General features: G+C 42.8%; 2 protein-coding genes across 2 annotated transcripts in view; both read left to right on the top strand.

Annotated features, from left to right (window-relative positions):
- Positions 1-3,884, top strand: part of CLDN12 (claudin 12) — an 8,633-nt gene extending 4,749 nt beyond the window's left edge. The window contains exon 3 of the mRNA XM_024202067.1: positions 2,371-3,884. Coding sequence (XP_024057835.1) covers positions 2,393-3,130 — 738 coding nt within the window. The 5' untranslated portion in view covers positions 2,371-2,392 and the 3' untranslated portion in view covers positions 3,131-3,884. The remainder of the gene's footprint in view (positions 1-2,370) is intronic.
- A 21,060-nt stretch (positions 3,885-24,944) lies between these two features.
- Positions 24,945-71,541, top strand: LOC112108081 (pituitary tumor-transforming gene 1 protein-interacting protein-like). Its single transcript, XM_024202065.2, has 7 exons — positions 24,945-25,120; positions 29,748-29,800; positions 38,439-38,547; positions 42,478-42,586; positions 47,195-47,263; positions 61,532-61,578; positions 70,389-71,541. The coding sequence occupies exons 1-7, from the start codon at positions 25,027-25,029 to the stop codon at positions 70,436-70,438; spliced, it is 531 nt and encodes a 176-aa protein (XP_024057833.1). The 5' UTR covers positions 24,945-25,026; the 3' UTR covers positions 70,439-71,541.
- The last annotated feature ends 548 nt before the right edge of the window (positions 71,542-72,089 follow it).

Raw genomic sequence — 72,089 nt, 5'->3', positions numbered from 1 at the left:
CCAGCTATCCAAATCAACCCTACAATGTCTCTGTTTCTCCTTCATGAGCTCACAATAGGACCAGATATACCCTCTCTCCCTTTGTTCCTCGTCTCTGAGTTCCTTTGGATTTGGATATGCACTTATCAAATACAAATATTTAAAATGCACACAGAAAACATGTAAACACCGTGTAAAAACTATGATCTAAAATGAATCTAAAAGAAATCCAGCCCAAATACACAACCATATAATATTAAAGCAAGTCTGGAGCAAGACAAATCCAATAACCACCAGGAAAACCATACCACAAAATATGTCAATTCTCTCTGAACTGAACTCCCACCTCGCAGGGTCCTAGAGCCCAGGCTCCAGACTGAGCCCAGAAGTCTACACAGCAGTGAAACAGCCCCGCAGCCCGAGTGTGAGTCAGCTGGCACAGGCCAGCCACGGGTGTCTTAAGCTGATCTAAGGCCCCACTGGTGTAGGAAGTATCATAGAATCATAGAATATCAGGGTTGGAAGGGAACTCAGGAGGTCATCTAGTCCAACCCCCTGCTCAAAGCAGGACCAATCAGATACGGTTGGGTAGAAAGGGATAGCTGGTGTGCAAAAAAAAAAAAAAAAAGAGAAGGCACTCACAAAACAGTAATAGGCCAGCCAATATAAATAGATCTTGTAGTATGGTCTAAAGGCAGCCAAAAACAGACTGGAGACTGATGTCCTCTGTCCATGTATCTGGTACAGCAGACAGAGTTACCCATGCGGTCCTAACCCTCACTAGAACTGGGCACAGAGTCACTGGCATAATTACATCTACCAGTATTCTATGGAAAAACTAGATACCTGTATGTTTCCCTTGGATCCTCAGGTATCTGAGGATGCTGAGAGGTGACCTGACCTCTCTGTCCTCATATGTTTTCTTTCCCTGCTTCCCAAGACCCTTAACTGCTTTTATAGTTTCTGTTATTGCAAAGAGATCTGTGGACAAAGTGGGTTAGCAGTTGACCTCTGATAAATCTTGAGCTTGTTCTGATCTCTTCTGGCACGGAGTTCCATAGCCAGTGGCCCCACCGCTGAGAATGCCGTCCCACCAGGGGACTTGTGTCTTATCAGAGCTGCCTGACAGATATGCCCTTCTCGAGCTTGTCTGTTTTTCCATTAGTGTCTAAGCCGCAAGACACAACATTTGATCTCGTAGTAAAGCTAAAATTACCTCCCAAATTTAGAGGCGTAAATTTATCTGTTATTTCTTGGCCTCTTATGTGCACTGATGCAGCTCGAAACATTTAGATTGAGGCGTATGTTAAGTAAACTGTGGTACAGAGAAAGGGGCACCTTTGGGCTGTTTTACTCATGGGATAGTCCCATTAACTCCCATCAGAGTGCTCCTCTGAGTAAGATGAGGAGGGTGTGGCCTACCCTCAGCTAGGTGTGCAGTGTATAAATGGTGCCTTTGTGGTAAGTGAGGGTATGTCTACACAACAACTAGACACCCGCGGCTGGCCTGTGCCAGCTGATTCGGGCGTGCGGGGCTCGGGCTGCAGGGCTGTTGGGCTGTTTCAGTGCTGTGTAGACTTCTGGGAGTTCAGTACAGAGAGAACTGACATATATAACTTTTTAACAAGCAAGTCTAATTGCTTTTTTTTTTACTTTAAAACAAAAATACCACAGACAAAAGACTCACTTTTTTTGCATCTGGTTAATCTGTTTGTATCTGTCTCAAGTATGTGGTAGGAAGGTAACAAGTAATTGTATCTTGTGTGTGTTCAAAACCTCACTTTTTTAAAAAAAGGTAAGTTTGGATCAGGGGTGGCCAACTTGTGGCTCCAGAGCCATATGTGGCTCTTCAGAAGTTAATATGCGGCTCCTTGCATAGGCGCCAACTCCGGGGCTGGAGCTACAGGTGCCAACTTTCCAGGATGCTGGGGGGGTGCTCACTGCTCAACCCCTGGTTCTGCCACAGGCCCTGCCCCCACTCCACCCCTTCCCACCCCCTTCCCTGAGCCTGCCGTGCCCTCGCTCCTCCCCCTCCACCCCAGAGCCTCCTGCACGCCATGAAACAACTGATGGGGAGGGAAGGCTGATCGGTGGGGCTGTTAATTGTTTGTTCTTAATGCTTGACAGTTACTGACAGTAATTTATCAAAGGCTGAATCTCCATTGCCTTGCGCTTTGTGTCAATGCTTAGGCCTGTGCAAAATGTGTGTAAAAAGCTACCGAATCCAAATGGCAGTGTTTTACACCCACTTCGCACTCATTTTACACTAGTGTAAACGATTCCACATGGTGCATGGCTGTGGAGAAGCAGGTCCTGAAGTTTGCTCTTCTGCTATGTTAAAATGTTCCTTTTAAGACTCTTCCCTTCTGAACCCATCTCTTTTCATCACAGGGAGTGTTTTCTGTGGGCCAACATGGGCTGCCGGGATGTTCATGCAGCGACAGTACTGGCCTTCCTCAGTGGAACAGCCTCGGTAGCAGGACTTTTTGCTGCAGTTTTACTTCCTAACTGGAGACTGATGAGGCTGCACACATTCAACAAAAATGAAAAGAATCTGACAGTTTACACTGGACTCTGGATTAAGTGTGCGCGCTTTGATGGAAGCAGAGACTGTGTGATATATGACACAGAGTGGTACACAGCAGTCGATCAGCTGGATTTACGGGTTCTCCAATTTGCGCTCCCCTGTAGTATGCTAACTGCTGTCTCCGCTCTGCTGCTGTGTTTGATCGGCATGTGTAACACGGCCTTTGTGTCAAATGTACCAAACATCAAACTTGCTAAATGTCTTGTAAATAGTCCAGGCTGCCACCTTGTGGCTGGTCTGCTGTTTCTACTTGCATGTGCCATTTGTCTCACACCATCAATCTGGGTAATTTTTTATAACAACTACCTGAACAAAAAATATGAGCCAGTTTTTACCTTTGATATTTCAGTGTATATTACCATTGCCAGTGCAGGAGGCCTGTTTTTCACTTCAGTTCTGTTATTTCTGTGGTACTGTGCATGCAAAACCTTACCGTCCCCATTCTGGCAGCCTCTCTATTCCCATGCCTCGAGCATGCATAGCTATGCCTCCCAGCCCTATTCTGCACGATCTCGGCTCTCTGCCATTGAAATTGACATTCCTGTTGTAACACATGCTTCTTAAAGAAAACAAAACGTGTTTCAAAAGCCAAATGTTTATTCTGGCTCAAACCTTGGAAATTGAAGGCCTGATTCTCTGCTGCTTTGCCTCATGTTTAATCATTTACACCTGTGCAAAGTGGATGTAATATATTCCCAAATCAGACTGTACAAGGTTGAAGACCATAGAGAATTGGGTCCATAATATTTTTAAGTCTGTTACTTTTTAATGTATTTCTGACCGATCTCTTCTTTGAATTTACTCCTAGAAAATATTGACTGCTGCTAATGCTGTACTGACATGCCATTGATCAAAAATAATTTTTACAGAGACCTTCTGGCACATCCACTCCTCCTCCTGCTTATTCAGACCAAAGGTGTTTTGAACTTCTTTACTGATTTGATGAGCTATTCCTAGGTCCCGATCCTGCAATAAGAATCATATAGGTAGACCCATTCCACTGTGCATTGCCCTATTAAAGACAATGGGGCTTTTTGTGGGGTGCAGTTCCCATTGCAGGATGGCACACTCTGAAGAATATGATCTGCCAGTTGGAGCAGGAGGATGAGTAGGAAATGGGCTACAAAGCCTTGCATGTATTTTGGGATGTGATCTCTGAAAACAGTATTTGACAAACTAATTAAGTCTTGTTACAATGTTCTTTGTTTTCCACTGTGCATAAACCAAAACCCATCTGCTTATGAACTTCAAATGCAGCATTAGTGTCAAATTACCCTTTAATCTCAAAGTAAAAATCAGAGATTTAAAAAAAAAAAAACAGTTCAACTAATAGTTCTCAGTCCTATTGCAATGGCCTAGGCTAAATCTCAGAGGTTGGGATTTTTTCCCTGCTCTTCTTCAGTGCATTTTCATTCCATTCAGTGGATTTTGATAAATTATGAATCTCATCAGATTTTTCCATTTTATGATTTATTTAAAAATACCACTTGTGATTCAAACATTTTGGTTTAAAACTTGAATATTGTATTTTAAGGGGCGTCGTCATCGAGTAGTACAAGCCTAAAATGAAAACTGCTTTAGCATTATTCTGTTCTGGAGCAGAATGTCCTCCAGATTTCAAATGTATTGCATAAACCTTGAACAATTTTACAGAATATTGAACACTATTTGCTGTATTATAAACAGGCTATCAACATGCCCCTCTGGGAAGCAGATTGTAACCACAGGGGGAAAGATTCATCATTCTGGATGTCTTATGTATATATTAATGAAAACAAGCTTATGTATTTTCAAAGGTGATATTAATGGGATTGTTTTTTTTTTTTTTTTTTTTTTTAAACGGTGGTTGTCAGGCTTTTCAGGCTATATCTTATTTATTTATAGATAAGGATTTCACCTTTCCAACCCTTGGCTTCAATATCTCTCCCCTATTCAATTGTTGTTGTTTTTTTGACCCAAGTTGATTTCTAGGCTCCCTTTGAAGAGAAGTTTCCATCCCCTAGTCATCTGTAAGCTTCGTAAGTAGACATATAAGCTAAGATTTTTCAAAGTTTAAGTGATTATAAACCCCTAATTTGAGACACATTAAAGGACCCTGATTTTTCATAAAGTGCTGGCACACACCCGCTGAAAAATCAAGGTTTCTCAGGTTGAGTACTGAAAATTACTAGTCACATCTGAAAATCCTGGCCTTACACTGAAGTGTAATATTCTCAGTACAGACATTTCTGACTCACTGTGTTTCTGATATGTTCAAATCTTTTCATGTTTGAAATGTGGTTCCAGTCTGAAAAGTGACTTTGTGTTAGTGGCACTGTGGAGTTTGTGTATTTGTGTCTCATTAACTCCATAGCAAATTTGCTCCGTTCGCAATTTAAAAATGAAAAAAAAATTGTTTCTAATTCCTTGCCCTGTAAACATAAGCTGGGATCTGAGAGTCAAGCTGGGATCTTTCCTTCTCCATGTATTAGCACTAGTAATAAATATTCCACAGGGCAACTGATGCCCTCCCAGGATCTTTATTTCTGTTGTTAGTGTGTTGAAAAGGAATGCCTCGACCTTATTTAGACCCCAGACTAAGTTTGCAGAGCAGGGAGTTAGAAAAGATATGGTCTTACTTTCAACCAGAGAACATTGTATATGGCGTCATAATACACATGAACTCTATGGGGCCATTCCTATACAGTTATTTTTCAGAGTGGAACTATGCTTTAAGGTCATTTTCATTGTCCTGCTACAGATAATTGTAATATTTGTTTCTGCTATGCATGCTGCTACCTGCTTAGTCTGGGTCACTATAGCAAAGGAAACACTGACTGGAGGCGCATCCCCATACCTTATTCTGAATGATTTGAGTTTGCCATTAAACATTCCTGAGCCATGGCCAGTGTCCCTTCTGCCTCTAGAGACTGAACCTGCAAGGTGCCGAGCACTCTAGAGCGATGCTCAGTGCCTGCAACTCCCATTGACTTGACAAGGAATTGAGGGTGCTCAGCTTCTCTACATGATCAGCACCTTATAAGACTCTGGGCTCTTATTCTGTAAAGAGGATTTTCAATTGAAAGCAAATGCATCTGATGATGTGTTCCATATAGATATCTTTTTAAATTGGTGGATTTTCTGTTTTTTTGGCAGCTGTTTTGCATTTTGACTGATTTTCTGCACTAAAGGCCTTATTAGCATAAATTGCTGTTAAGCTGATGAAACCTTGCTCTGAAAATTGTACCTTTCTAAAACTCTGAGATGGGCCTGAGCTGTGATGCTTGTGGATCCCAAAGTTTCTGGGTTTCAATTCAGGCCATCTCTGTTAAAGATATTATGTTGCATCGTGTATAGTTCATAAATGCACTGCACGGTTATCTACAAAAGAGTGTTAATGTGAGTTGCAAAATATGTCCCAAGTGAAAATGATTTTGAGTGCTGTGCTGTATCTCTCTTTGTTTATGAAAATCTTGTATTTTTCCAAGTAGAATTCCAGTTTGACTTTCAGTAATGTTTAATTATGGTGGGGGTTCTTTTCATGTAAAACAGAAAATATGTATTTTTAATAAAATGTGTTTACATACAGATGTGGTTTATTTTTAGATTTTTTTTATATAGAAAAAATTAAAATTGCACTATACACGTTAAAATACAAAACCTATTTACATGATCTTCCATTGGTCATTGACTTTGTCAGAAAATCTTTGAACTTCTTTCATCGACTCCAAATGTATTACATCTAATGCATTCCTCAGATCCACTAATTTTGTAATTCTGTCCAAAAAAAATTCTGCCACTTTTAACCTTTTATTAATTCCTTCTGCCTATTGTTGGCTTTGTCACCATCTAAAAGTTTGATATTTATTAATATTTCCCCATGATTTTAAACAGAAAATTAGACTAAAAGAAATAATATGTGGGAGACAACTGACTTGGGATACTAGGAAGATTTCCTCATTGGAATGGTCTCAGTAGCACGACTTTTTGCCACAGCTTTACTGGAGATAAATGTGACCGTACACAATCATGGTGCTTTCTGGGGTTGCTTGTTCTGATTGATTCAGATGTGTAATACACAGGGATCAGTTTAAGAAAAAAGGCCCAGTCATCAGATTAATTCCTCACCTTTCCGTCCTGCCTGGAGCTTGTGGGGGGCAGTCACCAGCTCTACCTGATCTTCTCTTTCTGGTGGTAGCTCCCCATCTTCTAGCAGCTATCTCTGATTTTTCACAGCTTCCAGTGCGAGCAGGGCCAATTGTTGAGCCTGTGGCATCTCGCTTGTGGCCGGGGGCCCATTGTGGTGACTGGGAAACTGGAATTAATGGCTGGTGCTGCAAATTGAGCAGGAGATAGCAAGCGTTGGTGTGACGGGTTGGATCACAGAAACCCCCTTGGGAGCTGCCACCTGATGTGCCAAGACTACCCCTGCTTCTGTTTTCCCTGCCAGCTCAGGACTCCAGCACCCTGTGGTGCTGAGCGAGACACTCCAGTCTGGCTCCAACACAGACCCAGGGTCTGAATCACTTGTCCCAAAGCTGCAAGTTTACCTGAAAACAGCTCACAGGAGTGTGCTTGTCTTTAGCACTCAGATGCCCAACTCCCAATGGGGTTTAAACCCAGATAAATCCGTTTTACCCTGCATAAAGCTTATGCAGGGCAAACTCATAAATTGTTCGCCCTCTATAACACAGATAGAGAGATATGCACAGTTGTTTGCTCCCCCAGGTATTAATACATACTCTGAGTAAATTACTAAATAAAAAGTGATTTTATTAAATACAGACAGTAGGATTTAAGTGGTTCCAAGTAGTAACAGACAGAACAAAGTAAGTCACCAAGTAAAGTAAAATAAAATGCGCAAATCTATGTCTAATCAAACTAAATACAGATAAGTTCCTCACCAGTTCCAGAATGCTCCCTTTTACAGGCTAATCTCCCTTTAGCCTGGGTCCAGCAATCTCTCACAACCCCTGTAGTTACTGTCTTTTGTTTCAGTTTCCTTCAAGTATCCTGGGGGGGTGGAGAGGCTCCTTCTTTAGCCAGCTGAAGACCTCATAGAGGGGCCTCCCCCAGGTTTAAATAGACTCTCTCTTGTGGGTGGAGACCCCCCTCCTCCCTCCTATGCAAAGTCAAGCTCCAAGATGGAGTTCTGGAGTCACCTGGGCAAGTCACATTCCCCTGCATGACTCAGTCTTTACAGGCTGAAGCCATTGTCCACATGGTATCTTGCATGTCTCCAGGAAGACTTCTTATGTGGATTGGAGCATTCCAAGATGCATTGTTCCCCAAGTGTTTCCTGATCAGGTACTTAACCTGGCGAATTCCTTCCTAAAGAAGCTGACCAAATGCCTCCCAAAGCTTACTTAGAAACCAAGCAAGCATACAGCCCATATTCTTAACCTCAAGTAGAAAATGATATATATATGTACAAATAGGATGAATAGATATAGTAGACCATAACCTTTACGGAGATATGTTACCTGGCACAGGCAGCACAAAACATATTCCAGTTATGTCATACATACATTTATAAGCACCCCCTCCCCATAAAGCCTTATGGCACCCAGAGTGTCTGGGATTGCTGTTATTCCTAGCCTGCCAGTTAGGCTGGTAGCTGCACTTGAGCAGCTAGCTGGGCTTGTAGCTACTCTTGCATCAGTTACTGTTAGGCCATCAATTTTGTAATTCCTTCCAGCACATTAGTCCCAATTACTGACAGCCAAGATGGCCCCTGCAGTATAACAAAACACCATAGTAACCTACTGGGCTAAGGAAATGTGGAACACAGGAGAACCAATAATCCTATATCTGAAGCATAATCTGCCTATCATGTCCTACAAGACAAATCTGCTAAGGACTATGATTGTATTGAGGGCTCGGTGCTGCATCGTCTAGTGGTTCCCCTAAGAGCTGCTTGTCTGAGCATTGGTCAAAGTAATATCTACCAGGGACTAGACCTCCGCATGGTTTTCACACAAATGAGGTCAAAATCCCATTTCTTGTGCTAGGTGTAGCTGGGCCTCAGTTCCTACCACTAACCGCCAGGGGCTTTTTGCCTTAATTCAAAAGGAAAACAACTCAGAGAGGTCTCATTTATTAGGCTGTAGATAACATCAGAACAAAGATAGTCTGATGCAAAATGCCTCTGAGCTGGCTGGACAAACATACCAAACCATCTATAACCTACTAAGTAAAACCTGCAGCCCCAGGATTAGTTCACCCATGTAGATTCCCTGAGCTTCCTTTTGACAGCTTGTTTCCCTAGAGACTGCCTTCTCATTCTAAGGGCCTGTGTTAGCAATACTGCGGCATAGCTGCCTTTGTTATATAGTGACTCACATTCCCAACAGAATTCTAATTTTCTCTCACAACTTTTCTGTGCTCTGCAAGGAAGTCTCCTGGGTCTTACCTTCCGCACATCTCTCCAGTGCCTGGATTTGTTACCAGATATTAACAATATCTCAACAATATCTTCACTTTATTAGGGAAACTGGGATTTGGGGTGCATCAGAAGCATGAGGATCCCCAAAAGTTTGCGTGCTGCCTGTCACAGATACCACCAAGTATTACTGGGTCTGCTTTGATATTATTGTAACCCTTCTGCCCATCTAAGTTGGCAGCAACAAGGGCCGGGTTCTGTATCTAGGGGTCCCGTTTCAATAACACAATGCAAAACCGGCTCGAGCCCCCACCCAGTGACCTGGGACAATTACATACCACCCCCCTGGGTACCTCTAAGAGGCAATACTTCCCCTCTCGCAAGCACGGAGTCTGAGTGTAGCAGAAAATGTTTAATAACATGAGGTAAACGACATCAGCATAAAATTGGAAAAAACACCACAAACAGGATTCATAACACAAACCATGAGCAAAACCCACCCCAGCAAATTGGGCTGTGTCCTTTCCCTTTGGTTCTTGAATCCAGCAACCCAAAAATCACCCAGAGTCCCCAAAGTCCAACACCCCCAAAGTCTCTTGGGTCCAGCAACCCCCAAAGTCCCAAAAGTCCAACAACCCCCAAAGTCTCTGTCCCTGGTCAGTGCAGCCCCAGAGTAAAAAAGGGGGGGGCACGCAGGGTGTTAAGGGGCACCTTACGTGATCCAAGGCTGGCCGGCCGTCTGTTTCTCCGTGGGGGTTCCGCCGCAGCCTTTACCACGAGCCAGTCCACTTTCTGCCAACCCACGAACTGCTCCGCTCTACAAGCTGCTCCGCTCCGCTCCGCTCACCGACCTGTGAGCCGTTCCAGCCGTCCCCGCAAACAGCTCTGCTCGTCGTTCCTTGGGCCACTCCAACCGGCCCCGCAAGGCTCCAAGCCGCTCACTGCTCCTCCAGTCGTCCCCACAAATCGCTCCGCCAGCTGCTGAGCAATATAGCTTCAGGCTCCCCCACTAGTTAACACAGCACTCAGTGATCTCAGCTCTTAATAACATCAGCTCTTTTGTGATTTCAGCTCTTAGTGATTTCAGCTCATACCATTGGCCCAAAGTGAATTCAGCTCAGCAGCCTGTAACTAGACTCCTAAGGGAATCAAAGTTAGCTCTGACATTCAACAGTGGAGAGAGGAGGCGGTGCAATTGGTGCTTCAAACCCTCAGAGGGGGCCCATACCATCAGGTACAAATACCTGTCCCCATCCTCTCTCCATTCACTGGGTTTTGTAACCCATGCCCCTTGACAAGCAAATGCTCCTTAGGTAATGGTGAAGGATTCACTCAGTCCTTCTGTCATACAACAGTTCCACTGGCCTTGATTTACAGAATCAGGGTAACAAAACTTTATTCTTCCTGCCCCAATAACAGAGAAACTGGGGATCCCACACCAGCCAAAGTAACCACTTTCGGTTGCTGTGGGCTCATGCTATGCGTGTGGGTGGGCCTATGCAAACAAGATCCGCCCCTGGAGTTCTTTTCCACACTCGCCATAATTCACCACCAGATGTCAGGGTAGAGCTCATCCTGACTCTGCTTACATCATCATAAGCCGGTGTGAGATGTTTCATGTTTGCAGGGGCTGCCAAAGAGACTTTTCACTCCTTCTGTGCTGGTGGTGCAAACACTACTTCCAGAGTTACGTGTTCTAGTTCCTTGTATTTGGTTTTACTCTTTGTAACCCTCTGCTGTAGCGACAGAGAGCATTTGTTTATTACTGAGTTTATATTTTTCTGTTCACAAAATAAAAGTAAACAGTATGGAAGGACTCTGCGTTTCTTCTTGAGCAATTAAACTTCCATGTAAGGTTTCAGGTAGTTTTTTGCTGCTAGTGTTATGTGTGTCCAAACCACTATAGCTCTTTTCTCTCTCTTATTCAAGGAGTTGGTATTTGACCTGAGGCCCCCCCCCCCCCACATTGGCTAATTTTGAGTTATCACTTGGAGTTTGTGGTAAGACAAGATTGCTGCTGCTGTTTCTTTGTCCACTAATCTTTGCTTGGGCCCATTGAACCTTTTGTTGTTGTTGCTATTTTCAGTTCACCCTCCATATTTTCCTCCCTGGCCTCCATCGTCTATCCTACCATGTGACCCTTGAAGCTATTTAACAGGAGATTTAGTTTCAATATCACTTTATCCTACAGAAGGGAGACATGAATGTATTCTCACCTACTTTCCCATTTTCTTTCATACAGATATTCTTCCCTCACACTCATTCCCATCCCAATCTCATAAGTGACTTCTTATCAGAGGAGTAATGCCTCATTCTCTTCATCTAGGGATAAACTGCAAGTTTCAACTCAGGGTGTTCCCTTTGAATACTTTCACCGGGGTCAAGGTTTGTCCTCCCCATTCTCTTCCACTTTTACATCTCTGGAAGGAGCCAGGGTCAGCTTTCTTAACTTGCACAAGATGGCAATGGCTCTTGTGGGCCCCTGTAATCACAGCTCCTGCAAATGTGTGTTCCACAGTGTGCCCAATGTTGTATTCATTAGTACTATGTGCTCCCAAGGGTGGTCCAAGAAAAAGGGGAGTCTACAGAATCAGTTGGCTTCCTTGCCCCACTTTTGCAGTGGGGGCAAAATAACTTAAGTGGTTTCAAGATTGAGCTTGATAAGTTTATGGAGGGGATGGTATGATGAGATTGCCTACAATGGCATGTAGCTGATCTGCAACTGCTAGTAGCAAATATCTCCAATGGCTTGTGATGGGACACTAAATGGGGAGGGTTCTGAGTTATTACAGCGAATTCTTTCCCGGGTGTCTGGCTAGTGGGTCTTTCCCACTGCTCATGGTCTAACTCAGGGGTAGGCAACCTATGGCACGCATGCCAAAGCCGGCACATGAGCTGATTTTCAGTGGCACTCACACTGCCCAGGTCCTGGCCACCGCTCCGGGGCTTCTGCATTTTAATTTAATTTTAAATGAAGCTTCTTAAACATTTAAAAAACCTTATTTACTTTACTTACAACAATAGTTTAGTTATATATTATAGACTTATAGAAAGAGATCTTCTAAAGAAACCTTAAATTAGAGTGAATAAATGAAGACTTGGCACACCACTTCTGAAAGGTTGCCGACCCTTGGTCTAACTGATCACCATATTTGGGGTCAAGAAAGAATTTTCCCTGGGGTCAGATTGGCAGAGACGCTGGGGGGTTTCACCTTCCTCTGCAGCATAGGGCACTGGTCACTTGCAGGTTTAAACTAGTGTAAATGGTGGATTCTCTGTAACTTGAAGTCTTTAAATCATAATTTGAGGAGTTCAATAACTCAGCCAGAGGTTATGTGTCTATTGCAGGAGTGGGTGGGTGAGGTTCTGTGTCCTGCAATGTGCAGGAGGTCAGACTTAGATGATCATGATGGCCCCTTCTGACCTTAAAGTCTATGAGTCTTACAAATATAAGTTACATAGCTAAATTTTACTGATATTGTCTGCCTGGCACAGGTATTCAAATGGCATGTCTAAATTCCAAAAGTCCTATCATTGCAGAATCATGCCCCAAATACTGAATGGCAGTGTGGAATGCCACAGGAGCAGTTGTAATGCTGTTCCTTCTCAGGACAGTAGCTTTCCGTTTCAGGCAAGTCTGGTAGGATTATACTGCTAAAGCTGAGAGCTAGTATCACGATCATAGACAAAAACATTTCTTTCTTTTTTTTAACTTCTGCAGAAATGTGTGATATAGGCTACTACCATGGTCAGGACTCTAGATTAAATAGTCAAGTGATGGTCTCTGTGATGATTAATCCCATGTTCCTATATAAAATCATGAAATTTGTTTTGCACTCAAGAGAAAACAATGCTAATGATTTTTCTGCCATGATCTGTGTATGTGTATGGAACTATGCTGTATAAAATGGCAGATAACTAAACACAAATACTGTTTCTTGGCTGGATAAAAGTAATGCAGCCAGGTTTCCTGTTACAAAACTGTTCAGCAAAAGAACAAACCCAACCTTTCATCCAGGGATCTGGAAGCCTTAAAATCAGCATTTAATAATTAGACACACTGTCTGGGCAAGTTAAAAAATTTTCAACAAGAATCACTGAGCCCTGTCTAGCATTTATCCACTCAGCATATACCATATCAGAAAATCCATTATCGTCCTGTATTTGAAATATTAGAGAGGACTAAATAGTAGCAGCTATTTATATGCTGCCAATTTTAACTGAAACTTGAGTTTTAAAGCACTTGGCTTGTCATTTTAAGTTACGTTATCATAACCATAAATCTCACCACAATATACTGTAATGTAATTGAGAGGTGAAATTCAATACAATGAACCATTCTGTTGAACAATGCACTTGGCAGTTGAAACTGACCTGCACCTTTTATTTTACTACTAAGCACTTTCTTTAGATCCTGTAGAAAATTCTTACTGTGCCTTGTACGTGTGACAGGAGTTGTAACAGCTAGCGGTCAAAAGTGTTCCCCAACAGGTGGAGCACACTCTCTTGCTGATGAGGCAAAAAAATGCATTATTTTTATCTGCCTATATGGCTCCAGGATCACTGTATAAATATTTAATTTTAAAAATCATATTTACTCAACAGATTCTAACTAACCTGTTGTAAATATAATGGGGCAAATTCATCTCTTGTTTAACTTCAGTGATTATAGCAGGGATGAATTTATCCCAGTAAGTTTATAGGAAAATTGTATAATAAGATTACTTATATTAACTCCTCATTACACTCCAATATCCTGATCCTGCAAACACATGCTCAATTGCACTGCTCCCAGATGTAAACCTTTGCAAGATTGGGGATTAGTGTATCGTTCAGAATATCCAGATGACCACTATGACGGTATGGACCTCTGTATTCACACCCTACACACTATTGTAATAATCTTGGTACAAAACATGCCTTGTGAGGGATCATTTGGAAATTAATAACTCACTGGTCAATAATATCATAATGAAATGTATGTAGCAACTTTATATGTAAAGTTATGAATATACTGAAATCACGACAGAAGTGTGCTTACCAGACAAGTCTGGGGAATTGGGTAAACCTGTTTCTCAAAGTTGATGGGCAATCACCTATCAAGTGATTTGGTAAAGAAGGGGGGCAGGAACAAACAGATCTGCATCTAGGAAACAACAGCATGGAACCTTTTTCACCACCAGAGTCTTTGTCTCTGTCCTCACAGACGGAATTAACTTTATCTAGGGGTTACCCTCAGGAAAATGCATTTCCAAAGGGTGACCTAACTATAAAAGTGAGGGGCAAAAACACCCAAGATATCTCTCCCCATCCATCTCTCACCTTTTCACCTAAGAAGACAAAAGAAACAGTTGTTGGACTTTGGGAGCAGATCCTGGCCTGAGAGCTTGGTCAACAATGTTACTTGAAACATGCAATAAGGGATTTCGCCTTGAACCAAGTCTAGTTTGTTAAGTTTTAGTGCTAGGACATGTTTTGTCTTTATTTCTCTTGTAAACAGTTCTGACTTGAATGCCCTATACTTGTGTTCACTTAAAACCTATCTCCTTGTAGTTAAATAAACTGGTTTTATTCTTTAATTAAAACTAATCCAGTGCTGTGAATTGTCTGGGTAACTCTATTTAAGGTATCAGAATGTCGTATGTTGATCCCTTTAGATGGGCAATGGACCTAATATATCTTGACTGCCCAGAAGAGGGCTGGACAGAGCAGAACACACTTTTGGGGGGGAAATCCAGGACTAGGAGTGTGTTGGAGTCAACCTGCAAGTAGTAACCAAGGCTGCTGGAAGCCAGAGTGTGGCCAGTGTGTTGCTGACAGGCTGCTGGGGTCAGAGTTGCTGGACCAGAGCTGTAGCTATACACAAACACTCAGGGTGTGATCTGCATGTTGTTTGTGAAGAGCCCAGGTTGGAAGCTACGCAGCAAAGCATTGTGAGGCACCCCAGCTTGCAGAGCAGGGGTGACATGCCCCTCACTGGATTGCACCCTGGAATGTCATGCCCACCTCAAATTATTTGGATCCCCAATAAATATGTTAAAACCTTGTGGAAAGGTGGTTGTTATGGTAAGGCAGCAGAATGGGAATCAGGAGCTTTGGGTTCTAATCTCTGTTCTACCAGAGACTTTCTGAGTGACCATGGGGAATCACATTAACTCCATGCTGTAGTTTCCCTGTTTGTAAAATGAGGTTATTAGTACTTCTCAGCCACACAAGGATGTTGTAAGGTCCACTGTTAAAAATTACCACGTTAAAACTGCACCTTCTTACTCAGCAGATCTGTTCCTTGTGTGTATGCAGTCATATCTGCTGACCAAAGGCCCCAATTCAGCAAGCTACTTAAGCATGTGAGTAGACTTATTGATTTCAGTGAGACTAATCATAGGCTTAAATTAGGCACAAACTCAAGTACCTTGCTGAATTGACACAGTAACAAAAAAAAAAGAAAACACCACACAGTCCTGTGAGCCCTGCAGAACCAGTATAGTAACAACAACAAAGAGACAAAGAAGAGTAACCTGGATTCTAATCAAGTTAGGGTGTTATTAACTGAATTGTTTACTAAAGTTCCAATCAGTTACACCAGAGGAAACCCACTGAAAGTGATGAGGTTACACACTATCACTAACGGCATCAATTTGAAAATAACAAGGCTGCATAACTGAGGGCATAACTTGGCCTTTAGAACTTTATTACTGGTAGTAAAGCAGAAAAATGGAAAAACTTCCCCTTAACTCTCAGAGCACAGGCTGAGTTTACAGGACTGACTATTATAAAAATCATATTACTTGTAATTACTTGTATTTGACAAGGAAATTATGAGAGATACTGAACTAGATCAGTTTAAAAACCTGAACATTTTCTGATGAAATTTTTTTTTGGCAGGAGAGGGTTGTTTGGTATTCAGCTTATCCTCTTCTTCAACCTTTTGCTGGTTCCAAATCATGTTTTGTGGGAAGGGATCATATCGCTTCATTCCATTTTACCCAGGATTTATAATGGTAGAGGGAGTGGTTACCCAATCAGAAAATAAAAGATGATTCATTATTATAGCTATGGCTATTGTAACAGAATTACAGTAGCTGTTCATAAATTATATTTACGTTTTGTCTCCCAGTGGAATAAATAATAGATTAGAAGAGCCAAATTATTACAATATTTCCATATAACTTTCAAGCAGTTCTTTTATTTCAAGTTTTCTGCCTCTGTCATAACTTGTTGCCCCATTTGAAAGCCATTTTCTTGAGGACTGATGTGCTAGAAGCAATTCAGGAGAAAGAATTGTAATCAAGTTGTAATCAGAAACGCAACATGTAAGAATTAGCTAGATGACTCCTGTTCTGCTTCAGACATAATTCAATACATGTAATGGAAACTCTAGCTACTGGATGCAAGCTTTGAGAAATTTCCAAGAACATGTTCCAAGTGATTCAAGAGTTCAGATCCATTTGTACAGAATTTGTAAAACCTTGTGCTTTACTTCTAACCAAAGCAATATGTGACACATAGTGGACTTTACGTTTTTTAAAGTCTAGCAAAGTTATTCCTGCTCATTTCCAATCTCAGTCTCTGTGGCCTAAACACCTTTGAGGACCTGGGCCTACGTCTTTCCTCTCCTTTCTCACAACCTATTTCTTCCATTTCATTCCTCACGATAAAGAAGGTGAACTTGTACATCTTCTCTTTCTCCTCACCCACCCTTCCATGTAGCTGTGGCAGTGGTGACAGCAAATCTCTCTTTGTTCTGTGTTTGTAAAGTGCCTACCACAATGGGGTCTACAATAATAATATTGTGCCAACTTGAGCATTCAAAATGCATGAGTTAGGCCGGAAAAAACACAAGATTTTTGTTTTAAAAAGGCTTGGGTCCTTTTTATTTGTCTTCTGGTTTCTGAGCTTTGGGGTGCACTTGCTTCATGTATTCAAGCTTTTCTCCACAACCATGACAACTAGAATTTTTTTTATTTAAATGAAAGCTGGGGTTCTCATGTAATCACTTGATTCCAGCAGTTGGGGCTTTAAGAAAAGTACCAAATATTACAAGACTCCATATAAAATTACAAAAATTGGCAACACTCCTTCCCTTGCCTTCTCTTCCCTACTGCCCCCGCCCCTGTCCAAGTGTTAGTCTGAAAAGCCAGAAGGCCTAGCTGCTGGGTGTTTTACCAGAGTTGACTAGTAGAGAGCTCTCCTGCCGACAAAAAACTCCTCTCCTCCCCCCCCCCCCCCCCGCAGCAGCAGCTTTGTCGGCAGGAGAGCTCTTTCTGTTCACACCGGCACTTTTCGTCGGTAAAACTTTTGTCATTCGGAAGTGTGGGTTTTTTTAACACCCATGAACGACAAAAGTTTTGCTGATGAAATGCCAACGTAGACAAAGCCTAATCTTCACTCTTTAATTCTGCCTAAGAATAGTCAGAGTGCCAGCTAATGCACTCAGGCAACTGTCTCATGTTATTTTTAGGGTTGTCTTCTAAAACGTGGGAGCCAATTAGCTACAAGTTCCATACATCCCCAAAACTGGCTCTGATGACAAAACTTTGTAACATTCTGTATGTTCTGATGAACCTGTCCTTAGTTGCACCCAAGCTGAGTCATATTTGCCAAAAAAAAAACCCAGCACAATCATTGGTTTCTGGTCATGTGTCCCAGGGTAGCTGGGATTTCGGATTGGTAAAAGCTGGGAAGCTTTAGAGGCAGCTGCTGCCAATCTCTGTTGCCTTCAATACTCTGATGGCCTGCAAACTGGGAGTGCTTCCCTGCAGAGAAATGGATGAGAGGGACAGCCTCACAAACCAGCCTTTTGCAATGGGAGCACCCTCAGACCCTTTCTCCAGTCCAACAAAGGATGTGTCTTTCCAGCCCAATTAGGGTATGTCTTCACTACCAATGGTAAAGTGCTGCCATGGCAGTGCTTTAACGTGGCTGTGTGATCGCGGCACCGGCGCTGGGAGAGAGCTAAAAAACCCCACCCTCACGAGGGGAGTAGCTCCCAGCGCTGGTGCACTGTCTACACTGCCACTTTAAACTTGCATGGCTCAGGGGGGTGTTTTTTCACACCCCTGAGCGGGAAAGTTTCAGCGCTGTAAAGTGGCAGTGTAGACAAGGCCTTAGTGTTACTCCTAACTCGACTTCTGTCCACACACAAAAATCTCTAGCTCAAGTAAAAGTGTTGCTTTACACTCAAGCTAGTTGGTCCTTCACAGGGCATTGGGTTGAAGTTCGAGTGATGCAGACTGGCAGAAATTGAAGAGGTCACTTGAGAAAATGAGGACTCCCTGTCCCTTCCCTCCCACCCACCCACACCAGAAGAAAGGAGCACCCTGAGGGTGACTCTAATGGAATGCACAAGTTGCACATCCCTTCTGACTTCTGCTAGTTTAACCCAGAGACTACTGTTTCCTTGCTGTGTGATATAAGCACTTCACATGGGCCTCTTTCACTGCTGTATTGTATGTTGCTATCCAATATCTTTGATCAGTCTCTCTCACTATTATCAGGTTTCTCATTCCTAAAGAAAGTGCATATAATGTTTTCCCCCAGATGCATTATTTTGCATTATTCCAAGCTGCTTGTTTTCTAGTTGTGTTTTAACCTGCCTAAGACCATTTTCTCCTCTCATTTTCTTTGTCGGACCAGTCTGGGATGGTCCTTCTCTCTTATAATCGATTATCCTATAGGCCCAATTTCAGCAACCCTCAGCTGAGACAACACAAAATCAGGTTTTCAGAATGAGATTCTTTATCTATGTTTAGAAAGGTGAGTTTGATACAGATCTAACTGCAACCCTATCTTTTGTCTATGGTCATTTACCAAGTTTTCCTGCCAGGTAAATATTACGCTTACAATGCTTATTCTAACCACCTTAGTGGGCATTGCTCAAGTATGTAAGCTCAACAGAACTACCACCACATGTCACCATAGTCTAAACCTCGCTGAACTTGCATGAAATAATCAGGCAATGGATAACTAAGCCAAATCTTGTATAAATGTCAGTCTTCCAAATCTGCCCAGCCTACCTAAGAGGGAAGATGGCAAAAGATGACCTAAACTTTTCATACCACAGGTTCTTCCCAAGACACACAAATCCCACTCTTTCCTAGGTCAAAGGTGCAGAGGGCTCATTGGCAATTAATCACGTTTAAGCAGGTGTTCCCTATTCCTAGATTCTACAAAGAGATACTCTCCAACCCTGGGAGTGAAGAAACAGATAACTTGTATAGTTAGTATACCCCACACACACACACACACACCTCCTTAAGAGTGAGATCATGGGGATGCTTCTGCTTCCATAAGCCAGACGCTGCCCTCCGGAAGGACAAAGATACCCCATGCAATCAGAACACTTCTCTTCCAGGGAACCTTGGCAGCTCCTTATGTCAAAAGTCACTTAAAAAAAAAATCCTATTTCACTATATTATTACCATTCTACCATTACTTTTTCCATATACTGCAGTCAAATTCATCTTCCTCTCCATTCGCTGCAGATCTGCTCTTACAGTACATCCCTTTTCACTCTTCAAACTCAACCTCTAGACACTCACTCTGGTGCACAAGGTCACAAGACTAACCTACTTTATACCAACGAAACATTGCTCGTGTAAAAATCAATATTCCACTATATAAAGCAAAAAAACCCAACAACAGTGAAGTAAAGTAGACTGCTGTCTATATTTCCTTCCATTGGCGGGATTATTTCAAGATCAAGAAGCTTGGATGACTACACCTACTAAAAGAGCTCCGATACTCACGTATGCCTTTCACTATCTCAAAAATATAGCAAAATACCCAAACATAATTGAAATGCAGAAATACAATTCACTATTGCCCACTACCAGCAAACCAAGCAACTCAAATGAGCCTCTCCCTCCCAAAAAGATTTGTAACGTGTTTGCTAACCCACCTTCGAAAAGTTACTTGTATTTTATTTGCCTAAAGGAACCTTCCTACAAGTTTGGCCACTTACAAGGGTAATTAACATCTCTAGTCAATTTAACAGGTTCCCTCTATTAAGATATTTAGGCCTCTGGACTTCCTTAGCTGCTTTAGTTGATACAGTTATATAGGAAGCACTTTGATTTATTCCCTCAACACAACTGAAGTGCCATAGCCCTGGTCTACACTATGAGTTTAGGTCGAATTTAGCAGCATTAGATCGATTTAACCCTGCACCCATCCACACGACGAAGCCATTTTTGTCGACTTAAAGGGCTCTTAAAATCAATTTCTGTACTCCTCCCCGACGAGGGGATTAGCGCTGAAATCGACCCTACTGGGTCGAATTTGAGGTAGTGTGGATGCAATTCGACGGTATTGGCCTCCGGGAGCTATCCCAGAATGCTCCATTGTGACCACTCTAGACTGCACTCTCAACTCAGATGCACTGGCCAGGTAGACAGGAAAAGCCCAGCGAACTTTTGAATTTCATTTCCTGTTTGGCCAGCATAGCGAGCTGATCAGCACAGGTGACCATGCAGAGCTCATCAGCACAGGTGACCATGGAGTCCCAGAATCGCAAAAGAGCTCCAGCATGGACCAAATGGGAGGTACTGTATCTGATCGCTGTATGGGGAGACGAATCCGTGCTATCCGAACTCCGTTCCAAAAGACGAAATGCCGGAATATTTGAAAAAATCTCCAAGGGCATGAAGGACACAGGTTATAACAGGGACCCGCAGCAGTGAAGCCTACCAAATAACCAGAGAGGCAAACAGCCGCTCCAGGTCAGAGCCCCAGACATGCCGCTTCTATGATGAGCTGCATGCCATTCTAGGGGGTGCCCCTACAAATACCCTACCCCTGTGCTTCCCTCTTCCCCCACCCCTCCCAGGCTACCTTGGCAGTTATCCCCCCATTTGTGTGATGAATTAATAAAGAATCCATGAATTTGAAACAACAATGACTTTATTGCCTCTGCAAGCGGAGATCAAAGGGGGGAGGGGAGGGCGGTTGGCTTACAGGGAAGTAGAGTGAACCAAGGGGGCGGGTTTTCATCAAGGAGAAACAAACAGAACTTTCACACCATAGCCTGGCTAGTCATGAAACTGGTTTTCAAAGCTTCTCTGATGCACAGCGCGCCCTGCTGTGCTCTTTTAACCGCCCTGGTGTCTGGCTGCGTGTAATCAGCGGCCAGGCAATTTGCCTCAACCTCCCACCCCGCCATAAACGTCTCCCCCTTACTCTCACAGATATTGTGGAGCACACAGCAAGCAGTAATAGCGATGGGAATATTGGTTTCACTGAGGTCTAACCAGGTCAGTAAACTGCGCCAGCGAGCTTTTAAACGTCCAAAGGCACATTCTACCACCATTCTGCACTTGCTCAGCCTATAGTTGAACTGCTCCTTATTACTGTCCAGGCTTCATGAGCCAAGGGAGCAAGGGGTAGGCTGGGGTAGGTGCAACCGCGTGGTGCTGCCGACTGGGAGAGCAGCCTGAGGCAGAAGCCTCCAGCTGGCATGATATTCCAGGCAGGACTGAATCTCCATTAGATGAAACTTAAAGAAGAGAATGACCTGGAGTCATTCCCATTTTTGTCCGGGTGCCCCCGACCGACCTAACCGAGGTCGGCCAGGAGCACCCACGGGACGATGATGACGATGGCTAGCAGTTGTATTGTACTGTCTGCCATCCGCAAGGCAAGGCAAGGGGATGCTGCTGTGTAGCACTGCAGTACCGCATCTGCCAGCAGCACCCAGGAGACATACGGTGACAGTGAGCTGAGCGGGCTCCATGCTCGCCGTGGTATGTTCTCTTCACTGGTAACCCAGGAAAAAAGCCGAGAAACGATTTTTTGCCATTGCTTTCACGGAGGGAGGGGGGGCCTGACGACATGTACCCAGAACCACCCGTGACAATGTTTTTGCCCCATCAGGCATTGGGAGCTCAATCCAGAATTCCAGTGGGCGGCGGAGACTGCGGGAACTGTGGGATAGCTACCACAGTGCAACGCTCCGAAAGTCTACGCTAGCCTTGGTACTGTGGACGCACACCGCCGACTTAATGCGCTTAGTGGGGACACACACAATCGGCTGTATCAAATTGATTTCTAAAAAATTGACTTCTATTAAATCATCCTAATTTCGTAGTGTAGACATACCCTTAGAAACAGTTTTTCATGTAATGTTTTGGGCTAATTTTTAGATATTCAAATAAGTTTCTTAAAAGAATATAGACTTAAGATTTTTTTGATTTACTCTCATTATGTAGTACATGATATCTATTTAGCTTGTCAAATAAGACTAAGAACCCTCCAGGTTACACACTGTACACAAAGAAAACATGTCTGATATTAAGAGGTTCTAACTTTGGGAAAAGGAACAACAATATCCAGTGACGGGGGTTTACGTTAAAAAAACTCAGATTGGAATAAGGTGCTCCCGTGAAGGTAATTAACCATTGGAACAGGTTACCAAGGGATGCTGATGCTAGAGTTAGTAATGTCGTGGGGGTGCAATAGTTCCAGTTACAACAAATAAGCAGCTAATGTGATCACTCTGCTAAGCTAGTCATTCTGTGTAACTCCAGGGCCAGGGCCGGCTTTAGGTCGATTCCACCGATTTCCCTGAATTGGGCCCCGCCCCTAAGAGGGCCCCGCGCCCAAGCCCTGGTACGGCGTACCGGCAAGAGCCAGTGCGCCATACCGGGGTGGCCTGGCTTCCCCAGGGGGCAATTTAAAGGGCCTGGGGCTCCCAGCAGGGGCTGGAGCCCCAGGCCCTTTAAATTGCCACCAGAGCCCCACTGCTGGGCTGCGGGGCTCTGGGGGCTATTTAAAAAGTCCGGGGCTCCTGTTGCTTCTACCGCCCCGGCCCTTTAAATAGTCGCGGGAGCCCCGCCGCTTCCCCAGGGCTCCCTCGGCTATTTAAAGGGCCGGGGCGGTAGATGCAGGGGAGCCCCTGGCCCTTTAAATAGCCCCCAGAGCCCTGGGGTAGCGGGGGGGCTCCAGCTGCCTCTGCCACCCCGGTCCTTTAAATAGCCCCCAGAGCCCCGCCACTTCCCCAGGGCTCCGATGGCTATTTACAGGGCCGGGGCGGTGGAAGCAGGGGAGCCCCGAGCCCTTTAAATATCCCCGAGTCCCGGGCTGCTGCTGCTACCCCGGTGGGGGAGGGAGGAGGAGGGGGCACTTACCGTACAGGGTGGGCTGTACCCCCTGCCCCCGTACTCCCTGCCCGCAGCCAGCCCCTGCCACACCCCCTGCCTGCACCATCCCTGCACCCCCTGCCCTGCCCGCACCATCCCCGCACCCCTTGCCCTGTCTCCAGCCAGCCCCGCACCCCGTGCCCTGCCCGCAGCCAGCCCCTGCCGCACCCCCTGCCCGCACCAGCCCTGCACCCCCTGCCCTGCCCACACCAGCCCTGCACCCCTGCCCTGCCACTGCCTGCAGCCAGCCCTGCACCCCCTGCCCACAGCCAGCCCCTGCAGCGCTCCCTGCCCTGTCTCCAGCCAACCCCTGCCACACACCCCTGTGGTCTTGCCCGAAGCCAGACAGGCCCCCACACACCCCTGCCCGCACCAGCCTTGCACCCCCAGCCCTGCCCGCACCAGCCCTGCACCCCCTGCCCTGCCTGCAGCCAGCCCCGCACCCCCTGCCCTGTCTCTAGCCAACCCCTGCTGCACCCCCCCTGCCTGAAGCCAGCCAATCCCGCACTCCTCTGTCTCCAGCCCTGCCAATCCATGCCGCACCCCCCTGCGGCCCTGCCTGAAGCCAGCCAGCCCACCCCACACACCCCTGTCTCCAGCCAGCCCCGCACCCCATGCCCTGCCTGCAGCCAGACCCTACCTCCATTCAGCCCCTGGCCTGCCTCCAGCCAGCCCCATGTCCACTGGTGCCCTGCAGTTCCCAGGGCAGTAACCCTGCACACCTGCTTCAATGAGGGGGACAGGGAGCAGCTGGGACCCATACATGTGCACACCCTAGGGTGACCAGACAGCAAGTGTGAAAAATCGGGACAGGGGGTGGGGTGTAATGGGAGCCTATATAAGAAAAAGACCCCAAAATTGGGACTGTCCCTATAAAATCGGTACGTCTGGTTACCCTAGCACACCCCCAGGGAGTGGCGGGAACCCACACATGTGAAACGGAGCTCATTTCTAGTTCAGGCCCATCTTTTTAAAAAAGAACTTTAGGTAGGGTTAACATACATCCGTATTTTCCCAGAGATGTCAGGTTTTTGGTTCTTAAATCGCCGTCTGGGAAAATATGGACGTATGGTAACTCTATTGGTACAAAAAATACATACTGTGGCACATTCCTTAAATCAGAACTTTTTATAGGGAACCGGTTGCTAAGAAATGAAAGGCTTTTTTTTACGTTTTTTTTTTTTAGTCATCCCTGCTGGGGCCCCGCCGAAAATGTTCGAATTGGGTCCCCGCACTTCCTAAAGCCAGTCCTGTCCAGGGCTGTTCTGAAGTGTGTGTTCACTCTCACTGGAGCTAGGTTAGCACCAGTGCAGTATCTTGTGTACTAACTCCAGCTAACTGTTTAAGCAAAGAGAAGCCCAAAGGGGCCAGGAGAGGTCACACCATGAAGGGCAAGGAGGAGAAGAAGAGGGGACTACAGGGCAAAGAGGATGGAAAGACGGACTGAGCCATCCTAGGGGAGGGAATGACATCAGGGTAGGGTGACCAGCCAGCAAGTGTGAAAAATCGGGATGGGGTGGGGGGTAATAGGTGCCTATATAAGAAAAAGCCCCCAAAATAGGGACTGTCCCTATAAAATTGGGACATCTGGTCACCCTACATCAGGGGAAGACACACCACAGGGCAGGGAAAAGAGGACAGAGTGGAGCTCCGCTGCTCCCCAGACAGTCCCACGGGAGCCAGCCTGCAATGCGTTTTGGAGCAGCCGGGGTCGCACGGGCGGGATCAGCCAGGCGAGCCCCGGGTTCTAGCCTAGCAGTCCCGCGTGGAACAACCGGGTGGCGAAAGCAGCAGAGCCGCGGGCCGCCGCTAGAGGCCGCTGGACCCGGCACGGGCCGGCTCCGCGGCTGGCATTGCGCCTGCGCGGGAGGCGGCGGGCGGGGCTGCGGTTCGCGGCTCGCCCTGAAAGGAGGCGGCGTGTGGGCCGCGGCCCCGTAGTCAGCAGAGTGCCCGGTCCGGCAGCGATGGACGCTATGCGGCTCTGCGCGCTCTGGTTGCCCGGCCTGACCCTCATCCGGCCGGGGTCGGGAACGGGCCCGGGAGACCCGACTGTGCCGGGTGAGGACGGGCGGGCGGGACAGTAAGGGAGCTGCGGGGCTCGGGGGAGGGGGGCGCCCCGCCTTTAGGGGCGTGGGGGGTACCGGGGGCGCTCCGCAGTTAGGCTCTGGGGGCTGCGGGCGTCTGGGTCTGTGGGGGGCGGCCCGGCTGTGGGGGCGTTTGGACCGGGGGGCGCCGCGCGGTTGGGCTCTGGGGGTGGGGCACAGAGGTTGCTTCCCTCGCCCCCCCACATGTCTTGGTGCGTGTAGGGCCGGCAGAGTTTCCCCGCCCTCAGTAGCAGGCCGTTCTCCAGTCCGCCTGGTACGCTGCACAGGCAGGGGAGACTCGAGTGCGCTCGTGTACATTTCTAGTGTATGTGTAGACCTGCCCTAAAACTCCCTAGGGGCAGAGTTTTCCCCCAAGACGGGCCTGCTGTGACTCACCCGGAGTGAGGCACCTGACAAAAGCATAACAGAGAAACAGGAACTGGGTTGTCCTAGGGCTTTCTTTAACTCTTTCTGCAGTAACTGCCAGGCCAGGGTTTCAGATTATCTTCACACCTTGTCTACACTACAAAATTAAATTTACCTAAATTAACTCACAGCTGGAGCCCCTCCAGGGCTGACAGGCTGAGCTCTGCTCTAGAAATTTACATGGGTGCAATCTGCCATGGCTTGGACTGTCAGCCCCTTGGAGGAGGAGTGGGGGGACATCTCTAGCTGTGAGCTCAGTGCAGCACTGACAGGGCCAGAGGTGGGAAGACTCCACCTGTCAGTACCTGCCACAGTTAAATTGGTGGAAGCACTCCTGGTTAGGATGCGCACTAATCAGTGCAGATGCATCTTAAGAAGTGGGGTTTTTTACCCACGAAAGCTTATGCCCAAATAAATCTGTTAGTCTTTAAGGTGCCACCAGACTCCTCATTGTTTTTGTGGATACAGACTAACATGGCTACCCCTCTGATACTTGGCACCACTGACAGAGGGGGTGTAGTGTGAACATAAACCGCTGCAGCAATTACTGTGGTGGCTGTAGGTTGACCTAACTCATGTCAACTTATATATATATAGAGAGAGAGAGAGAGGTTCTATCTCATAGAACTGGAAGGGTTTAACTGTGTTGGTATAGTTAAAGTGGTACAACCCACTAGTGTGGATGCAGTTATAGTGGTATAAGGATGCTAAATATCATGGTAGCTTAATCCTGTATGAGATTCATAGATTCCAAGGCCAGAAGGGTTCATTGTGATCATCAAGTCTCACCTCTGGTATAACAGGCTGTAGAACTCCTCTAAAATAATTCCTAGGGCATATCTTTTAGGAAAAACAGCCTGTTTTGATGTTAAAATTGTCAATGATGGAGAATCCACCATGACCCATGGTAAATTGTCCCAGTGGTTAATTACTCACACTGTTAAAAAATATTTCCTGGCTGAATTTGTCTAGTTTCAACTTCCTTTGTTATTCGTTTCTCTGCTAAATTGAAGAGCACAGTATTAAATATTTGTTCCCCATGTAGATACTTATAGATTGTAATCAAGTCACTTCTCTTAGTTAAAATAAAGAGATTGAGTTCTTTGAGTCTCTGACTAAAAGGCATTTTTTCTAATCCCTCAATCATTGTCATGGCTCTTCTCTGAACCCTCTCCAATTTATCAACATCCTTCCTGAACTGTGGGCACCATAATTAGACACAATATTCCAGCAGCAATTACATTGTACCAGCTATCTTCTCTACTCCTACTCAAGAGTCCCCTGTTTATGCATCCCAGGATCACGTTAACTCACTTGGCCACAGCAGCACAATGGGAGCTCATGTTCAGCTGATTATCCACCACAACCTTTGAATCTTTTTCAGTCACTTCTTCCCAGGATAGAGTCCCCCTTTCTGTAAGTGTGGACTACATTCTTTGTACATGTATAAATCTACATTTAGCCATATTAAAATGCATATTGTTTGCTTGCACCCAATTTATCAAGCGATCCAGATCATTCTGAATCAAGGACTTGATGTCTTCATTATTTACCACTACTTATCAGGCACCTTTATACTGATGCAACTGTTTCCATGCAAGGTTGTACTGATACAACTATTGGGGTTAAAAAAAATCACAACCCTACCTGAAATAGCCAACCCAATACAAAAACTGTGTAGAAAAGGCAAGTTTTGATTTTTAATGTGTGTTAAAAATACACCTCTTTTTCCTAGTAAAGATAAAGGCTTAGAATTTTGAAATTTTTTGGATACATTGTCAACTTGAAATCCAGTTATGTTAAAAAGACTTGAAAGTAGTTTCCAAGTACTAGACTGGCTTCTGAATCTGCCTACCAATATTTGGTTTTGATTGCATTTTCCTATATTTAAAAATGTTTTGTTGTCTCTCCCCTGTTGCTGTTTGAAAGACCAACACAAACAGGGAAGGGAAAGCTGTACCTGACTGCAAAGCAAATAGTGAAAACTGCTGTAAGCTGTGCTGTAAAGTGCACAGAATAAAACAAAATGAAAATTAGAAAATATATTTCTCCAATCTTTCACTTATAGTAATCTTAAATGTTGTAACAACATTAAATAAAATATTTTAAAATGTCGTCATTTTTTTTCCTGTGGTAATTTTGATCGTACAGAATAGGGCATCTGGTGTAGTGGAGTGTTTATAAATTGTGAACTGCTACTTTGTAAGAGGAATATATTCTGATTGTGGAATTTTTAATATTTGGCATTTAGAGCTTTTATAATTGTGCTGTTTATTTTTATAAATCTAAAGAAACCATTGGTTCTGTTATTCAGGCCCCAATCCTTTAAAGAGCATGCAAGGTTTTAGGTTATCTGCCATATCTTCTCGAGAGCCTGTGAAATTTCACTGAGTTGAACTGGTCCTGCACCCTATTTACTTTCTTGATGTAGTTCTTGTGGGTTTTCGCTTCCTTTGTACTTTGAATGACTTCCATTATAGAAGGTCATCCATTTAAAAGAAAATGTAAAAATCCCTGGTATTCCCATACCTTTCTGACAATACCAGTGCACTGAATGAACCAATTTCCTGAACTTCATTTAGAAACTTGTTTTCTAGCTCTGATCATTGTGAATGTTTTTTTGCCCATGTGGCATAACGTTACTGAAAACTTAAATTTACAGAGTTAAGGAATATTTGCTATAGGCTTTATGAATTTTTCTAAATTTTTATTTCTATTTTTTGCTTGAGGTTGGTGTACTGGCCATACTATTAGAATTTGAGTTTCTTCATTGAATTGGCTACTTGATATAATGTGAACTAATCGGGGGGGTGGGGGGGGGAGGGGTTAAATTTATTTATTTAATTTATTAATCTGAATATACTAGTAAATCACAAATTTGTTATATGCTAAGAATTAATGTCAAAGCAGCAGGACAATGAATTATGAAATGTAGTAGTTCAAATATCTTCTGGATGTTTTGGAAAAAGAAACATTAAGTAAGCTCTTTGACAATTTTTGTAGACTTAAAAAATTTCTTATCTATTTATGACTAATGGATGGCTGTGTAAAAGTAGAACTACATACCTGACTAAAAGTCATTACCATCTGATGACTTGCTATATGTTGCTATGCCAGTTTCTAATGGATAGGTATCCGCACACAAAAAATTACAATTGGAATGCCTTTTGGCAGAGTAGCTAGAAAATCAAGGATTGGTTGGGCAAGTACACTGAACTATCTTTTAGTCTCTAGTCATGGTCCATTTAGGTCAGGACTGAGGCACCTCATTGGGCCGGTGAGAAGAAGCTATTCTATCTGTGCTGTGGATGAAGGACCAGACTCCAGGGCTGTCAGGATGGCTTTTCACAAACATTAACCTCTAAACTTTCTGTAATGATTAAAACAAGTTGCATCCTGTTACCTGCTGCTGAAAAATAGCTACTAGTTACGACTGTAATCATCCTCAGGCAATATGAACAACAATGGGTTTTCTGTGCTTGAAGATACTTTTTTCATTGTAAAACCTAACTAAAAACTAGATTAACTCTTCCTATATCATGTGGCTTTTAAAACATCCCTTAACAGTTCTTGTTGAGCTTTTTGCTAAGTAATTTGGTCTCCTGTCTTCAGAAAGTTTTTTCCTCTTAGAATGAGAACATGCCTGTCATGAGGCTTTATTTTTGAAACCTTTTAAAAAAGTTCTTGAGACTTTTTATGGAAAGGAGGAAAATTTGGTACTAAATCTGGGTTAGGCATTGCTTGGCTTCTGCTTCCAAAGCTGCAGAGCTCAGAGTTTCCTTCAAATTGAACTGCAAGAGATTTAGAATTTCAGCAAAGATGTAGGCAGGCTCAAAACTCATGGGTCACGGGTTAAGTCTTTCGTAATCATCTTAGAGAGAACAGTCCTCTTTCACTGATCTTCCTTTTGCAAATTAGAGCCAGGCATGGGCATAACTTTTTTCCTAAACAGTGTGGAGGTGAAATTGAGTGTTCAGTGTCGTTTTACTTGTTAAAATACTAGTGGAAATGAAAGCTTTGATTTAAAATAAAGAAGCGAACTCACCATTCCTTCTTTGCATGTATTTGGTAGATGAGATTACATTTTTGTGTATACATGCTGTGATTAAAAAGTTATATTATTTGACACTATTGATTAAAAAAAAGTTTATAACTTTGATATTCTTTTTTTCTAGCATGCTCTAATTCCTCCTTCAAGTCCTGTGAAGAATGTCTAAAAAATGTTTCAGTAAGTTTTGTCATCTTTTTACTATTTTGGGGTCAGAGAATCTGGTGATGCTTACGTTTAATGAGATGATGCTGAAATGTCTTACTACAGCTAACTCCTTAGCTGTGCTGCACAGGCTCAGAGGGGAGTGGGGAAGGAGATAGCAAAACAGTATAAGCCATTAGAAAGAGTCATGCTGTCTGGAGTGGCTCGTGGCTGTGTGCCTACCTCGGAGCAGACTGTCAAAAGCAGTGCAGACACCCCAAACTGGTGATATGTTTTATAATTAGATTTTACCAACACAGGAACAATTGTGAACTCCTGGATCACTATATCGGTCTTGTTGTAGAGTCAGAGAGTCCCCTTAGGCTCTCCAGTCTATCTTGCCACCCAGGCAAGCTGGACTTAGTGATAAATGGTCACTTAATATCACAAAATATTCAGGTTGCTTCCAGTCCCAAGAGACCAGTTACTTACTCCAGATCACTTGGTACCCTAGATCTTACACCAAAGACACTGCCTGTAGCCAGTCCTGTAATAAACTATCTAAAGATTTATTAACTAGGAAAAAGTTATTTACAGGTTAAAGCAAACAAACATACAGTAACTCCTCACTTAACGTTGTAGTTATGTTCCTGAAAAATGCAACTTTAAGTGAAACGATGTTAAACAAATCCAATTTTCCCATATGATTTAATGTAAATGCGGGGGGTTAGATTCCAAGGAAATTTTTTGGGGGCAGACAAAAGGCATTATATATTGTACAGTACTGAACTGTACTGTGGTGGGGAGGTGCCCCTGGCTTACCCCTGGGGCTCAGGGCTGAGGGTGCAGGGTTTGGGAGGGAGTTAGGGTGCGGGAGGGCGCTCAGGGTGGGGGTGCAGGGTCTGGGAGGGAGTTAGGGTGTGGGAGGGCGCTCAGGGTGGGGGTGTAGGGTCTGGGAGGGAGTTAGGGTGCAGGAGGGCGCTCAGGGTGGGGTGCTTCTCTCCAGCCGGCTTTGAAGGGGAAAGCGCCGCTTCTCTCCGGCCGCTGACTGCGCGGCTGCCCCTGCTTCTCCTGAGTCCTCCGGCCCGTGCTCACACAGCCTCATTCCGAAAGGGGCTTTAGGGCTGCAGGCCGGGGTCCGCTTAGGCCGGGGCTCGCTTAGCCCAGGGCCCTGCAGCCCCTAAAGCCCCTGCGTTCTGGGTGGCCCTGCCTGCTTGGACGGGGGGGAGGGGTAGCTTCCCCGCTCGCTCCCTTCCTCCCTTCCAGAAAGTCCTAAGCGGAGGCGGGGAAAGCACTGGGAGGGAGGGAGGAAGGGAGAGGGAGGAGGCAGAGAAGAGGAACTTGTGCAATGCTCCCTTGTAAAAACCAGTATGTTTCCCTAATAGAGCAGCGATGTAACTTCGAAACAACGTTAAGCGGGAGGACATTAAGTGAGGCGTTACTGTATACACAAATGAGTTGCAATCTAAATCCTAAAAGTGAGAGTTGTAGCGATCTGTCAATTCACAATGTGTTTCTGCAAATCCAGGGATAACCCTGGAGGATCTCTTGATTCAGTTTAGAGTCTCTGGCCCTGTGAGAATGCAAACAGCAAAGACATGAAAATTCTCGTGACCCTTTTTTATCTTTTACATTTAGTCTTCCAGTATAGGAGATGAGCTCCCTTGCACGTTGCATTTCCAAGATTCAATAAGGCCATTCACCTATTCTTTGTGTTGCAATGTTCCTTAATGGCCTGTTTAATCTTGATACGTTTCCTGAATGGGTGGGGGAATGATTCCCATGCCTGGGTTCACAAGCCCAGAGCAAACGTTTTCAAAGTTATAAAGCAAAGTTTACATATTTCCTTATAGCAGGAAAAACAGACATTGCAAGTGAGATTACTGCATGCAGTAACTTACAAGCATTTTATAGAGCCTAAACACTAAATACATTATTATAAGACTAATACTTATTTTGAACAATACTAACATATAGGTGAGCTGGTTTGGTTTCCAGCTATGAGTTTGTCAGTTCTTAGCTAAAGCCTTCAGCTTTGTCCAGAGTTGGCACTTGATTTGCCAGCATCATATAAAGCATTACTTGTTCATCCAGCTAATGAAAAAGTAGAAATTATTGTAAAACATTTTTTTACTAAGAAAAAATAGAGTCTTGTTCTCCCACGTATGTTACTTTGTTGTAATGGGTCATTTCATTTAGTCCCGATTAGCCTTGTGACAGCAAATTTTAAAACAATAAGATGAAATATGCTGATTCTCTCTGTACTGGGGTAGTTGCTCACTGTGTGTGCTGTTAGCCCTCTACTAGCTCAACATGAGACTAGCAAAGCAATAAATAAGGGTGCTCATCATCTTTGAAGTAGAAGACAGGAGAAGGTAAATGTGAGTCATCTAGGATGAGCTTGTAACTATTGATGAATTCACTTATCACTGACTTGGCTATGTATAGGAAGCTTTTTAGCATTTTCTCTTTGAATAGATGCTACTTGTAAGTACTAAAATGTTGGCATGTTAATAGGTGTATTCCTGACACACACACCCCATACACACTTTCCATTAACACAAGTGAGAACTACTCAGGTGCACTGAGAAGAAAATAAATCCACAGGGGTGTGCTGAAGACACCAAGAGAAATGTAGATATGTTATCTTCAAAATCTATCAAACTATTGACAGTGTATATACTTCCTTTGATGACAGAATGATGGATGATGCAGTGAGACTGCCTTAATATCATCAGGGCTGACCTTGGAGAGATGAGGTTAGACTTGACTGAGCCGATTCACATAAAAATAATATAAAAGGCAGGAAGAACTAAACCATTAGCATCTATGTATGTAATGTAAAGGCATTAGATCACTGGAAATGATTTTTTTAATTGTTGAAGTAGAAAAATACCCAGCTGCTCATTTTGGTAGTAAAATAGATGGCAGCAGAAAATGAAAATAAGCATTTGGGGAATAGACGATAAAAATTTCTACTAAATCTTAGGACTGGGCTACACTACACAGTAATTATCAGTGTCTACATTACAGCCTTCCTCCCACCGATGTAAGTGCCCTACTACACTGACATAATAACTCCACCTCCACAAGAGGTATAAGGCTTATGTTGGTGCTGTTAGGGTGATGCAGTGTCTGTGTGGTCATCTGGTACATTGGCTGTCTTGTCAGTTTCACAACAGGAGCTGGGAAATTGACAAGAAAGCCTGGCAGCTGCCCTCTGCTTCCCTGGAGAGCTGGGTGGCTGGACCCTGCTCCTGGCTTGAAGCTGGGGTGAGAAGCCTGGTGGGGGGGACCCCCACACCCAGCCAGTAGCCTGGCAGGGAGCAGGTTGGGGGCGCGCCAAGAAGCCAAGGCAGCTGGACCCCGCTCTCCTGGGGCGAGAAGCCCAGGGTGGCTTCCGCTGGCAGGGAATGAGGAGCGTGGCGAGGGAGGAGCCCAGCCCGCCCGGAGCCTGTGGGGCAGCCAGGCTCTTGGCAGGGAGCTGAGAGACCAGGCTCTCAGCTCCCCACACTGCCCCTCTTAGGTCGGGGGAAGTGCTCCTGGTGAGTATGCTCACCACCGATCCAAGGAGTGTAGTGTGGACGTGCATCACCGCAGTAATTACTGCGGTGGGTGTGAGTCGACCACCTAATATAGCTTGACTTAGTGCTTGGTTTAGTTTTTTACCATCCCTACTATATAGGTCAGAATGTTCAAACTTCTGGCACCTAAATAAAAGTGATCTCATCTTCCGAGTTTCTGGAACAGTTGCAGCTTCCATTGTGGGTACTCTGCATTTTAGAAATCAGGCCACTTTTATTTAGGTGCCTAAATGTAGACTTCAGGTCCCTTATTTTAGGTACCACATCTGAAAAATTATGGCCTGAGCCCTTAAATCTTGTAACTGAACATTCTGTATTGACTTCTGAAAAGAGAGCTTACTGGCATTCTTTTTGTTGTGGTTATAACATTACCAGTTATGTTATCTGCTGAACACTGTACCTCTTGACAGACCATCTGTAGGATGTCTGGCACTGGATGCAGTCAAAAAGAGGCTTCTATTCTTCCTGTTTGTACGCATGCATGGCGGCTTGATGGTGACTGGAACAAGAAGCTCCAAAACAAGAGACGTAATACAAACAAGACTACTTAACATTGCATATCAAAATCTTTCGCCGGGGTGTGTATATATTGCTTCTTTCCCTGTTTTTAAAAAAGCCTAATTTTTTTTTCTAGACATTTGAGAAAATTGGACTTTTTTTTAATTGGCTCTTTACCTTGTTTTAGTCCTTAAAGTTTTAGTCCTTAAAGTTTATTACTAAAATCAATTTCAGACATACTAGCAAAAATAGAAAAAACTAAAAATAAAGCAAATTGACACTAATAAATTACACACAGCTTTTTAAAACAGCAGTGACTTATCTGAGTGACAGAGATTAGTCCCATGCATGCTGTAACTCTAATTATAGAAGATCGCGGAAGCAGCAATTTGTTGCATTCATGAAACTAAGAATTGTTCTACTTTGATGATAATACTCCAGGGGGATTCTGTATCAAAAAATTAAAAATTCTGCAAAATTCTACATATTTTATTTGTCAAAATAATGCAATATAATCATATCAGTTTCAGTTGTTTTGGTAATTTATTTAAACTACAGTACAGAAAAAAGTTACAATAACTATTCAGCATTTCCTAAACACACGAAACTTAAGTTACAAATACTTGGTAATTAATACCCTACATTCCAGTTATTATCCTGGATTTTCATTTAAATTACATTACAGAACTCCAAACAGCGCCAAAAACACCCAAACTGGAATGTCATTTTGAATTGCTCAGACTTTCACACATGAAAGTTATACAGTTTTGCTAATCATTGTCCTGGACCTGGCTGTGTTTGTGTTGGGAAGTGTTTGCTTCCGATTGTTCTGACCTTTTATTGACTGCTTGGTAAATGTTTTATTTGCCCTCAAAGTCTCTTTTTTTTTAATGGGTAAGTAAAATAAATCCTGAGCTGTAATCTAACCCCATTGTGCCACTTTGGAAAAAAGTGCGAAAACACATAGATCTTCCTAGCTGATTCACCTACTGTCATTTATAAGGCTTTACATCACTCTGGCAACGTAGGGGCCTTAAAACTTTTACAGGTTTTATGCTCCTTGGGGAATTGATTGAGAATGGGAACAGTTAACTAACAATAGGAACATTAACAATATCACTACACATTTCTGCCTTGGGGAAAGAGCCTTCCTCCTGCATAATTAAAAAGACCTACAGTGCCGCCCCCTCCCCCCCCTTCCGCCCCCCCCCAGCACCCACCCCCAGGGACCACACGGGGGGGACAGCGTGGGTTTTCCTCTCTTCCCCTCCCTCCCCCCCCCCCCCCACCCCGCCCAGCAGGCATGCAGGCTCAGCTCCCCTCCTCGCTCCCCTCCTCCTGCAGTGATTTGTATCTCTGAGGCTGCTCCAGGCATGCTGGAATAGACATGCTGCCTGGGAAGAGGCGTGTCTTCTCTCTCTCTTCCCCCACCCCCCTGATTTCTTTTGCATTTTTCTGTGTGGAGAGCACAGAAATATGTGGGAAATATAAATTCTGCACCCGGGGATTCTGTCAGGAGTCTAATAAGATATTATCCTGATAATGAGTACTTCCTTATGCCACAAGCTCACTTGGACATCATGTAAGATCCAGAGTCTGTACTAACAGATTCCAATGTTAATTTGGGTCCTATAATATCAAAATACAGTGCAAACTATGATGATAATCTCTGCCTAAATAGACAGCAAAATATTTTCAATTGTAGACTGTCATGAATTTGAGAACCTAAGTTAGACAAGTGTTTCATAATACTAGTAAAATTTGGTTGTCTTGTAGCTTTCTTTAATTTAAAAAAAAAATAGCTGTAGTAAGGCAGTTCCTGTTTTGATATCAAGAATAAATCTGCTAAAGAGCGCAGGGTAAAATAAGAAAATTCTATCTCATACCAAATCTTCTGCCCTTGAGGCTGCATGCATTAACAGTTAGATAGGCAGTCTCCAGAAAGTGCTAAAGTTGACCTTTCTGCACTATTACTTACAGCCAGCAGCAGTTTAGCAGTGGCTCTAATTATCAGTCAAGCTGATATTAGGCTGGCTGTTCTTCATATATTCATACAGTTTATCTTGCATATTATAAGAAATAGTTCAGCCAACACCAACAAGCACCATCTCACATCTTTGTATAAAATTGATCCTATAAAGATATTCATTTTGGGGAAATTAAAGCATTCTGTTTGTTTAGATGTTCTTAGTAAAGTGAAGTGCCCGTCTTTTCAGAAAGATTATTTGAACCAAAGCAACATGCACCACAAGTTACAAGTAATGAATTGCTCTTCCCCCACCTGCAAGAGAATGATTATCTCATTGATGTTAGAACTTTATTTTCTGCATGTGGCTTTCTAACATGACTCCTGTAAAGAGAAACAAAACAGCATACTCTGCAAAATAGATCATGGTTCTAAGAGCTATTTTCTTGGTGGTACAATTGGATCACTAATAGTTTCTAGATGAAATCTCTTCCTGCAGTGAGTAGGTCCTATTAAAACGTGATCTGGAAAGGGCTCCTATTAAAACCCCATTCTACATTTCTTCATTGATTCATTTGTGTGGTGAAGGAATTCTGAATTAGTGTCAATATTATATTCCCAGATAAAAATTAAACTAGAATTAAGGCTGAGTACAAATCAGTACTTTAATAGGAAAAAACATTATAGCCATGTTGGAATTACAGCAATTCCACAAAATTCAGAATTGAGGTAAAATTTAAAAAAAATCTAAACACATTAAGGTATTGAAATGCACAGTTAAGACACCCAAACAATCTTAACTGTGCCCCGTAGCAACACTATTCAATAACCATACAATTATGATTAGAGCTTAATGGTATTTGTAGTTAAAAAATAGCAGGAATATATAGGAGAGGTGCAAGATCGCTTTAAGAAAGGAAAGGAGTACTATAGACACAATAATATTTGCAATGAGACATTTGAAAGAATGATAAATGGAGGGCATAACTGCTATTCAGTATCTAATGATCTTGAGAAAGCATATGAGTTGGTTCTGCAGAAGCTGGTATTTGGAATATTGAAGAGAGAGGGACTTAAGGAAGTGGAGATATTAGAGGAGCTGTCTTGAAGGTCAAGAGCTCAGGTGGTAACAATATATGGAATTTCGGAGAGTTTTAAGGTGATGGGATTGAGACAGTGAGTCCACTTCTCTTCATCCTAGTTAAGGAGTTAATTAGTAGGAGAACCAAGCTGGTGGGGAGACAGAAAACTAACACATGCTGACGATCTGGCCCTTTTGTCTGACAGCAAAGAGTAATTGGTAAATAAGGTATCAGAATGGGCATCTGTGTTTGAAGGTGTTAACAAAAACTGAAGTTGTGCATGTAGGGAAGGTAGAAGAAGAGCTCTTGAATAAATTTTCAGGAGAGAAGCTGAATCATAAGAGAATTTGTGTACTTGGGAAGTATTTAGTGCCATTGGAAAGAGATCTAGAGAATTGAAAAGAAGAACCCATTGTGCAGGGTGGCAGTGAAAAAGGTGCCAGGAATACTGTGGGTAGAGCCCTGCGTAGATACAACATTTCTATCTGTGGATGTCTGCGGATATAAAGCGGATGTCCGCTGAGTAGCAGGGCTCCAGCGACAACGAGCAAGACAAGCAGGGCCATAGCCAGCGACTGGGCTAGGAATCTCAGTGACAAAAGCAGCAGTATGTCAGGCTGCCACTCGCACAAGCCAGCACCTAGCCTGGGCAGCTCTTTTGGCATGGCTGTACTGCCCCAACCCTGCCCACTGTGGCGGGCACCAGGCTCATCGGTAGCTGTCCTTGGTCACACTAGTGGCTGTAAACGGCTCACACGCTCCCAGACAGGAAACGCGCACCTCTGCGTGGAAGGGATGCTTTGACCAGGGACTGTTGCCAGATGGCTCTTACCATAGCCCGGCTATGGCTCTTTGACCCCTGAGGCCCTGGCCCCCAGCTAGGTTGGAAGCCGGAGCAGGCGGGAGACCAAGAGGGCAGAGACACAGGACAGGGGCTGCTCTCAGGCGCCCCCCTCCGGCCAGCTGGAGTGTCCCGGCTCCCCGGCCTGGCTCTGGCTTGGCTATGGGGCAAGGCCTCATGCTTCCCCCCGCTCCCCACCACCACTTTTAGGAAGAATCCGTCTCCCCAGTCTAGTCTCTTGTGGGTCTCATTTACTTTGGTCTCATTCTCTGTTGTTGGGTTTAGTGTGTGAGTAGTGGTGTTAGCCTGTGATTTGCAGCAGGTCAGACTAGATGCTCTAGTGATCTGTTCTGGCCTTGAATTCTACGACTGTGACTCAAATTGACAGATTACTTAAATATTAGATCATTCAGTACTTGAAGAGTAAGTGCTACAATTATGGGGAGAATATACTTTTTTTCATATTTAACACCATTATTTGAAAGTTTTTTGTAAGTACGAATTCATTTAGCCCTAACTATAGAACTGCAACCGGGGCTTCCATAATTCATATAGGGCTTCATTTTTCAAGATCACAGGACACAGCATATATACTCACTTAATTTGAAATTCTGTCTATGGACTGTAGTATTGGGGCCCTTGTTTGTAAATAGCTGTCTGATGGTCAGTAGTTGTAATATGTCTTTGTTTCTCTCCTGTGCAGTGCCTTTGGTGTAATAGAAAAAACACTTGTATGGACTATCCTGTGAGAAGTATTCTTCCATCATCTTCACTGTGTCCACTCTACGATGCTCGATGGGGTGTTTGCTGGAGTAGGTACTAATAGTAATTTTAATAAACAGATGTAATTACTTGTAATTCAGACTACAGTAAGCTAATATTGATTTTTATTCCAGAATTAAGTTGACTACCATGTAGTATTTATGATTTAGAATATGTTCCACCCAAGGAACATCATCTTAGGTGGGATTCACAAATATACGCTGCCTGAGATCCTTAGGAGCAGCCTTTTCAGGTACAGAGTAGGGGCGATCTGCCTTAGTAAGCACATCAGCACCTTGACACTTAGAGGGGTTGTTCTTCCAACTCTGCAGGAGACAGGATGATGTGTGTGCCCTTCTTCACCTTGGGTGAAGGGAGTCAGCATGGTAGAAGCATGTTGCTGCTCTCATGGCTGCCTCCTCAGCATGCACAGACGACTATGATGGCAGCAGAGAACTGGTACTATACCCGTACTTCCACTGGAATAAATGCAGATGGAAAGTTCAAGAGCATATGAGAGTGGCTCAGGCTGAGGATGGAGGTGTGTGGGCGGTGGGTGCTGAAGAGATGCAGTTGAGGTTAAAAACAAAAGGGGGGGAGGGGCTGATGAGTGGAATGGCATCACTGCTTATTTCCTTACTTTTTACAGTTTGTGTTGACAAATTATGCAGTCTAGCAACTTTAATTCACAAATTAGTTTTGTGTCTGAATAATGTAAGGATTGTGACTCCTATGGCTTGTCATTGTGAGAAGCTGTATGTTAGGATGTTCTTGGTGCTATACAAATAGAAAGGAAGTGATGATCCCTGCCATGAATTCACAACCAAAATGGACCAACAAGAATCTCTTGTGTGCTTTAGGAGACATCGGGGTGGCTTGATTTAGATCAGATTTTAATCATGATTTAAATCAGCACGCAGGAAATCTTGATTTAAGACAGGGGTGGGCAAACTACGGCCGTTAAGCTGGCCCGCGAGCCGCACCACGCAGCTCAGCCCCACTCCGTCCGGGGTGCTGGGTCCGGGACCGCACCACGTGGCTTGGCCCCGCTCCAGTGTTCCAGCCGGGGCGCAGGGTCGGGGGCCGCACCACACGGCTCCTGGAAGCCGCAGCATGGCCCCGCTCCGGCTCCTGTGTGCTCTAATGGGAGCTGCAGGGGCGGTGTCTGTGGATTGGGCAGCGTGCAGAGCCGCCTGGCTGCGCCTCTGCGTAGGAGCCAGAGACGGGACATGCCACTGCTTCCGGGAGCCGCTTGAGGTAAGCGCTGCTCGGAGCCTGCACCCCTGAGCCTCTCCCCGTGCCCCAACCCCCACCCCACTCCTGATACCCCTCCTGCTCTCCAAACCCCTCACTTCCAGCCCAGAGCATCCTCCTGCACCCCGAACTCATCCCTAGCCCCATCGCAGATCCCACACCCGCTCCCACATCCCACATGGCTGTAGTGCCACCAACCACCAGCGCTCCAGGCAACGCGGTAAGGGGGCAGGGAGTGGGGGGCTTGTATAGAGGGCAGAGGAGTTCGGGGTGGTGGTCGGGGCCGGGGGTGTGGATAGGGGTCGGGGTGGTCAGAGGGCAGGGAACAGTGGGGTTGAATGGGGGCAGTGGTGCCAGGGGGGCAGTCAGGAATGAGAGGAGGGGTTGGATGGGGCAGCGGGCAGTCAGGGGCAGGGGCTCCGGAGGCGGTCAGGGGACAGGGAGAAGGGGCGGTTGGATGGGGCAGGGATCTTGGAGGGGGAGGGGGATAGATAGGTGGGGGCCAGGCCACGGCCCCCTCCCCTAACCGGCCCTCCATACAATTTCCAAAACCCGATGCGGCCCTCAGGCCAAAAAGTTTGCCCGCCCGTTATAGTCCATTCATCCAGCCCATACTTGTTTAACTTGCTGGCAAGAATACTGTGGGAGACCGTATCAAAGGCTTTGCTAAAGTCAAGGAATAACACGTCCACTGCTTTCCCCTCCTCCACAGAGCCAGTTATCTTATCATAGAAGGCAATTAGGTTAGTCAGGCATGACTTGCCCTTGGTGAATCCATGCTGACAGTTCCTGATCACTTTCCTTGCTTTATGAATGGCATAAAGTAGGTAGATCAGGAACTTTACTTCTCCTGTCCATAATTCAAAAAGAGGATATTTAATGAAATTGAAGATGAGAAATTCAAAACCGACAAAAGGAAATAATTTACACACAACCTGTAATTAGACTGTGGAACTTATTGCCACAGAAAGTCACTGAGGCTAAGAATTTAGCAAATTCAGAAAGGATTGAATATTTATATGTATATCCAGAGTTGTCATTAATTATTATAATTTTTTTTGACAGGATATTGAATCTCATGCTTAAGGGCAAGCAAATCTCTAATTGTTAGAGACCAGAGTAATATCTAATGGGGGGGCATATTACCCCACATCTACCACTGCAGGGGTCTTAAACCTTCCTCTGAAGCATCTGGTGCTGGCCACTGTTGGTGCTGGATTAGACAAGGTGTGACAATGTCTGATCCAGGATGGCAATTCCTATGTTACTAAAAATCTCTACTTTCTGTAGCAGAAGTCTTGCCTTTTTAAGATCCCTTTCACAGGTGCCACAACACAGATTAAATCTTGCAGTGGAATTTCAAACTAAGGAATACATTTGAGAATGCAATGTCTTGAAAAAATTTCCATGGTTCTACATAATGATGTTACAGAGCCTTGTCATTTAATGCCCTAATAACAAATCCATCATTGTAAACTTCTGGCCTTTGATGTGAAGGAATAGAGTGAACACATCTGTGAGCTGCATTGGAGATCTGTTGCAGCAAGCAGTTGTGGTGAGGAAAGGGGATAAAATAAGGGATGAGATCTGGGAGAGTTGAGAACACTTTTAAAAAAAAAAAAAACAAAAAAAAAAACCCTTGCTTCTCTAACACCTATTCTCCTTTCATCTCTAAGTTCATTGAATGCACAGTCCACAACTACTGTCTAGAGTTCCTCTCCTCCAATTCCATTCCTAATCCTCTCCAATCCATTTTTTGTCTTTTGCATTCCACTGAAGCAGCTTTCATCAAAACTTCTAATGACCTCTTCCCTGGCCAAAACTCAAAACAGATGGATGAGGCCAGGATTTAACCATGCAAGTTGTTGACTCTAAAGCCTGGTCTACACTAGGGGAGAGGGATCGATCTAAGATACGCAACTTCAGCTATGAGAATAGCGTAGCTGAAGTCGATGTATTTTAGATCGACTTAGAATCACTTACTTCGCGTCCTCGTGGCGTGGGATCGACGGCCGCCGCTCCCCCGTCGACTCCGCTTCCGCCTCTCGCTGTGGTGGAGTTCTGGAGTCGACGGCAGAGCGATCGGGGATCGATTTATTGCGTCTACACTAGACACGATAAATTGATCCCCAATAGATTGATCACTACCCGCCGATCCGGCAGGTAGTGTAGACGTACCCTAATGGTTCATAGCTTAATTAAAAAAATCTATGCTCTGAAAATGTCCGGGACATCTGTATAGTAGTTGTAAATTGCCCAGTTATGCATAAACACCCTATAGCTCTGTAACTGAGAAAATCGTAGTGCATGAAGAAAAATTGGGAGAGAACGTCCATTGCCATGTCAAAATCTGAGATGAAGATGTATTTTTATATACAAGAGTAGAATGGACAGTTTAAAAGGAGAGGGCTAAGAAAGGGATTAAAAAGCAACCTGATCTCATTAGTCTGGTGAATATTTTTTTTCTGTGAGTGACAGTGGCAGAGTTCTTATGTGAAACTGTACAAGGTGTTGCTTTAGCAGCTATTCTACTAAAACTCCTTTAAGAGTACTGCATAAAGAAACCAAAGATGAAACTGAGAATGACCAAAATGTTCATCAGAGGAAGCAGGGAGAAGACAAATTCAAATGACCACTGCTCAAGTCTTACAAGTTGTTTAATTTTATATATACACACATATATATATATATATATATATATATATATATATATATTTATTTTACAGTGAACTTTGAGGCCTTCATCATTGCCATAGCTGTAATAGCAGGACTCATCCTGCTGTCCATTGCTGTCTGTTGCTGTTACTGCTGCTACTGCAGAAGGCGTTCTAGGGGGTAAATATATTTATTTTTCTTTTATTAGCTTTGTTGGTCCTACAATGCATAATCTCCAATAGTTTTACTAGAAATTTAATTTGGAAGTAAAACAAATTTGGTATTTTTTTGGTTAAGAGATGTAAACACATTTATTTACCCCACGCTGGTATTCTTTAATCACATCTTCCTGGTAAGAAAGTAAAATGAAAAAAGAGTGTGTACACACTTATTTTTATATATATATTTTAAAAATCGCATGTAGAGTATGTATGGTATATTTAAAACTTAACAATCATCTTAACAGGAATTTTTTCCAAAGATTGATGTAAAATTAATTTTTTTTACAAAGCTTTAATATTTAATTATACAAAATGTGGCATGTAACTATTAGAGTAGGTAGTTGAATCAAAGCACGTTAGATGGCAAATTAAATTAGCTCTGCATTTACACTTTGAGTTAATATTCATTCTGCACTGAAACAGATTCATGGTAGCAGCTACAGTATCCATTGAGGACAGGCTGCGGTTATAAGATCAATTAGTTTTCTTCGTTTCATGTGTTTTAAATGATTGTATCACATCTTCTGAGATCAGATGTCTTCTGCACAAAGTTCATTTTTAAAAAAATAAACAAATACCACATCCTGAGTCTGCTGCCTGCCAGGGTAGATAAAAATCAATGATTTTTAAAAAATAAAAATAAAATCTGATTGTTTAAATTATGAGATTTTTTTTTCTCTTTTAAAAAAATCTGTTTAAAATGAGCCTGTCTTAAATTCAGATTTATCTTAAGGCCTAAACGTACTATAATTTAGTCGTACATTTGAAACATGTTTTGATAAGAGACGCTTATATATCCAAAACATTTAAGGCTGTTTTGTTTTAATAAAATTTAAATGCTGTTTTGTGTTTAAATGCTGTTTTTTAAATGGCAGTGCATAATCCTAACTGAGACACCTTCTGGAAAAGTGTGTTCATTGGGGCAGCACAGGTGTCCTCTTGTGGCACTGCATATTTGGAGCGAGCTTATAAAGGCAGTGCAGTCTCAACCAGCTCTAGTCCTTTATTTCCTCAATTGCCATAGGGATTGGGACTTTCTCTCCATATCTGGAGGAATTTCTAAGGTTCTGTACACCAAATATCCTATCCTCTTGTTTGTTGTTTTTTGTTAGTTGCTTTAGAATTTTTTTAGATATTACTCGATCTGTGCCATTGCACTGTTCTTTTCTCAGTTTTGGTCCTTATGCCAATGAAATAGAACTGATCTGTAGGTACCAAGAAGGAAGATATAAAAAATATGGGTTTAAGTTGTGTGTCATTCCCATCTGTGTTCCCAGAGAAGGCTACACGTGCCTGTTTGTTCTTTTGGATGGAAACGGATCTTCCCAAACTGCTGCATTGTGCAAGTCTCCAACACATCAGGTCCATGCTGATAGGCAATGGAGGCTCTGAGCCTTTCTCAGAGTAAGCTTTCTTGGCCTGTCTCATCCATCGCCTCCACCTAAGGAGTGGAGTTAGACCTCTTGATTTCAGTGCCAAGCACATCAAGGATGGCGCCTGTGAAAAAGAAATCTCTGCCAGATAGGTTATAACATCATACTACTCTCCCAGAACAACGAGAACCATCTAGTGAAACAGCTTATATGGCTGAAGCCCATCTAACAGAGGGAGAAGAAAAGGAGAATGATTGCATCTATCTCCAGTATCCCCTCCCTACAGACACACGCCTCTGCCCCTTCTGCTATCTGGTCCGAGGATTCCAGTACATTGGCGGCCTCAGCAGGCATCTCAAGAGAATCCATAGCAAGCGGATCGCCTTTCCATTTTTCCTTCTGCGACCTGCCTTTTGAGACACAGAAGAAATGTAAGTCTCAGCAAGTCACTTGCAAAGGACATCTCGAACTGGAAGAGTCCAACTCTACCAGTCTATGTTGCCGTCACCCTATCTCTGCTCCGAAGGCAGAAACACCACATGCTCCAGCTCCGGCTTCCGACTCCCCAAACACTCCAGCTACTGCATCCCAACCAACTCCCCTAGAGCCACAGCATGAAAAGGTGGTCCAACCATCTACTGAGGGAAGGACTATCCCTGCCCCTGGGACCACCCAACTGAAGACTGTATATTGGTTCCAAGTTGTGAGTCTAGCAGTGCCAGGACTCCATTTGTTCTAAAATCATTTTTAGTATTTGTGTCCTGTTTCTCATAAAGTTCCTGTTAGTGTGAGACTTTCTTGATTCTGGGGGCTTCCCTGCCAAAGAATGCATCTCTTCCTAAACAGGCAGCTACTGTTACTCAGGTACATGGAATCTCTTCAGTCCTGAAGAGTCTTGGTCCTGATCAGGAATCCCCTCTATAGTGCCTCCCTTGGCACCAAAGAAGCCTGCATTAGAACATGAAGCTATCAGTATGGGACCAATTTCAAGTGGCACTTTGTTTTGAGGCGTCGTCAGTACCACTCTCAGCTGTGATCCAAAACAAGGGCAAGAAAAGCATGTTGAGGTTTCCATGAGTATGTCTACACTACAGTTGGGAGCAAACCTCCCAGCCCATATAGACAGACTCACACTAGCAGGCTAAAAATAACTGTGGCTGTTGTGGAATCAGTGGAGGCTTAGAATAGTCATCTGAGTTCAAGTTCACCCTACCTGCTAGGTCTAAGCTAGCCCGAGCCTCCACCATGTAGCATTGTCACACAGCTATCGTTAGCGTGGTAATGCAAGCCCTGAGAGCACAAGTTTGTCTACCCAGCCTGGGAACCTTACTTTCGGCTGCAGCATAGACATCTCGTATTATGGAGCTTGACTGCCCCAGAAGAGAGAGAAGCAACCATCACCTTCAGCCAATGAGCACTCAGGAACATTAATCCCTGCACCGTTGGTGCCAATGGCTCCTCTGTCTCTATTCACGCCACAGGTTCCAAGATTCCCAAGCCTTCTCCTAGTATCTTTTCAGTTGGCTAGCATTGTTAGCATCTTGCACCAGATGTTTTGCTGCTTCCGTGTTCTTTAGAGCTAAAGGTTCATGAAATTAATGGTATATGCCAGTATATTGCTTCTTCCTGAACTTGTCAGTCCGCTGAAATATTAAAGTATGATGGTTACTTCTAGTTTAGTTGACTTCTATGATAAGCTTAACTGAGAACTTCCCTTGAGAGTGGTTCAAAGCAGGAAAATACTTTTAAATTCCAATGCTGTCCAATAATAAATACTGTACATTCCAAGTTCTAGAGAGGGATGTCGTAGCTGTTTGGAAGTCTGTATATTTTGGAACAGAAACATGAGTTGGGACTATTATGTAGTGCCTCCTAGCCTCTCTGATAAACCAGCTTTACAAAAGGCTGTGCAAGATTTAGAGGCTTCTGTTGTATCACATATTTCAGCCACAGTAGGTTCATTCTGAAGTTACTCCGAAGACGGAGGATATTTAAACAGATGCTGAAATCTGGTCAGGTTCACAAAAGGTCAATTTATTGATTTATCCCCAATTTAATCTTCTGCAATTAAAAAAAAATACTTGTTTTTTGTTTTTTTCTCTCTCTCCCCTTTCTATGAGAGAGGCCCACATAAATAGGGGAAATAGAAATTGGCTGCATGGAAAAGGATCCACCTACATGGTGTGCAAAAAAAAAAAAAGCTGAGGCAGCAAGTCTCAGAGCCTGGGTCAACTGACTTGGGCTTGTGCTACATTGCTAAAAATAGCTGTGCAGACGTTCAGCCTTAGAGCCCAAGCTGTAGCGCAAGACCTGTGAGCCCAAGTCAGTTGACCCATGCTCTGAGACTTGCTGCTGTGGGGGGTTATTTTGGCTGTGTAAGATGTACCCAAAACATACACATTTTAAAACATTTGCACTGTAATCACTTTTAGTATTCTTGGATGATACTTGTAACAATAGTAAGTTTTTAAAACAACTATATGGAAATGTGACTTGACAGTTGATTGTGTCCTTTAATGAACTGCTGAATTCAAACTGCCCCTTCTGATCTATGTATGGCACATCATAGATGCAACATAGGTATGTATCATACGTATATATGGCACATCTATGTTGTGACTTGCTGTGATTATCCTGTTCTAGCCACTGGGTGTCACTGTTGCGCCACTTAAGTGCTGATGTAAGTGCGCATATATGGTACTGTTAGTCTTCACAGCTCAACCAACACATGTTGAGACTTATCAATATTTCTGATTAACACCTCTCCAAATCATGCATTCAGTTTTGGGAGATAATTAATATGTGGAGAAATGTGACCAAAGCATACATTTACTAATTCTTTATGTTCAAAGGAGTTGGGATAAATTAAGTTAGTGGTGAACAACTAAAAGAAAAATAAAATATCCTTTGACTGGCATTGGCTTCAAATGTTTTCTAGTTCGTATATGGTATACACAGGTTTAGTTGGTAAAGTGTGCAAGTACTGCAAAACCAAAAATACTTCTAGTGTAAAGGGAAAATGCTACCAATTTGTTGGTTGTGAATTAAACCACGTAACGGAGTCAAGTACAGCTGTAAAGGCTGTAAATCAGGGCCGATTAAAGCATTTTCTGAAAAATGACCAACAGGCTTTTTTCAAGCACAGAAAAACTCTTGATTTTTCTCCCCCTCCTCCCGCCACCCAATCTTTCTAGTATACCAGATGAAGAGGAAGAAAGGCTTGCCAGAGATCGAGAGGAGAGACGAATGCAATCTCTTCAGCGGTGAGTTTTGGAAATATTGCGTTTAATAAACATACACTTCTTGGTATAATTTTTATTACGCAAGTAGTAACCTTAGCTGCTAGGGAATAAAGTATATATTAAACCCGGGGTAGGCAACCTATGGCATGCATGCCAAAGGCGGCACGTGAGCTGATTTTCAGTGGCACTCACACTGCCCGAGTCCTGGCCACCGGTCCGGGGGGGCTCTGCATTTTAATTTTAAATTAAGCTTTTTAAACATTTTAAAAACCTTATTTACTTTACATACAACAATAGTTTAGTTATATATTATAGACTTCTAGAAAGAGACCTTCTAAAAACGTTAAAATGTATTACTGGCATGCGAAACCTTAAATTAGAGTGAATAAATGAAGACTCGGCACACCACTTCTGAAAGGTTGCCGACCCCTGTATTAAACAAACAGTCCAAAACCCAGAGCCATCTAAGCAGGCAGGGTCAATGGAGAGAATATTAACAGGAAAGTATTAGCACAGACGTTGTAACGATATTTATGATTCTGACTAAGACAGTGCAACTTCAAATACTGGATAGAGCCAGCGTACGTTCCTGTCAATTGGTTAAACTGGTGTGCTCTTTACTTCAGGGATTCAAGGTTGTACTACTTAGGAAAAGACAGAATTCAAACAAAACCACAGGAAAGCTCGTACTTAACCAACACTTGTGATCTGGAAATTGCTTACCAGCAGTTTTGCACAGTTAAAATCAAGATCAAGAAATGGAATTTAATGTTCCCGCATATGTTAACTCTGCCATGTAACGCATGTGAATTTTGTTTTTCTGGTTAAATGTATAGTTTAATTTAGTGGATGTTAAACATTACTATAAAATATATGGCCAACTTAACATTGCTTTAGCAACCTAAGCTGAATTTCTGGCTTTATTTTAACTGTGCAGCCTTACACAGCAAGATTATCTTTTTGCATTCATGTCCTCCTTTTGGGGCTTGAGGGGGACGACTTGTGTTTTTTGTAAGGCTTTGAAGATCACACTCCACTGAGGGGAATAGGGACAGGAAGGGGCAGAGGTAAGACACTTCCTAGTCAAGACAGGGTCACACAGATGGTTTGAAAATGTGTTGGTTGATGTATTTTTAAGCATGACTTTGCAACAAGTTTATACACATTTTAACACCTTTAAAATGCATTGGCTGGCCACGGTCTATATTGGGTGCAAACTTGTATTTTTAATAAAATGTTAGCTAAGATGCTAACTTAGCATCTCAGGAATGGAGTTTCCTCGACTCATCCATGCAAAAAAGAATGAGTGGTCAGCTAGAAAAAAACATTCGCATATAGTCATATTTGAGCATTTTACACAGGTAGCCACTGATGTCTGGGGAGTGTTCATGTAACTGACCAGGGCAATTCTAGCCCCTATTTTAGAGGTGTTTTCAGTAAGTAAATAGCCATTTATTTTTCAGTTAATCCTTCATTTTTAACTCGTGGCTAAGGGTGGAAAGGGCTGAGATACAGTAGCACTGCTAGAGCCAATGCTTCCCTCTCCCATTCATTGATAGGGAGTGTGCACCCTTTCAGTGTAAGTGCTTTAGCAAAACAGATCCCAACTTCTGTACCTTTCATATCGGGCTGGGAAAATATGCAGTGATGTCACGGGAAAATGACAGTTAGGCTGTGCTTAAAAAGAGCTTTACAACCTTTTTTAAAAAGAAAAATCAAATTTCCTTGTGGACTTAATCCAAAATGAGCATTGTTTATATTTATGACAGGTGTCAAAGTTGGCTTGATCTGTTTAGAAAGTTCTACAAAAATTTATTGTAGAAAAGGTGTATTTGTCAGGATTGATTCATGACATTCAATTTATAACTGATCACTTAACTCATGCAATCAATCGTTTTGGTTTCATAATTAGCCTAAAGAAAACTGAAGTACTATACCAACCTGTGTTGGGTGATGTGCATGTCTAACAGTTAATAAGATCTGTGATGCTCTTTTCAAGTCCATGGAGAAGTTGTGCTGTCTATGGAGTATTCTGACACAGAATGCCACAATTATTGAGATTCTATGACACTTCCCAGGGCTGTGGAGCACCTCGCTACCATCTGCTCTTAGCATGAAGAAGCCTTGTCTGTGTCTGCCTGGGTCCCTAACACACACCCTGTCCACATGCAGCCTACACAGGTCCCTCATGCAGGCTAGTAGTAGGCACAGTCCAACCCCTGAGTCCTTTGTGCATCCCCCTGAGTGTCAAGCCCCTTAACCACAGGACACTCCCAGAATTAGCAGATCCTCTTCTTATTACAGATTATAGCTTGCTAGTTACATCTTAGAACACAGCTTTGCTTAACACACAGTGCTTAGATTTGTTTATATAGAAAGCAAATACGTTTATTTAACAAAGAACAGATCAAATGATAGTAAACAGAAATATTGGAAATCAAGAGTGACTCATACAATAAAATCATAACACGTAGTGTAGAGACTATATTTAACTAACAATATGCCCTTTTGTCTGTCCCATATGTAACCATTTTTGCAGTTCTCACATTGGTCTGAACTTACATATGTTCACCTATAGTATTTGCTGAATCCTTGTACATTGACGTCACTGTGAGACTGTCATTATCCAGTTAAGATTTAGGGTATTCTCCATGTAAATGAAACTACTAAGGATGAATAAAATAGAAAGTTTTTGATTGTCTTATGGCATAATTAAGGCAATTTAAGTGCCTTGTTTAAACAATGCAACCTTAACCTTGAATTCACTGGATTTCTAATTTTTTTTTAAATAACACTTTTTTTTTTTTTTAAGAAGTTGATATGCAGTTAAATCACTGTGTGCCTGCAGACTTAACTGCACAGTCTTGGGCGGGGGGAGGGATTTACTTCAGTATTTTTTTAATGCTCCTAGGTTTGCTTGGAGAGGAATTATTCTTGCAAACTGTAGGAGGCTCACAGTAAGGGAATCTTTATCTAGCAGACCTTAGGAAGTCTGGGGGTGGGTGCAGGGAAAGGAATCAGTATGCACTTGATCAGCTGGCAACAAAGTTCCCTGTTAATTGCAGTACCTGTCCACTCTCCTGTTGAGGAGACTGATGCTGCAGATCATTTAAGGTCCTGAAAAAGGGAGTCCCCCTTCTCTATACCTCTGTAGGCCCTTAGCATCTTCTATAGAACCTAGGAGGTGTATAGAACTTATAGAACCTAGGAACTTTCTTTCAGCTTCTAATAGCTGATGGTAGAGGCATAGGAAGATGGAAAATACTGTCAGGAGGCTTGGGGTTCAGCAGACCTGGGGAAAAACTGGCCTGTGTCTCCTAGTGCTCTCGGTCCACTGCGTAGGGGGTTCCTGGGAGGTGAAGACTTCCTCCTGGCTTCCTGTGATCTCCTCCCTGGTGCCCCCTCCATGAGCTTTAGGGCTTTTTCTGCATGGGAAAACTGAGTGGCAAAATTATACTGATGTAATTATACCACTATAGCTATACCAGTACAGCTCCCTGTGTGGATGTTCTTGTTCTGGAATAAGAATGTCTCCATGGAGAGTTATACTTGCATAGCTACAGCGGTATAATTATGAGGTAAATTCTCCCTTGTAGTCAAGCCCTCGGTAGGATTTTCAGCCTCCTGGCGGCCTCAGAAAGTTTCTTAGGACCCATTTGTAAGTCTTTATATTCATCAGGGTTCCCTGGGTCTCACTCTCCTCCCACTCCCCCCTACAAAAAAAGCATTAATGGACTCCTTCTCTCCCTACCCAGCTGCATGTAGCAGACATGTTTTGGGAATTAACAAGCCTACTAAGGCTTGTGGAGGTTCAATGGTGGTACCCAGTGAACCTACTAAGGTGTGAGAGATCAAAGAGCTTCTTAAGGCTAGCAGTTTTGTTGTTGGTTCTTCCCTTCTGGGTTCTTGATCTTCCCCCATCCTGTGGAAAATCTACTCTGAATTTCCTAAGGTCGTCAGGAGCAGGGCTGACTTCCTGTGGGCCTCAGAAGGTGCGGGGTGGAGAGTGGTGTTTGAAAATTGGGACCTTGGTGGTGGGCCAAAGATTTGGGATGCATTCTAGCCTCTGGAGAACTGGCCCCGGGCCCCAGCAAGCCTGAGCCAGTTCTGGTGACCCCATTAAAATGGGTCACAACCCACTTTGAGGTCCTGACCCACAGTTTGAGAACTGCTGCACTATAGCAACTGCAGTTAGCCAGCAAACTGTTTAGCCCAGATGTAGATTTTGAGGAAGCAGGGAGCTAGTCTTCAAGAGGAGACTCAAGGCTCTCAAATGCCCTTCCCAGAAGAGATCAGAAAGTACCTGTACTATCCTCTGGTCACTCAAGATGCAGATTCTCACTATAACATTCCCCACAGAATTTGAAAATCTGATGTGTTCAAAATTAGCATTCCATTGTTGGATTGAGTATTGACTACCCTTCTGGACTTTTTTCCCACTGCGCTTTTATAATCCTCATGCAGTGCTTAGATACTATGGCAATACGCACTTCTAGAGCTATTGGTTGATAGAAACCAGGCTGAGAGAGAAGCACTGCTGAGGTTTTTTTATTGTGATAATAGGTCAGATAAGACCCCTAGCTTTTATGCACTTGAGATGCTAGGCTGCTATAGTGTTTGTAAGATATATTACTTGGTGCAATATCCCCTAGAATCCCACACAGATAGTTTTTGCTCCAGTTCTTGAGAGAGCAGTGTGCCTGATCTGGAAGTAAGTAAGTTGATAGCAAGATGACCGCCAGCAGTTGGAAGGGAGGGGAGAGGAGAGCAGTGGCTGAGGGAAAAGATGTAGAGTGAAAATCAACTATTGGACAAATCCAAACAGGAGGATTTATATAAGCTGCCCGATACCTTTGCAAAAAGCATTTTAAAAATGTACTTCTAGTATTGTTTCTGTAAATGCCCCAAACTAGAATGGGATGCTTCTGTGATTGCCAAGGTGTACACTGTTAACAAACTGAGCTGATTATACAGTACTTTTTAGACTAACTTCCATAATTCAGGAAAAAAGGTATAAAGGCTTATTTCTTAAAATCTGATCATGCTGTGATGTTTCTACTGATCTTTCCCTGTGCAGCTTTGGTTAAATCTGCCTTACTTTTTGCTTCATTTTATTTTGACATCATCTTCTAAAATTAAGTTATTCACCACTACATATTGCAGTGGGAGGATCATTTTGGGAAGATTTTCAGTGTTCTCAAATAAGTAGACTCCTTGTCCCTTGCTTACAGGAAATTATACACTAACTTCAGCTTGATGGGCCAAAGTATGTTCCTTGCATGCCTGATCTCTGAAAATTTACCTAAAATGTAATTCTGCTGGGCAACCCTGCAATAAGATATTTAGGAATCTAGGGTTCTCCTCTGTGAAGTATGTGTATGTTGCAGTATATTTCCACTTGCTTATTCGGAGCAGTTCTAGAAGGAATGAGTGCATTCCAATTTGAGAACAGCAGAGGAACAGTATGCAGTCTTATATCCACAAATGAAAACATAGCTGATGGGCTTAATTTTAGTTCTGGCATCCTGGAACTACTTCAGGACTTGCCTACCCAGAATACCTTTAGGTTTATATGCTGTGTGGTCTTCCATAGTTAATCATGTCCATAAATATAGGTTTAGTATGGTACGGGTGTGGTATTACATACTCTAAAAAGGAGGGTGGGGGGTATTATCGTGATGCTTTTCAAGAGACTTCATCTTGGCAGGATCAGAGATAATACATTATGCTGCCATCACAGATGTCTCCTCTGCATAGAACCATGGAAAAGCATTGTCATTAACTCTAGATGCAACTGCTTAGTTGTTGGTTTTTTTGTGTGTGTTTGGTTTTTTTGGCTGGTTGTAACGTTCATTGCCAGAGGGTGGGAGGAATATTTAGTCCATTAACATGATTTTATATCAAGTGGAGAAAGTTTGAGGATGTGAAAGACATCTACTTACAAGTACGCTCTGTGTTTTGCCATAGGGATAACAAGCAATGGACTAGCTTTTATTAACGGCATCTCTGAGGAATATAACTGGGTAAATTATTAGTGGAAGAGGGAGATGCAGATCTGACACTATTAATAGTAATTATTGGAAAACTTAAAACTGACAGGGATAACGTCAACCTTGCTGTCTTTTAATACAGTGCATAAGCTTCCAAATTTGACTCTGTAATGATTCCTCTAACTGGTATACAAATTCTGTAATTTTACCAGAAGCACATCATTTTAGATCTGACCCCTGAAAAAAATTACAGTTAAGATACTTAAAATGGCTGGGCAAAGGGGGGCCCAGGCAGCCCCTTCCAGCACCTCCCAACTAGAACTAAGTTGTCATAGGGGTTTCTTTAACTCTCTGCTCCTGGAGAATCTTGTTTTGTTGTCTTTATTGTTGACATACTTTGCTGACAGGTATTTTGAAAGAAATTACCAAAATAATTGAAACTGGAGTGATTATATTGTCGTTTTGACAAATAAAATGTGCAGAATTTTAAAATATTGTGAGCAGAATTTTTAATTTTGGGGAGGCAGAATTACCCCAGGGTAAAATTTAGGTGCAGCACTGTTGTTCTTTCACTTTATTGGCTTTAGCTGTTCCCTCAGATACAATTTTTTCCATAAATGGCTGTCTAGATCGGCAGAGGCAGTTGGAAATGCAGCATCCCTTAAAGTGGTTGTCGTCTTAATTAGTTCGATGTAGTCTACCTTAGTTTTACCACCTTTTCGTGGTGGTGGTTGCTGCTGCTGCTTGGGAGGGTATGGAGATGGCTTTGCAAAAGAGGAGATTAGTGTTTGAAGCCTTTTCAAATATCCAAAAATATTTTCAAAAATATCTTTGGAGTTACATCCACCAGTCTTAAACTTTTCCTGTAGAGTTTCTAAACAGCTTTTCTTGTTCTAATAACTTATTGAGTGGAAGAAATGTTATTTCTGAAGCTTAGTGTTTAAAGAAAAAATGCTCTTATATTCAGTACCAGCTATTGTGAGGTCCCAACATTCTCAGTGCCCAGTATAGCTTGACTAAGATGTATAGTACAAGTGAAATTTCTCGGGGTATCGTACACTGCACTTGCAGGCAGCTTAGACTTGATTGACTTAAGTATTCATAATAATTCAATCATAAGTCACAAAAGTTAGCAAGATAAAAAAGGCCTATTAAACCAAGTCCACCACCCATTCATAAAGTTAGCTTTATACACTGGTCTAGACAGTATTTGGTCCTGCCATGCGGGCAGGGGACTGGACTCGATGACCTCTCGAGGTCCCTTCCAGTCCTAGAATCTATGAATCTATATATTCAGGAAGTGGTTGTTTGAAAAGGTTGGTGTCTGTTAGAATAAAGTGGCAGGGCTAATGGTTCTAGTTACCTCTTATTATCACAGACAAGAAACTTTATCACTGAATCCTGAAGAGTTCTGACAAATTGAAGAATAATGCAGGCATAAATAGTTTGTGGTTAGAGCAGGAGAAAGGCAGACAGGACTTCAGAGTTCTTAATTATAAATAGTAAAGATAAATGGATGTTATATGGTGTCTGCCCGAGTTCTGTCTTGAGCTTTGTGTGGTCTTGTCTCTTTTCCCATATGTAATGTGGGGATATTACGTGCTTGCTATCCTCATGGGAGGTTATAAAACTAGTATAGGGCTTTGAAGATGTAAATAGTGTAGTGCTAAGCGGTAGTATCTAGTTTTTAATATGGTGACTCTTGGTGTATTGACAAATTTCAGATTTTTCTACATGCAATTTACAGAAATCCACTATAAGATACCATGTTAATAGGGTTGCCAACTGTCTAATCGCACAAACACCCTTGCCGTGCCTCCAGCCCCCCTTGCCCAAGGCCACACCCCTGCCCTGCCCCCTCTCCGAGGGCCCCCTCCCTCCATCGCTCACTCTCTCCCACCCTCACTCACCTTAACTGGGCTGGAGCACAGGGTTGGGATGCGGGATGGGGCATGGGCTCTGAGCTGCAGGATGGGGCCAAGCGATTCAGAGTATGCGAGGGGGCTCTGGGTTGATCCTGGGTCAGGGGGTTGGGATGTGGGAGAGGGCTCGGGGTGCGGGATCTGGGAGAGAGTTTGGGTGCGGGAGGGGGTTCTGACCTGAGGCAGAGGGTTTGGGATGCAGGCTCTGGGGGGGCAGTTTGGGTGCGGGAGGGGGCTCAGGACTGGGGCAGGGGGTTGGGGTGTGGGAGGGAGTTTAGGTGCGGAAGGAGGCTGGGGCAGCAGGTTGAGGTGCCGGAGGGGGTGCAGGCTGCGGCCGGGTGGCACTTACCTCGGCTGGCTCCCGGAAGTGGCAGCATGTCTGGGAATGACTCTAGGCTCACGGGCAGCCAGGCGGCTCTGCATGCCGCCCCTGCCTGCCAGCACCACCCCCGCAGCTCCTGTTGGCCGGGAACAGGGAACTGCGGCCAATGGGAGCTGAGGAGTCAGCACTTGAGGTAGGGGCAGCGCACAGAGACCCCCTGGCTGAGCCTCCTCCTAGGAGCTGCTGCCGGATATGTCACTGCTTCCGGGAGTGGCGCAGAGCCAGGGCAGGTATGGAACCTTCCTTAGCCCACGCTGCACCACCAGACTTTTAGTGGCCTAAAATTTCCCAAATTGGCTTCAGTAGCCTCTGAGAGATTAAGCCTGATTCTGGGAGACTCCTGGCCAAGCCAGGAGGGTTGGCAACCCTACATGTTAATATTGCGTATTGACTGCATCATACAGGGGGTCCCTGGTATACATCTCCCCATTATCCTTCGTTTCACGTATCCGTTGCTCATCAATAGGGAATATGTTCAAGTTCCCCTCAGTCCCGATACGCATATCCATTGCTTCTCCTTTTGCATGGCTTTTCTTTGGGTGCTTCCCCCGGCATTCAGGAGGCACAGGGAGGAGGAGGAGCGGGGACAGGACATGCTCGAAGGAGGGGGCGGAACTGGGCAGGAAGAGGCGGGACAGAGGTGGGTGGGGCGGACTATTATTTCTTATGGGAAAAAATTCCCCGATATCCATTGTTTCAGTATCGATCGCCCTTTTCAGGAACACAACCCCAACGTATACCATGACCCACTGTAACTGTTAGTCTGTGTAGCAGTGGCTAACAAGCTGTACAAACTACTAAAATAGTGAGGAATATAAGTGTTTCTCCTACTTGGAGATGTTTAGATTGCGTATTTATTGCAGGCTTAATGTTTGTGAGGGGAATAGTAGTTGTTAAATAGAGCAGATGGCCAGCAGTGTTACTATCATTCTGGAGGCATATCTAGTTATTTACAGCTCAAATGTTGGTTTAAAAACAAAGGCAACTGTTTTGTCATAATGGTACAGAATACATAAATGCATTCTGTAAGTCATTGATGTATCATAAAAGCAAGTACTGAACTCAGAAAGGAATGAGCTAAAAGACCATTAAGCAGGTTAAAAACAGATGATTCAAAAAGTTAAATTTAAAATTAAGCTCCTTTTTAGTGAGCTTAACTTTAAAAGCTAGACAACTTTAAACACTGGTTATGAACAGTCACATTAACCATTGGTTATGAGTCAAGATTCCTAAATACATGCTTAAATTAGAGTTAAAAAGTACATTTAGCTGTATGCCTACACCTGCTTCTGCTGAATGGATAGTGATCTTTGAATGGGTAGCGATCCAGTATTTCATTTTCTCCATCATTTAGTGTATAGTTCCATGTCTTATTTACTGCAGACCATTAAAACCCTGCTCTGAATATAGTAATATTAATTTATTTGTGGGTTTTTTAATAGCAATGCTTCACAAATATTAATCTTCCTAACACCCTTATGAGGTAAGGGGATAGCCCTATTTTACAGATGGGATCTTAGGCACAGAGATTAAAGTCAAGTGTCCAGTAAATTGGATGCCCAATTTGAGATGCCATGGGCCTGATATTTTCCAGAGTATTCAGCATTTCATAATGCTTTATGTTCAGAGCAGAGCTCCAATGGATTTCAGTTGAAGCTGAGTGCTCAGCATTTCTGCGTATTATGTCCCAGGTGTCTAGAGGTGATCACTCAGAAAATGAAGAACATACAATTTGTGACCACTGGTGAAAAGTTTAATTTGTGACTTGCCCAGCATCACATAGGAACTCTGGCAGAGACATGGATAGAATCCAGATTTCCTGGGTAGCATTCAGTTGTTTTAACCATGTGATCAGCCTTTCTTCTTCCTGCAGTCCCTTGCTTCATTTGCTGCACACCTTTGAGTATGCACAACAAATGAGGTAGGGGTTCAACAGACAACAACGTAATTCACTATACAACACTGATTCATTCCCTGGGCACTGGCTATCCTTTGCACTGAATGAGTCAGGGGTCCTGTGGGAAAAAATATGTGATTATGTAATTAAAACCTATAGCATAATGAATACACGTAATATTACTCCTAAGGGTATTCTGTGCCTAAAAATTCTGTGCACAATATTTTAAAATTCAAAGTTTTCTCAATAAATAAATGCAGAGGCTCCATGGCAGTGGGGAGCACAGGCTGTACAAAAGTGGGAGATCACCCTGCAGCCTCCCCTCCCCCAAGACACTGACTCAGTGGTGAGGCTGCACCTGACCCTGACACAGCATAAGGGCTGGGCCTGCCCCAGAAACACCCTGGGGGCCTGCGCCAGGCGCACCAGGTGTGGGGCAGGCAGGCTCAACCGGGCATGATCCAAGTGTGACTCAGTGTGGAGGAATCCAGGTGTGGGGTGAGAGGATTCTGTGTGCAGGCAGCTCACTGTGGGGTCTAGGTGTGGGGAGATCTGGATGGACAGAAGCTCGTTGGGGGCAGCGGTTCCAGGTGCAGGAGCAATAGGACTTTGCAGGGGCTTCCAGGTGAAAATGGTTGGGGCTCAGCAGAGGGGTCTGGGTGTGGGGGCGGGGGTCTCAGCAGAGGCATCTGGGTGCTGGGGGAGTGGGGCTTGGTGGGGTGGAGGTCTGGGTGCAGTTAGTTGGGGGTCCATGGTGTGGGGGTCTGGATGTGAGGGCTCAGGGGGGTGGAGCTCATCAAGGTGGGAGTTTGATTGTAGGGAGCTCTGGGGGGGGGGGGGTCTGGGGGCAGGGGTTGAAGTTCAGTGGGGTTTGGGTATGGAGGGCTGGGGGAGTTCTGGGTGTACGGGGTGAGGCTTGATGGGGGTGTCTGGGTATGGGAGGTCCAGATGCATGGGGGTTGGGCAGATGGGGGTGCAGCTTCCCATACAGTGACTGCTTCCCCATCAACTGAGGAGCAATGGGGGCAGGAAGCAGGGGAGGATGCTGAGCTTCCTGCAGCTGGGGGAGATTTCTGGCAGTGGGTCTGACACAGCCCCAGCCACTCCTTGCAGGGGAAGTCCTGTCCTCTCCTGCCTCCAGCCCAGCCAGGACTAGCAGCTGATCCCAGCTCAGGGTAGGAGCCACTGGCTGGGGTGTTCCCAGCCCTATGGTGATTTACCTCTCCACTGGCAGCTCTGGGTGCCTGAAAGAATGTACCTGCACAGCTAGGGAGTGGTGTGTGACTGCTCTTGCAGTTTCCTTTTGCTTCCCTGTCAGAAAGTCATTTTTCTGCAGGGAAGCAAAGAAATCTGCAGGGGACATAGATTCATAGATTCATAGATTCTGTGCACTTGCAGTAGCGCAGAATTCTCACAAGAGTAACATAAAGAGGAATTAAGGTTGCCCAGGCAATCATTTATTAATGTGTCTTTTAATGTAATTTACTACATTTTTTTTTTAAACCAAACTGGGGGAAAAAATTACACCACATGGAATTATATTGATCCCCCACATAAGTCATCACCAGGGTTCAGATCTTTAGAACCACAACATAGCCTTCTACCACTTGAACTAAGGTAGTAGCTGGTAGCAGAAAGTGGCTGTTCATCATCTATGTGGACTACTCATTAGAGTGACAAAACATTTTGCCAGTGGTTTTAGAGATATTCGCTGACAGTAGAGGAATGTGGAGACTCAGGGTTCCTGGTTTCACTTCCAGGTTCTGGAGCAGTGTATATTCTAGGGGTTACAGAATCCTGTCCCACATCTGAAACTTTTCCTTCTATCCCTGTCCTCCCCAGCTTGTCTTCACTACAGGGGTAAGTTGATCTAAGTTGCACTATTCCAGCTATGTGAATAACGTAGCTGGAGTCGATGTTGCTTACATGGATTTACCGTGGTGTCTTCACTATGCTGCGTCGACAGGAGACGCCTTCTGATCGACTTACCTTACTCTTCTCAGGGAGCTGGAGTACCAGAGTCAGCTAGAGAGCGCTCTGCTTCGATTGCAGCAGCGACGATCTCCCCGGTAGTGAAGACAAGCCCTCAGTCCTCATACCTCTAATCTCCCTTGTCGTCCTCCTTTTTCCCTCCCCCAGACTTTTCATGCTTCTGCATTCAAGTTAGACTAACTTCTTTTCCATGCTGTCTGGGCCCCAGCAGTCAGATCAGTCAATCTCCCTGCTTTCAGTCCCGGTGCTTGGCACCTCGGCGATACCAAGCTTCCAGGAGGAGCAATTGCAGGGAAAAGTCTAGCTCAGCCCATTGGTCCTGGGAGAGAGCATACTCTGTTGCTCTTGGGGATGGTACACATGCAATCTGGTTGACACACAGGAACTTTATGGCAGTGGAGTATGCTCAGTGCAGATGGAATCTTTGGTGAATTTGTCTGTCAAGCTGCAACAAGCCTCTACTGAGCATGTGTGAACTGCTTGGGTGGATTGTGAAAGGGATAGCAAAAAGCGCACACCTGGAGCTAGGACAACTCCCGTTTGCCAGATTTCTAGTCTCAGCTCCAAAGTATGGAGGCGCTAGACCTTTTTAGTGAAACAGTTGTAAGAATCTGTTAAGAATGGCAAAATAATGTATATTCCCCTAAATTTGTTCTCAGACATGGCAAAATCATTTCCACCAAAACTCCTCCCAGTCTTCTTCCACACTCCACCGTAGAAAAATTAGCCAGAGACAGACGGCTAGCATGCAGAATCTCCGCTTGAATGGTTAGATTGGTAATGCTACTGGCAACTGAAAACAGGGCCTTATAATTGAAGCTGTTAGGCAGTGTTAACTAGTGACTACCAGTGCTACCTATGATGTCATAATATTTTTACTGTGTCTCCATTTTTTTTACATTCTAATGGTTTTTTTTGCTTTTTCGACTGCTGCACATTAAGATGTCTTCACTTAATGCCTAACAAACTGACAAAGTTAGCCTCAAAACATTGCTAGGATACAAGGGGTAGAGGATAGGAGAGCTGATATGTTCTGTCTTACACATGGGGAAATTGACAGAGGTTTGACTTGTCACATAGGAAGTCATAGGTAGAGCCAGGATTCTGATTTGCTGATTCTCTGTTCATTTGTTTGCCACAGCCGGCCTGCCTTGTCTCTTCGCTATACTTTCCTCTATGTAAAAGTCTGACTTGGAAGTTTAAAAAGTGGTATGTTGACTTTAAGGCAATGTCTGTAATGGTAGATTCCAGTGCTCAGTTCAGTCTTGATACTGAGTACAAGAGTCAGAGTTCTCTCAGCACACTGGTTCATCAACCCCGTGTATATTAGCAGTTAACAAACCAGCATCTTCCTGCTCCTCCATACGAATATTGCTGAAGGAGAAAGATTAGCAATAGCATGATGGTACCAGCATCAGAGTCGCAAGACATTTTTTGTGGTTACTTCTGAAATGTTAAATTTCAGTTTAGTTTACGTTAAAAAAGAAAAGTGCAGTAAACAGAAATATTACTGTACCCTAGTAGTGTATTTTTATTGTTTAAAAAAAAGTTAATGAAAGCATTTATTTTAAACAAATTAGAAAAGCATTCTTCCACTAGAATATAAAAAAAAGTTGCCAAAGTTACTCCTTTTGCAAAGTTGATGGTATAGTTTAGACAACTATATTTTCATTTACTCATCGTAATGTGTAACCAAATAATAATGCTAATATAAAATTTCTTCTCCTTGTAGATTTATGATATTGAATTAGCATTCTGCAACATGCAGTCTGATATGAATTTTACAACTATATTCCCTGCTGGGCAGCATAGTGACATTTATGAGATAGTTCCCTGGATGTAATTAAGGCAGTGTATTTTCAGTTTCCTTGCTTGTCGATATGATCCTAATTGATGGCTTGATTTGTTAATGGGGAGTTATAGTGAGTTTTAGAACTGGGAGCTTTAAGCTTTAGAAATGATTTTAGAAAGTTATAATTATTGCAGGATTCTTAAAAATAAAATAAAAACCCTGGTCCATTTGGACCCAAATGCAATTGTTATACCTTGCTTATAAAATGTCTTGAAACAGCCTAAAATGTTCCTGATATTTATTAATCTTTGCAGGAAACATGAAAGAAAAATGAAACAGGATGAGATACGCAAGAAATATGGTATGTATGCTAATCTTACTGTAATAATGTCTGAATAAAGTTTTTTCTTCTCTGTTCACACTATTTAAATAGGCATATTTCCATCATATTGGTAATGAATATGGACCCTTTCACCTCAGGATTTTGAGTCCAGGTTAATAGTGATGAAAAGTCACTACCATTTGACTGTTCACTGGCCTAAGTAAAGTAGACTGTCTGGCCTTAGTCCAGTTTCATGTGGGTGATAATTAGAATCCTTATTAGCATTCACAGCAGGAAAACAAGGATTAAGTGGAGACTTTGGAGCCTGAAGTACTTTCATTCCTGCAGTTAGTTGTTCCAAAATAGATTTGTGGAACAGTAGTGAGAATGGGGAAGTATGAGGGAGCTTTGCACTACCGTTGCCTGTGTTGTGCCTCTTACTGGAGGACTTCATTATTCAGAGCTGTCAATCTTAGCCCCTTTTAATTTGGTCTGTTCGTGGGGCTACTGATGCCATGTATTCAAATATGTATGATAAAAAGATATACTGTATTTTTTATCATGTAAATTACACTAGTATCAAATATAGTGATTCTGTATTTAGAGCTCTGACCAGCCACTCAAAACCATTTTAATTTAAACTGATTGGCAGGAGCTGGGAATGTCTTCATCATTCTGCACCAAGTCCACTGGCATATGCAGGAGTGTTTTAGATGAGCACTAAAGGGATTTTCATGGATCAAGGAAGCTTGCAATAACATGGGCTCCTTAGTGAACCTTAAGAGTAGGAGAAGGGAAAATTGTTACAGAAACTATGTAATTTTTAAGTGTGTATATAATTCACAAATTTTGATTCTGTAACAGTGTACAACATCACTGACCTTGGCCTTCAAACTTCTGTTTCATTTTAAAATGTTTGTTTGAATTATATGGGGGTAAATAAAAAACTTCAATCAGTGCATTTTGTTTTAAGATTAATGTTTTCCCCCGCTCTCCCCCCCCCCCATGGTGCTTGTGTTTCTGTAGACTTGATAAGCTCAGTGCCCCACAGGACTGAACCCCCTGTAATATCCAATAAAGCGCTCAGCACTGAAGTCAGTGGGACTTCTCCAGTGCTTGAAGTTGAGCATTTGCTTAAGTGCTTTGCTAGATCTTGTCAGAATGCTCAGTGCTTGCAGGATTGAGCCCTATACTCATTTGCGTTCTGGTTATAAATCTACCAAGTTCACTTGCAGATACATTCTTCAATCACATGCATGTCTGTGTCACCCTGCTCCCACTGAAGTCAATAGTTCTGTCACTGACTTCAGTGGGAGCCTGTTCCAGCCCCCCAGTGTGCAAGTGTAAGTCTTGACTTCTAATAAAATCATTAGATGTACCCATATTTGCACATACAACTTGTTTACAGGGCAATTGCCACACAATAGTTTAACAATTAGATTTGGAAACGTCAAAAGTTAACTTTTTTATGAAATTGATTTATTTGCAAGGTGTAAGTTTCATCGTATTTTGAGACGACACTTATTTACGTTATCAACCCAAATGCAGTTTCTCATAATGAATAGATTGTTCGATAGAGGCACCAAACTGGATTATGAAGATGTGTGTGGTTGAATAGGAAATGGTTGAAAGGAGAGATACGTTATACCTTTTTTTAAAAAAAATAATCCTCAAGCAACATCAAATGACTTCTAATATATGAAACTTATTCTGAAATAAACTAATCCAAAATAGTTCAGTACGCGAAATAAAGTACAAATGCTAATTCTCATCTTTGAATATGATTATAAAAATAATTAAATGAGACCTAAGACAGGTCCTCAGCACAGCCTTGAATCTTCCGCATCTGTCTTCATTTTTAGCTGTCTAGTAAATAGTCTGATAAAAATTGCTGCAGAAAATTATGGAGGCACTAGATTATTTTACGCTGCCTCTTACACATTGCAGAGGGGATTCACTGTTAAGTAGGCAAAGATGAGTGGCAGAATGACAATGGCTTTGTTAACTTGACTCTGTAAATTAAGATGATCATGCCTGAAATGTCAGTCCTTGGTTGGCTTTATGGGAATGCCTTTTTCCCATTTCACCCACTAGCTTTTCTTACCCCATTTAAATGGTAATTACACATTTATAATGCATTGCAAGTGTCGCACACTTCAGCCATAGTCCTTTGGGAGCACTGGAAGCAATAGAGCTTTAGTAATGGGGAATATTCATTTTGAATTGTTTTTGTTGCAAAATTTGTCACTATTTTTCATTTGCTCGCATATATGAATGCAGTATGATTATTCAAATTATACATTGATGGTTTAACAACCTTTAAAACAGAATTTAGAGTATTTTCCAGCTTGTGTAACATACAAAGAAACTAGGATTTAATTGCCCCCATATTTGCTGCTATTGTACATTTGATATAGCATCAGTAAGGCCTGGTCTACACAAGGGGGGGAAGGGGGAGGGGGATCAATCTAAGTTACGCAACTTCAGCTACGTAAATAATGTAGCTGAAGTGGATGTACTTAGATCTGCTCACCACAGTGTCTTCACTGCGGTGAGTCGACTGCTGATGCTCCCCCGTCAACGCCACTTGCGCCTCTCGCTCCGGTGGAGTACTGGAGTCGATGGGAGAGCGCTCGGCGGTTGATTTATCATGTCTAGACTAGACGCAAGAAGTCGACCCCTGCTGGATTGATCTGGCGGGTAGTACAGACAAACCCTTAGATGCTGCTTTACTGTCTGTACTTTTGGATTTTTGCTTGGTGGTAGTGGAAGAGGCCTACCTCTCCAAGATGATAAAGAATGTCCTTTGTCTTCAGTTACACACAATGATTCCCCTTCATGATTTTGGGATTCCACACTCCTTGTTTCCTCTTAAATTCTGCAAAGACACTTGATAGTCATTCTAACGCTGCATAAGCCTATTTCTGTACTTTGATTTTACATAAGACATTTATGTTCAAAAGTTTATCACAATAAATAGTTATACTGTCCTAGATGGGTATATTTTCCTTTAACCTTCTGTAGTGTTCTGAATGCAAAACAGTTGAATCTCTTCTAAATCATTATTTTACAAATTTTGTAATACTTATTTGTATTAGCTTGTAACTTAGGAGTTGAGATATAATATGAAATTTAAGGAAGAAAACCTGTGTTTAATGGGGGAGAAAAGTACGCCTACAGTGAGAAAAGAGGATGGGAAAATATGTATCAAACTTCCTCTCAGACCCAATCTAGTACAATTAGTTTTCAGTGTGTATACTCTGAAGTATGTATCAAACCCCATGTTTGGACTGTATTTGTGAAAGGTTAGGATCCCAGTATAAAATGTTAACCCAACATATAGCATAAGTGAACACTATAGAGACAGGTATTTAGACATTTTCGTTTGTCTTGCCCAGTTCCCATATGTTGAGGCCTTGTACTTCCACTCTGTCTGAAGAAAGATGCTTGCGTCTGACAATTTTTAAGGTATCCAAGAGCCCTTAAGTAAAGTTAAGTAAGCCAACTAACAAATCAAAATGGTTGCAAAGTATTAAGCCAAAATAATGAACTATAATGACAAAAACAAATGGAGCAATCTGCTTGTGGTTTTTACAAGCCTGTTTCCTCATGACCAAATTCAGAAGTGACTTGAGTCAGACCTTACAATGAGCTTCAGGAGACTTATCGAACAAGTCTGTGCTCTGAACTTCAAAGTCCAAACCAAAGGTTGGGTTTTCACACCTATATCAAAAGGAAAACTACCACAAGGAGAGAAGCAACCTTGTGCCTAGCTCAAGACAGTGGGTGAGCTCTAGCTAAATTCAGCTACCTGATGACTTCCAGCTCCAGATCCTTCCACTTTTGAGCCACAACATCCAAGATGTGGCAGCTGGCTCTAGCATGTCACCACACCGACAATTTTGCCCGTCATCTTATTGGTGGTTCCCCAGATCCTTTTTGCCCATCCATCACGTACGTAAAGTCTCCCTCTCCATGAAGAGCCAATACAAGCAACTCACTGCTGTCCCTGGTTTCTGTTTCTGGTGGTGATCTCAATCTGCATTCTCAAATAAGAAAAGGAAAAAACTAAAAATGTTGGTGTATGAGGTATGGCAGATAGGGATGGGATGAATAAAAACAAAGGGGAGGTATATAAGTAGGGCCCTGCCAAATTCACAGACCATTTTGGTAAATTTCATGGTCATAGGATTTAAAAAATCTTAAATTTTACAGTTTCAGATATTTAAATACCTGAAAGGGGGTTCCAAAGAGGATGGATCTAGACTGTTCTCAGTGGTAGCAGATGACAGAACAAGAAGCAATGGTGTCAAATTGCAGTGGGGGAGGTTTAGTTTGGATATTGAGATAAACTTTTTCACTAGGAGGGTTGTGAAGCACTGGAATGGGTTATCTAGGGAGGTGGTGGAATCTCCCTCCTTAGAGGTTTTTAAGGTTAGGCTTGACAAAGCCCTGGCTGGGATGATTTAGTTGGGGATTGGTCCTGCTTTGCGCAGGGGGTTGGACTAGATGACCGCCTGAGGTCCCTTCCAACCCTGATATTCTATGATTCTGAATCTGAAATTTCAGTGTTTCACAGTGCGGGGTCCCGACACAAAAAGGGCTCGGGAGGCAGAGGGGTCGGTTTTGCCACCCTCACTTCTGTGCTGCTGCTGGTGGTGCCACTGCCTTCAGACTGGCCAGCTGCCCAGCTCTGAAGGCAGTGGCTCCACTAGCAGCAGTGCAGAAGCGAGGGAGGCCCGGTATGTCATTACCACCCTTACTTTTGTGCCAGCGCCAATAGCAGTGCATAAATAAGCATGGCAATACCATACCATACCATACCACCCTTACTTCTGCACTGCTGCTTCTGACAATGCTGCCTTCAGAGCTGGGCTCCTGGCCAACAGCTGCGGAGTTTCCTGCAGCTGGGGAGATTCCTGGAGTTAGGTCTTATCCAGCCTCTGGGTGCCCTTGCAGGGGAAGAAGCCTGATCCCTCCCCACCCTGACCAGGACTAGCAGCTGGAGTCCAGAACATGTTAGGAGCCCTCAGCTCCGGGCCCAGTGCTTGTGGAGGAGTGCAGGGGGTTACACAGCACCCCATGACCACAGCATCCTGGCCAGTCACCCACCCATAAGGCTGGCCTTGCCACCCAAAAGTGACTAATTCCCCCCGCCCCCATAACATGCCACCCTCACTTCTGTGCTGCTGGTGGCACTGCTTTCAAAGCTGGGTGCATGGCCAAAAGCTGCTGCTCTCCAGCCACTCAGCTCTGAAGGCAGCTCAGAAGTGAGAGTGGCAATACGGCAACACCCCTACAATAGCCAGATTTCACAGGGGAGACCAGATTTCATGGTTCATAATGATGGGTTTTTCACAGCTGTGAATTTGGTAGGACCCTACATATAAGGTATCTTATGACACTTTACTCATCATGGGAAGGAAGGCCTTCTGTTTCCTTTCTGCATTCCTCGTCTCCTGGAGGATAGGGTAAATGAAAATTCCTTCACTCATTTCAGGAGCCTTTGTTCTTGGTGCTGTGAAATTAAAATTTCTCCCTGTAATCTGGCAGGCTTGTGACCTGTAATACCTACAGTGGAGTGACCTATAGGTTTAGGTCTGAAATATTTAGATACCCTAATATTTAGTATCCCTTTTAGGATAAAAGGAAACTCCTTGAAATTAAAACAAATGAAAACTAGTTAAAAATATTAATAATGTGTGGAAATTACACTATATGATATTAAGCCTAATAGTTTAGTAAAACTAAAACAAATATCACTATGAAAGCATCTGCAATAATGCTAGATAAGACAAAATTACATATGCTGTAAAGTATGAGGACTAATGGTCTAAACGATCAGTGGCTGGGGTTAGAAGGATACTTCCTCTGTGCAGCATTATTTGGTTAAGTGTATTATAGGGGTTTCATACCTTCCCCTGAAGGATTTGGCACTGTTGGAGACAGAATACCACGTCTATTAATTCTTGATGGCAGTGGTGACTGGAGCTATTCTGTGCTGCTTTTAGAATTATCATGTAAAGTATGTATTTTAAACCAATCTTATGAAAGGCAGGTGTTAATTAGAACTTTGCCCGGCAAGGTTTAACACAGAGGAATAAAATAAAAAAAGTGTGTGAATTCCTTTCAGGGGAAAAATAAGTTTTCACAGTGTTCATTTTTAGTTGCAGCAATTGTCACATCTAGATTCCCACTGGTTAGGGCAACTAGTGAAGATGGGAACCTTTTTGATTAGCATAAGATTCTTTTTTTTTTTATGAAGGCTTCAAAGGATTTTATTTGATCAGAAAGACCCTTTCATCCCAAAATTCATTTTGTCACTGATTCTGTATTCACCGTAAGAAAAGGCTTTAGAAGTTAGGTTCTCGGAATTCTGTGTGCAGAGAATTTATAGTCTTAGTGACCAGTGTAGTAAAATAAATGTTCATATCTAGTATTGCTACTTAATTTTATATAGCTAAATATTGTGTAAAGCTATCTAATTTATTTATTCTTAAATAGCTACTGCCAAGACAGGTTTATATCCAGAATGTAAAAAATACCTCTACATTCAACATGTCATTCATTTAAGTTTTTTTCATGTTTGCATAATATGATATGGGATATGATAATATCCATAATTTACTCCCTTGCTTGAATTGCCAAGGATATACTATAGCATTGCACATTATTCTACTGATAGATTTTACATATAATGTAAGTTGTTTACTTGAGTATAGAAACTTCCAGAGGGATTACTGATGTAAAAAAATAAATAAATAGGCACACTCATATTATAAAGCCATGCACATTACTTTGAGTGCGCGCATATGGGAGTGTTACATTTTACTGATTCACTGTCAAGCTGCCAAAATTGATGATGATTAACCCCAATGAATTAATGAAAATTCTATTCCTTCTGAATCCAGTTTCAGAATATACATTATTGTATAGTAAGATAAATCTGTCATACTTGTTTATGGAAAACTTCTGTCAATTAAATTGATCTAAAAGATTGAGCTGTTTTCTGATATTGGTTTAAGGATAGAAGGCTATAAAATAAGTTATACACAACAAGTATACAAGATTGATCTTTGTTTTGTACAGGATTTAATCAGAGAATTTGAAAACATTTAGTTTTAATTCGTAAATAATAGGGACGTCCATCAAATTCACTAGATCTCATACATTCCTACCATTTATAAGAGACTGTTTTGCGTATTGCAAATAAAGCTTGTATTATCAATTATTCAAGTAATGTCCTATCATAGCTTTGAATCATATCAATGATTCAAGTAATTGTAAGATTTATTTTATTTTACTAACACCTATAAATCATATTATTACACTGTAAACATCTGTATAGTGTAAATACTTGCATATCTGAGAATTTTTGTGGTCCTGGAAATAAATGAGGTAAACAGTCCTCTCCATGTATGGATGTTTTTTCACTAATGTAAATGAGTTACCTTCAGGAATTAGGGAACCCTAAAGGAATGGTGGTTTTCATCACATTTCAGCCTACTGTAAATCCCAAGCTTTCTATTGACAGGGCTTGAAAATGTATTGGCTATTAGCCAGTGAAGCTGGCTAATATTGTCTTGCCCAGCAGTTGGATATCTTACTCACTGCACCCTGCTTAAACTGTACCTGTGACCAGTGCTTCATGCCCCTGTTTGCTTTTTTGCATTAAACAGAGCAGTGAATGCTCAGCACCTAGACATTGAAACACGTGTGTACACACCCTCTCCTCCTAGTGAATAAAGATCTGCTGGGACACACTGTGGAGGTTGGAATGAATGGTACAGTCTTCTTTCCTCTTCCCCTTCCTTGGTACTGACTGTTGGGAAGAGGGGAATGTGGTCAGGAGCTTTACCCCATCAACCTATTTCCTGCCACCTGCCCAAGACAAAGCAGCTAGGGAAAGTGGTGCTCCAGGTTTTCCAGGCATTACTTGCCAAAGCCAATATGAAGAATGTCAAAAGCCCTTCTGCTCCTTCACAGCCAGGGTCTGTCACTGGACCCCTCTGGGCCCCTTTATACTCAGTATGCACTTCTGGCTAGTGGATGTCTGATAAGTTTCTCAAGGTCTTGTTGAAAATTACCACTATATGGAACGGTGATTATTGCTGAACTAAGCTTTTACAGAAGATGTTCACAGGTACTAATTACAGAAGATGTTCACAGATACAATGTCTTTGCAGTGCTTTCTATGGCAATATTCTGGTTACATTAAAAATATTTGATAAAAGCGCACACTGTGACCTCGATTAGGTAATACCTTTATTCTTGTCCCCAGTAGTTTCCGTGAGTTTGCAGGTGATCTGTATTTGTCCTTAGAGGACATTGGCTGGTGTCACAGAACTACTGCGTATCACTGATTGAACTTGACAGGTTTTTGCTCAAGAGTGAAACACAATTAAGCCAGCATGATGACCTCCCACCTTTTTGAAAAGATGGGCCTCTTACAGCAAAGATGAATTTATTGGCAGAGCAGTTTGAAACTGTTTCTGCTTAGCCATCTCCACATCTAATCTTTGATAAAGTAAAGAATTGGCAAATAGCTACAGTAACCTTCACAAGTGAGAAATACTGTTTCTCCTTAATGACTTTTCATGAAGAAATCTCTCTTGCTTTTATGTTTTACTCTTCATGTGACGTTCATGACTTTTGGCTGAGAAATAAAATGATTTAAGAGTTTATTTCTAATGTACTATGAGCAGTTGTATTTTATACCTTAAGACTAGGGTCCATTTTTTAAAATTCTGTATTTGTACAGCACCTAGCAGAATTCCTGTTCATGACTAGGGCTCCTATACGCTATGGTAATACAAATAATTAATACATGCTGTCCTCTTTTTCTCCAGGTCTCCTTCAGGATTCTGATCATCCTTACAGTAGATTTGAGAATGAATGAAAACAGACACTGTTGAATCTCCTCATCGAAAGCTAAGATTCCAGGATAAATGAGCACTTTTTTATTTTGCCTTTCAGCGGTCTTCAGGCTGCGCTTTTTTTGCAAGTTTTCAGACAGTAAAAATAAGTGCACAAATATTTACTGAAATACGTATATTTTAAATCTGGCATATTTACCTTTTAGAGCTAAATTTTTATAAACACTTTTGGTTTTTGAAATGTTTGCCAATTGTGCTCTCATTAAATGTGAAATGTCACCTTTCCTTTTCTAATAAATCTTTTCTTTGGAATCTGATTTAAATAGTTAGCTTCCTAATCATGTATTTGAACTAATATCTTAGCTCACCTTTCTCTTAAAAAAAAAAATAAACAAAATTCCTCTGTTCCCATTTTCCTAAATAAAGATTTTCTTTCTAAATCTGTTGTATGCATATAAGTGGTGGCAAGAGTAAAGGAAGTGCTTGACACTGCAGAAATATGGTATTGATGTTGACAAGAAATTACAGCATACAAATTCTTTAGTATCAAAATAGTATGTATAGTATTTTAAAGATGCAAAATGTGATTTTTTTTTAATTATTTTTTTTGGCGTAGCATAATCCTGATGTAATAGCCTGATAATATACGAACATTTCTATGTCCTTGGTGTGGAGAAAAAAGTCTTGAGTTAGTAAAACGGGCACAGAATCTTTTTGAAATTCATGCAAAATCTGAATATACATTTGTATATAGCTTGAGAGGTAATATCAGGCTGTTTAAAACACTTTCTTCCATGAACAGTTCTCTAAATTAAAAATACTGCATAATGCCAAGATAGCATCAGTTTAACAGTATAATTTCATATTTTTTACTTTTGAGTTTTTTGTGGGAAATGTTCATAATGCATTGAGTTCTGTCATCTTCCTGGTTTGGTGGATTTTTGTTTTTTTCCCCTTTTTCTCACACAAATGCCTTCATTGAGCATTTTAAATAACTTGCTGACATGATGCAACATGAAGAGGTTCATTCTTTTTTTCCTCCTTCATATTTAATGTGAATTTCCAATTCTGTATAGTTGGAATTTACTGTGTACTATCTTCTGCTGAATAAATTTACAGTACTGAAGGCATTTGTATATTATTTTTATCAATCTTGCTGGAGGAGAACTCTAACTAGACCTCTTGAATTCAGCTATCCATTGTTTTTCTTCCTAAAGAGGGCTTCTGTGAATAAAAAACATATTTAAGGAAATGATCAAATATAGGGTTTGAGTAGGGAAAAGGAATGCAATTTGGCTTTCTCTGGTCCTCTGACAAAGAAAATCTAACACCATGTACATACAATATGAAGTGGATATTGCCTTAGTATGGTCAGGTGAATTGCCATTCTTTGCAGTATCAAAATGCTTGCATATACTTAAGCTATTAGTAATTAGATTCTATCACTCATCTCAGACTAGTTTCCATTTTTGTTCTTTGGTTTTCCTTCTGAGAATATTTTTCCTCAACAGATGTTTATAAAAACAAGCAACTACCGGTTCTTGGATCCCCAGTATAATTGAAGATGTAATGTAATTCTGGAATAGTTTTTTTTTATTTGCTTGGAACTCATGAAACTGAGCACAATGGACTGAGCACTGTTTGCCATGTTTCTTGAACTGTCTACTGTTCTCA

The sequence above is a fragment of the Terrapene carolina genome, unplaced genomic scaffold (genome assembly GCF_002925995.2).
Source record: "Terrapene carolina triunguis isolate 2854851 unplaced genomic scaffold, T_m_triunguis-2.0 Scaffold84, whole genome shotgun sequence".
In the NCBI taxonomy this organism is placed as follows: domain Eukaryota; kingdom Metazoa; phylum Chordata; order Testudines; family Emydidae; genus Terrapene; species Terrapene triunguis.
The sequence above is the reverse complement of the archived record's forward strand: the minus strand, read 5'-3'. Positions and strand labels throughout refer to the sequence as shown.

What these genes read in the sequence shown, in the direction of transcription:
- LOC112108081 (XM_024202065.2), top strand. Translation starts at nt 25,027, where the DNA reads ATGGACGCTATGCGGCTCTGCGCGCTCTGGTTGCCCGGCCTGACCCTC. An exon ending in GGGAGACCCGACTGTGCCGG is followed by an intron (nt 25,121 to 29,747) that starts GTGAGGACGGGC and finishes CTTTTTTTCTAG; the next exon opens with CATGCTCTAATTCCTCCTTC. An exon ending in TGAGATACGCAAGAAATATG is followed by an intron (nt 61,579 to 70,388) that starts GTATGTATGCTA and finishes CTTTTTCTCCAG; the next exon opens with GTCTCCTTCAGGATTCTGAT.